This window comes from Lissotriton helveticus, chromosome 9, assembly GCF_964261635.1.
Source record: "Lissotriton helveticus chromosome 9, aLisHel1.1, whole genome shotgun sequence".
Lineage (NCBI taxonomy): Eukaryota > Metazoa > Chordata > Amphibia > Caudata > Salamandridae > Lissotriton > Lissotriton helveticus.
Window position 1 is genome coordinate 856,683,400 of NC_136070.1, and position 72,089 is coordinate 856,755,488.

Below are 72,089 nucleotides of genomic sequence, written 5' to 3' on the forward strand. Positions count from 1 at the left end.
CACCGGATCCTCTATCACCATCAGAGGACAGCTCGGTGGGTTTTCAAGAAAGATCTGTTCCAAGAAAGACTGTGTTGCCGCCAGTAAATTCCAGGGACCAATTAGTCCATGCATCAATGCCACAGCCATAATCCTTTCGCCAGGACAAACCAACTCGTGAGCAATGATAGGACTCATCAGCTGATTAAAGTCGACGTCAGGAGAAACCGGTCCGCAGAGACACAAATTAATGGCCCAATCGAAATCACAGGTCAGGCAGTGAAATACAGGCTGGACACAGGTGAAGTAGGAGAATCGAAAAGATAATCCATATGCCGTGCTTAATATCGCCAACGGCATTGTGCCATAATATTCAAGCATGCGATTGCGGAACAGCGTTAGCAGCTGCAGGGCGGGACCTTGCACAGGAGGGACATCCATATTTAAAAATGTAAAAAAGCACAAGAGCGTCCGGTGCTAATGCAAGTAAAACTGGGAATCCACCAAACAAAGTGGAAAAAATAGAATGAAAGAAAGCAGGGATGACTCCAAAGATTTTCTCAAATGAAGTCACGAGACCACTGCTAACAACTTTAAAAAAATGCGCCAGGGCCTTTGTGGAGGACGCGTTAAAGATAGTCCGAACCATCTCGCTGAAATGCAAAGGCGAATCAGTATTTAAAAGGGCCTGCACCTCTGTACGGGTGTTCGCTATGTGAAGCACGAAAGTTTCACGGGCCGAACTCAAGGCCACCTCTCTCTGAGACAAAAGAGCCCTTATTCTTGCCATGCCGTTGAAATGTGCTCCCAAGGTTGGTATTTGTGGCCAGATTGAAAACTCCCTATGTTCATGTGTGGGAGGAAATAGAACATTTCTGCAGCAAATAACCCGTTCACTTACTGTTACGATAAAAGGAATACTTTTAATTAACCCAGAACAATCTTCATTATTGAGCATCAAATAACTACCATTTTCCAACAACTTGAACGTGGGGATGATAGCAGGAACTGGCATGCCTTGCAACACGCAAGCCATATTTGGTCGGTCTTTGTTGCATGAACCGTGTAACTGTATGTGCGTACACATTAGTGAATGATCTGGCGTCTCAGTGCATTCCTCTCCATTCAGATAAACTTCTTGATCATCTTTGAAACATCTGTATGTGTATGGAAGCGACCAGACCTAATGAAGAAAACCACTACCTAAAGGTTCATAACGACCTATTGGTATATATTTCATAAAATTTGAAAACTTATATAAAGCAAAAGGCAGCGTTATTAAACCGTGGATAAGGCACGTTGCCAAAGCAGCCAACCTTTTGGATTTATACTGGAAATGTTAAAGGAAGAATTACAGAGTAGGGCCTGTAAATCACTAATGGACAACCGAGTAAAATGACTCCAACCATCATATTCCTCTAACTCCGGGATAGTAGGGGTGTTTAATTTTTTAGAAGTAGCCAATCCAAAGCATTTGGTCTGGGAAATTGTTTCATTCACAAACAACATATGATTTGGGATGAGACATGCACGGTGCAAAGCCTCAGTGCCTTGTACCTGCCAGGTTCGTGAACCCCAAACTGATGTAGATCCTGGATATCTTTACACTGTGTTAAGTTAGCATGGGCTCATTACCGGTTTAAACGCCATTTTTCCTTTTTTGCAACTTCTGCACACAACACTTAGTTGTTGCTTTAGCTTTCAGTCTACCTGCGTCAAGATCTATGCCTGCTTCAAGCAGGCGCAGGGTTTTGACGCAGCTTTGTCCTATCTGATTGTAAATGCGGCACACCATGGGTGGCAGAACAGCGGTGCACGTTAACTGGTGCATCCCTGGGGATGATTTACAACAAAGGGGGTGGTGATGGACAGAGTCTCTGAATTAAGCAGAAAACTCTCACCCAGTCAAGAGATCAGGGCTAGATCCAACACCGTTTTTTAGCTCACTGCATCATCCCAGTTTCATAACCTGGCTGTATGCAAATTAGTCTGTTCCTGTCCCAGTGCATGATGGGAACAGGGAAAACCAAACTACAAAGCCAATTCTTACACTGGAAAGGAAACAAGCTACCGGTGACCGGTTTCTGGCATTTCAGCCTCTTCGGCCCGGCTTGCTTGAATCCTGATGGTGCAGTGAGCAAGGGACTCATGTCTGAGCATACCCTTCCACGCTTAGGGTGGACAAAATAATTTACAACAAAGGGGGTGGTGATGGACAGAGTCTCTGAATTAAGCAGAAAACTCTCACCCAGTCAAGAGATCAGGGCTAGATCCAACACCGTTTTTTAGCTCACTGCATCATCCCAGTTTCAGAACCTGGCTGTATGCAAATTAGTCTGTTCCTGTCCCAGTGCATGATGGGAACAGGGCAAACCAAACTACAAAGCCAATTCTTACACTGGAAAGGAAACAAGCTACCGGGGACCGGTTTCTGGCATTTCAGCCTCTTCGGCCCGGCTTGGGGATGTGCTAGTTAACATAAATCTGCCCCTTTTATTATTAATTATGTGCAGGGGACACGGAGTCAGTGAGGTTTATCCAAGGTTAAGAAGAGATGAGTCCTGTTCACTGAAAAATTGGACATAGGCTTCACCTCCTCACAGCCGCGGGCCGTGGAGGGAGTTACGGTGGGGCAGGGAGGCGGGGAGGGGGAGGGGCAGGGTGGAGGGACCTAAAAACTGGCATATGGATAATTGCAGGTAAGTACACAATTTAATTATTCAAACGAAATTCGTAGCGCGCACAGCATCGCATTTTGCGATGCAGTGCGCGCTACGAAATTCGTTTGAATAATTAAATTGTGTACTTATCTGCAATTATCCATATGCCCGTTTTTAGGTCCCTCCACCCTGCCCCTCCCCCTTCCCGCCTCCCTGCCCCACCGTAACTTCCTCCACAGCCCGCGGCTGCCTCCTCAGCATCGCTGGACATGGTTAAATAATAGCTGCAAAATGTTACTCTTGTTAAACAATTTTACTATTATAATCTCTGAGATTTGTCTCTTACTCTGCAACATCTCATTGTTGTTATCTTTCTTTAAAGATAAAGACAACATCAACATGAGCGACAATCAGCAATTAATTGATTTCGACCTCATCATTGAACTCGTAATTGAAACATCAGTGGATGTTGATCCTTTGGATGATTTAAATCCTGAGGATGAAGAAGAACGTGATGAGGATGCAGATTTGTCAGAATTGTATGACATAGGATGGGAAGCTGACGTGCTTGAGCCTATGGAACTATAAACATTTATTTTATAAATTTATAATAAATAAAAAGTAAAAATGTAAACCGTTTAATTTAAAAATAAAGACACCTTCAAAAACAGGTTATGTGTAGTGTCTTCAATAAAATATTAAAATATGCTCATAAAATTAGATCAGATTCACATATAAAACAGCACAGGTAAAATGAATATAAATTCCATTTCTTTTCTGCTATTTCTGTATTCTAAATTTGCCATGCACAAAAAAATCTTCTATGTAAAAATGTTAAGTAATGTGTTAAGTTTTTGATGACTGTTATTGATTTACTGTTGGGTAATAGTGGTTAATAACATTTTTTATTATATTTTACCACAGATTCAACTGCAGATCATTTCAAGATTTCAGCATGCCAACCAAAGAAAGAGTGAGAAAGGCTGCAAAACGTCAAAGACAGCAGGTGAATGAAAAAAAGCAGCAGTCCTCTAACAAAAAGATTTGTCAAGTCACCAAGAAAGCACCGGGTAAGAGTACAAAAACATTCATAAGAAATATCTGTGGTAAAAAAAAATTTACTACAGAAAATGTTTCAGTCCAGAAAAGGAGAAGCAATTCAAACGGAAAGGAAAGGCCAATGAAAAATGTTACTGCTAGAGTAAGAGATAACTCTATGCATGAAAGTAGAAGGAAACAACAGTTTAGGGACATTCGTAAACGAATGTTCCGCAACAGGATAATTGGCAATTTGTTAAAAAATATTAAGAAAGGTCAACAGAAAGTGGTTTTTTATAAGAGAAAAAAAATAGTTGAGAAAGTTATTGATCAGGCATTTGAAATTAAACGTAAGTTATTTATTTTGACAATCAATAGAATTAGGAAGCTAAACAAGGCAATTTATGATTTCAAAAGAAATAGTAGATGGAAGAGAATAGTTAATCGTAGTAATTTTTGTGAAGTTTTTTCTGGAGAATGGATGCATAGTTCAAGCTCTGAGGCATTTTTTAATGAGGAGAGTTATTTCCAGGATAATGATTTGGTGCATGCAGTTGACACCAGTGGTCGAGCTTATGAAGTGAAAGATGGTTGTCCAGTTGAAAAAGAAAAACTTGTGACAACAGAGATAGAAGAGGTGTTAGGTAATGAGGTTTTAGGGAGACGTCCTAAGGGTCCTGTGTACACCTGGAAGTGTAGTAGTATTTGCAGTGTACGACAGGATTCCATCAATTTGCTTTGTGATTTTATACGGTCATTTAATAAGAAAAGTTTGAAGCAGAAAATGAAGTTGTTGCAAGAATTAGATCCTTGCAGAGTGAGAGAAGTGATAGGTTTGCATGGTCATTCACTGGCTTGTCTTTCCAGGAGAGTATGCCAGAGTGTTTTTCATCATTTCAGGATGCTAGCAGTGCATCATAATAAAGTGAGGAAATTAGTTAGAATGTTGTATTATGCTAAGAGTCCAGCAATTATGCTTAAACAATTATGCGCTGCTCTTTTGCATGGTTCTGAAATAGATGTGAAGAATATATGTGAAGAAATTGAGTTTTGTTACTTTGGAAGTAAAGAGGAGAATGTTGAAATTGACCAAGAAGAAGAGAGTAATGTGGAAGATAGTGTACAGGTTTCCAGTACAGATAATTTCCAGAGGGAAATTGCGACGTTTGAGGTGAAATCAAGTGAGAGGCCAAATTTCAGTTGTGTGTGTTGTCGACACACTTATTATAAGAATCAGACTAAGTTAGTGGATTTATATGCAAAAAGTGAAAGGGAAAATAATAGTGAATGGAAGGATTTTACAACATACTTGATGGTAGAAAATTGTTTTGATTTGGGATTGGATCAACGTGTGTGTACTTATTGTTGTAACAAATTAAATCAAAACCAGATGCCTGCTAGAGCAGTTCATAATAATCTGGAATTGGTTGAGATTCCTTCTGAATTGAAGGATTTAAATACTTATGAATCTATTTTGATTCAAAGTATCCATCCCTTTCAGGCTATTGTAAGAATGGAGCCAAAGACAGGGAAATTGCCTCCATCAGATTTACAGAGAGGATTAAAGGGAAGAGTTGTTTATTTGCCTCTAGATTTCAAGAAAAACATTAACACAATTGGAGTAGAAAAAGTGGAAGAGGAACCTCTGGTTATCTTAGTTAATGGGGTTCCGACAAAGAATAAGAAAATATGGCAAGATTTAGTAGATGTTAGGAAAGTCAAAAGGGCAACATTGTATTTGAAAAAAAATAATAAATACTATAAAAATGTATATGTTGCAGAAGAGGAAGTAAGTGAGGAAGAGGATAGCGATTTGTGTGCTGGTCAAATTGAGAAAGTAGAACCCTGTACTAGTGAAGAAATATATGAACATTATAGTGTTCATCCTTTGCATTCCAAGGAAGTAATGGGGAATGCTATTGAGTTGTTTCAAATGAAACAAGCCAAAGGGAGTCCCATTAGTGTTTGGGAGGAAAGTTTGGAAGCTCGGTGTTTCCCACAGCTTTTTCCAACAGGTCAGGGAGGAAGATATGATGAGCGACCTCATCAAATTCCTGCTTTTGAATACCGGACTTTGCGATTGTATGCAGGAGATGCTAGGTTTCGACAATGCATTCCTTATTTGTTTCATCTCCTGTTTGAAAGCGATCTGTCTGGACTGTCATATGCAGTGAACCACATCTTGAAAAGTGGTATACACATGCAAAACATCTCGGCAAGTGACTTTATGGATAAAGTCAATGTCCAAGATAGTATTTTGGATTCTCACCTGATTAATCTCATGGCGTGTCAGCGTGGTACTAATGAGTACTGGTACCGTCGTCATGGTGATTTAAAATGTATGCTGAGGAACTTAGGAACTCCCACATGGTTCCTCACTCTGAGCTGTGCTGAGTATTGCTGGGAAGACTTACTTGAATTTCTACGCGAGGCAAATGCTAACGTAGAAAACATCGAATTCAAGACACCCGGAGAACTGTGCTCTTTGGATCCAGTCAATGTATGTAGGTACTTTAATCATAGATTTGAAGGTATGATGTCTTTCATCATGAATAAGAAGAATCCACCTCTTGGAGAGGTGTTGGATTTCTTCTGGAGAAAGGAGTACCAAGCAAGAGGTGCTCCTCATATACATATGTTGCTGTGGATCAAGGATGCACCTAAATTTGGAACGGATCCAGAAGACTCAGTGATGAGTTTCATAGAACAGTATTCTACGTGTGCTGTTCCAAACGCAAAGGAGAAAAAAAGCCTAAGAGAAAAAGTTCTACGTTTCCAAAGCCATCGATGTGGAAAGTACTGTCGTCGTAAATTCCGAAACAAAGACAAGTTCTACACCAAATGTCGTTTCGGCTTTCCACGACCGATGATTTCTAAAGGAAGAGTGAACAGTTTGATGTCTTCGCTGCGACATAATGTGATGAAGAAATCACCTAAAAACACATACAATTTGAAGAGGAACGAAGAGTCTAAGTACATCAACGACTACAACCCGGGGATTTTGTCCATGTGGAATGCTAACATGGATATACAGTTTGTGGCTGATAACTGTATGGCTGTGGCTCGGTATGTGACATCTTACATCACCAAAAAAGAGAAGACAGAATTGAAGGATATGTGGGAGGACATTTCCCATGAAAAGAGCCTCAGCAAGAAGTTGTACAGTTTCAGTCTGAAGATGTTGTCGCATCGAGAAATCGGAGCTTACGAATGTTCTGACCGGTTGTCTTCAGCAAGTCTCTATGCCAAGTCCAGGAGTATCGTTTGGGCGAGTCTTGGTCTTGCTGCAACGCGTAATCGAGTTCTCAAACCTGTGCGGGAAATTGAGTATTTGGCGGAAAAGGAGCCAAACAGTACCGACATTTTGAAGAGCAACATGTTGGATACATATTATCCAAATCGAAGCAGTCACCTCGAGAATGTTTGTCTGTATGAGGTTCTGCAAAATTACATATTCAAGAGGAACATCAAAGAAGATACTGAGAAAGGAGTGTATGCTGTAATAGGAAGTGAGGGATGTCTGGTGAAGCAAAGAAAATGCCACTTGATAAACCATCGAAAATTGAGTGGCGAATCTCCTGAAAAAAAGGAGTTTTTGTATTTAGCACTTTTGCAACTTTTTAAGCCTTGGCGTGCAGAAGAGGAACTGCTTGGAGATTTCCTCTGTTATGAAGACTCTTTCAATGCTGCCAAGGAGACCATAGAATGTCCTGTTTTTCCCAAATATGTAGAAATGTTGAATGTGGAAATTGAGCAGGAAGCAACGATTGCAGCGGAGATTGCCAGAGACAGTTCTCAGGACAGTCAGAGTTCTGCTTCATTGAGTCAGGATCCACTAGGAGGACCTGTTATCGAAAATGAAGCTGCCACTGCTATGAATGAAGTGGAAAGAGCAATGGTACATGCTCAGGAGGATGCGGTTAACTTAGAAGAGTTGGAAAGACAACTCAACGTTGAGCAGAGGAAAATATATGACGCAGTTACCATGCAAATTGATCATGGATTAAGTCATGACAAGAAAGAGTGCTCATGTACGTCGTTGAAGCCTGTTCGACTGTACGTGAGTGGAGAAGCGGGAACTGGAAAAAGTTTCCTTATTAAAGCAATTTCATGTTATTTGCAGGAAAGGACAGAGTCATCGCTGTCTTGTGTTGTCACCGCTCCAACTGGACTGGCAGCACATAACATTAAAGGGATTACTTTACATCGTTTACTGATGCTGCCAGTGGAGCATGACAACAAATTACAATATCACAAGCTATCGGGAGATGCTTGTTTTGAAGTTTCAAGAGTCTTGAGGAAAATGAAACTTCTTATCATTGACGAAGTAAGCATGGTTTCCAATGTCATGCTTGCCTTTGTGCATTTGAGAATGCAAGAAGTTCTCAAAACAGAGTATGATGTGTTATTTGGTGGCAAACACATCATTGTTTTCGGAGATCTTCTGCAGCTGACACCAGTGAAAGGGCAACCTGTGTTCAAAATGCTCACGCATGAAGATACCAGGAAGTGCCTAGGGAGCATTGGCAACGTCAATATATGGTTAAACTTCAAATATGCTGAACTGCATGAAAATATGCGTCAGGCGAAGGATGAAGTTTACAAGACTATTCTACAAGATGTTAGAATTGGAAAAGTGACCGAGCATGGGAAAGAAGCTTTACATGCACGATTACTGACAAATTTATATCCAGACCAAGATGTTGTGCCTGAGAATATTTTTCTGAAAATTATTGAGAAGAAATCTGGAATATGTTTGATGCCAACTCTTGCAGAATGTGCCAAATTCAACAACAAAATGTTGCATTTAGAAAAGCAAGAGATTGTGAAACTGGAAGCTATTGACAGAGTAGAGCATATGGGATCAACAATTATTTTGTCTGAGAATCTGAAAACAAAATTGGATTCATTAGAGAAGAGTATATCTAAAACTGCAGGTTTTGAAAAGACTCTGAATGTGTGCTTGAACTGCCGTATAATTTTAAGAAGGAATTTACATGTTGAAAGAGGACTGGTAAATGGATCAATGGGTAATGTTGTTGATTTTGTGAAATACAGAAATAGAGATGGAATTGAATTTTTAAAAATTAAATTTGATGGCATTGAGGAAGTACAGCTAATTGGTCGTTGTTCTGCTAGATTTTTGCTTGTAAAAGACTTATATGTTCGTCGTAAGCTTTCCTGTTTGCTTGGCATATGCGGTGACAATCCATAAATCGCAAGGTTTAAGTGTAGACAGTGCATTGGTGAATATTGGCAGTTCTGTGTTCAAGGAGGGTATGGCATATGTGGCATTGTCACGAGTTAGAACTTTATCGGGATTGTACTTGATTGAGTGTGATGTCACAAACATTTGTGCCGATCTAGATTGTGTTAAGGAATACAATAGGTTAAGAAGAGAGTATGCGCCACATTTGCCTCAGTATCCTTTGTTTGAGAAACGTGTGGTAGGCCGGAAACGAAGAAATGTAACCAATATTGGGGAGGTTGTAGCAAAAAGACGAAAAGTCGATGAACCTGGAATTATAAGCAGAAACAAAAAGGATTCTGTTGAAGATGTTGTTGGTTTTCAATTTGAAAACAGTTCTGGTGTCAACTGCTATGCTAATGTAGTGGTTAATGTTTTGTTTTCTCTAGAAAATGTAAAAGAAGAGATTGTGGTCAATTCTGATCAAAGATTTTGCAGTTTGTTAAATTCTGTGTTAGAGAAATGTAGCACTGATAGAACAAACATAGAAAGTGTGTCTGAAATTCGAAATCTGTTAGACATATGTTCAGGCCAAACACAATTCTCTCAAAATAGTCAGCAAGATTGTCAGGAGTTTTTAATGTATATGCTTGATATATTGCATGATGAAGGTGTAGATGTAGATCACCTGTTTGGGCTTTCTTATCAATGGCAGCATGACTGCGAGAACTGTAGGGTATCAAGTACTACTAGTGTAGACTCAGAAAGATTTATATATTTAACTTTGCCAGACAGTAAATCAGTCTCTTTTAATAAGCTAGTAAAAGGAGCTGATCACAACATGGAGTGTAGCCAATGTAAATCTGAAATGATGTCCACATTATTTATACGAACATATGGCCAGTATGTCATTTTAATGTTCCAACGATGTAGGCCTGATGGAACAAAATTGACAACTTTAATTAAAAATGTTGTGGCTTCACAGTTGTCAATATCAGGAAGGACTTTTGTAACTGTAGCAATTATATATCATGACGGTCCTTCAATAACATCAGGACATTACACAGCGTATTTAAAGTCTAGAAATGGCTGGTCATTCTGCAATGATTCTGTTTTAATTTTCAAAAAAAAATTGCCGTATGACCTTAAAAACTCTTACCTGGTGTTTTTAAAACCAAAATTTTAGGGAAAGAATCTCGGGATGTGGTCTGAGGAATTTCAAGAAGTTCTAATGGCTCCTACACGATTTGGCCTTGAGGATAAGTGTAGTACAGAGACATAACTTCTTACCATAACACTGGACGTCATGGAGAAATACGTGCACTTTGAATGAGTTCAGAAAAACTGTTTCTTTTTATAAGCTAATTGAAGCAGCCAATCAAAACATGGAGTAGAGGGAATGTAAGTCTGCAATGCTGTCTACTGTTTTACATTGCTTTGTGATTAAAAGTGATGTAGAGAATTAAATAATTGTAGTAGTCATAAAGGTAGTGTAAGTCTGCTTCATAGTAAGCAGTATCAGTGTCATAGGAAATGTAGAACATGAGTGAGCAAGAAGGGGAAGATATTACTAGTCCAGGATTGTGAAAATGATCTTGAACATTTTAATTGTGAAAGTTGCGGAAATACAGCATGACGGGATTGGCTTACAAGAATTCTAAGAGTTATAAATGGCTCAGACACGATTTGGCCTTGTGGAAACGTGTGGTAGAGAGCGAGAAGTCATTTATTGTATGTAACATGTTTTTGAAAACAATGGAGGTTTTCTTTCAGAAAGTGGCGGGTTGAAAGTAATAACAGCACAACAGAGTGTAAGCTGTTCATAGGACATCCTTCGCCGTCATGGAAAGTAAGTTAACTTTAAGGAGTTCTGAATTCTGATTTGTTATGTTGTATGGGTTTTTTAAACACAATCATTTTGATTGTGTTTTTTTTCCCCGCTGTTATATGATGAATACCTTCAAGTCACTGTTTTTAGTGAAATGTGATACATTCTGAGAACAGCAAAAATAAACCATTTAATATGTATAATTAATTCTGTTCTGTTTGCATTTATGATGTACATGTAGAACTGTGTAGGAGGCATGGAGAAGGTGAGGCTTCTGTAAGTGTCAAAGTTGTTGCATACAGTGCTCATATTCTACGTAGTCTTTCATATGATAGACTACATTTCCACAATGAGATACCTAAGCAAAGGAAACACAGGTGATATGATTGTGGAATGAGGAAAAAAAATTGCACGTTTTTCAATTATATTACCTGTGTTTCTTAACATTACACATCACATTGTGTAGATGAGGTTTAGGCCTGTTCCTGGAGACAGAGGAGGTCTAACATTTGTCCAAGAGTGCAGTCGACATGACACACTTGGTTGGTAGGCCTGCACATGTATTTTCTTCTCTGTATTCTTCAATAAGTGTAAATTTGATCTGCAACCCTGAGTAGGCCTCACCTTAAACAAACCTCTGGATAGGCCACACCTTATTGTCATCCTGAATCAATTATTTAACATGTTAGGGACAGATTTATGATAGGTGTATGCCTCTTTTGCGCCACTGTGCGTCACTTTTGTGACGCAGTCGCGGTTGAAAAGATTTGGTATGAGGCGACAAAATTATAAAATGATGAATCTAGGCAGATGTGTCATGCTGTAAAAAAACAATGCCACATGAAACCGATGCAGCAGTCATGCAAAAGATGCACAATGTTGCAAGATAGGACTCACTTCATCTGCATCAAGATACTATTAGTTTAAAATGTATATTTTTAGGACTGTGTAGGGGCATGGAGAAGCAGAGGCTTCTGTAAGTGTCAAAGTTCTTGAAAAACTATTTGTCCTTCAATCTTTTCCCTTGTTTTTTCTAATTTATTAAAAACATGTTTTAATATTTTTCAAATGTTTGTTCTCTCTTTCACAGATTTTTTAGTATAAAAAGAACAAATGAGTAACTTAACGACAATTATAAGGTAAATGTTTTGTACTCTTTTTGTTATATTTCTATCACATTTAACTTCTATTAGTTCCACTTCTTTATTTCTTTAAGAATCACTTTCCTGCCTTTGCTACTTCGCTCATTCCTTTGTCTATTACTTAATTACTCTACTCCTTCACTATTTTTCTTAGTCCCTCTCTTCTCATACTTCTTCACTCTTGGTCACTCACTCTGTCTCTATTACTTTCACTGTTTCTGACTGATCTAAACATTTTTTTTTAAAAAGAACAGTAAGTATAAGGGAAGGAAACAGACAGTTATGTTAAAAGAAAGACAGCTATAGGGAGTAAACTAGGGATACTGTTACCCGCAATCCTCTGCTGATGATGTCACTGACCATGTCATGAATGATGTAATATGTGACATCATCAGCAGTGGATTACGGGTAATAGTATCTCTAGTTTACTCCCCTATAGCTGTCTTTCTTTTAACATAACTGTCTGTTTCCTTCCCTTATACTTACTGTTCTTTTTTTTAAAAATTATTTTTTTTGGTTCGCTCCCGGTTCGCGTACCGGCGAGCGAACTGGGAAGCGAACTAAGAGAAATAGAGGTTGGCAGAGTTCCAAATATTCTACCAATTTTTTAATAACGGGGAGGTAGTTCTGAAAAGAACTTTTTTTTATTGTTTTTGTTGTTTTATATTTTTTTTATTTTTTTCTGAATTTTTTTTACTTTTTTTGAATTTTTCTGAACGGTTTTATATTTTTTTTGGTTTTTTGGGGGGGGGGAAACGAAAACGATTCATTGTAAAGGGCTCAACAGGAGCAACAAAAAAAAAAATAATTATTGTTTGCGGCGTTTCGGACAAATTGGAAGATGATTGTCAATAGCTCTGTTGATCAGAGTGATGCTACTTTCTCTGTAGCAAATGAATCCATTGCAAAGTACGCAGACTTGTTTTACTTCCCCAAATCTCAGTTGTATATTTGGCACCATCTCCCTGCCCTCTGGTCCCGTCACTTCGGGTACAACAGATCTTCTGGCCATAATAGGGGGATTATCTAGTTCGTTACGAAACTGTGCAGCACTGTAGTTGTTAGGATGCCACCTAGTCATATGGCGATGCATTGTGTAGTTTCCGTAACTGTATTTCTTCTCGGTCCCTCTGGACAGTCTATCTTGACATATAAGGCAAGTTACGTATCTTGCATTTACTTTTTTCTCGCCTTTGGGAAATTTAAAAAATTGCCAAATTAAGTTTTCTTTCCGGTGAGACCTCCTGGGCTCCTCAGGCAAAAACTGCCTCTCTTCCTGCTCTTCCTCCTCTTCCTCTTCTTCCTCTTCTTCCTCCTCTTGCTGAATGATAACTTCAGCAGGTGGTCCTCTCTTCCTTGGAGGTGGTGGAGGTGGTGGGGAAGCACCAGCTGAAGCTACTAAAGAAGCCATTGCTCACTGGTAACAAAGGGTCTTTCTCTCACAAAGATGAAAGTCAGAGTGAGGAAAGAAGGAGGGGTTTTCATCATTTGGGAAAAACAATAGTTCTCAACCAATGAAAAGTGTTAATTTTACATTACATGACCTAGTGTTACATCATTAGGAAACCAAAAGTGAAATGAACCAATGAAAAGTGTTATTACCAAGTCACATGACCTGCTGTGTTTACGTTACGCGCTTTGCGCCGCCTCCCGGTTTGCTTCTGGGAACCTGCGCTTCGCGCCTCGCTTCGCGTACCAGTTCGCTAACGTAGCACGTCATATGACGTATCACGCGACAACGTGAAACGTCATGCGGACGCGAGGCGTCACGATGTTTTCTAACGCGGCAGTTGCGTTAAAGGAACGTTTACCGGTTTGCGGACTATTTCGCGGCATCAAGGTCAGCTAACGGGAAGCTTCCCGATTCGCGAAGCGGGAGGGAAGAAAAAAAAATATTTTAAAAAAAAATTAATAATAAACATATAAAATATATTTTTGGATTTAAAGAAGAATACATTTTACAGCTACAGATATTAGCTTTTAAAAAACCAATGAAATTCACTGAAAAAACCATAGGTTATAAACCATATATAGTTAGGAATTAGCATTTACAAAACCTTGAAAATTCACTGAAAAAACCATAGGTTATAGACCATATATAGTTAGGAATTAGCATTTAAAAAACCTTATTTTACTCACACAAAAGCATTGAAATTCCATATATAGTTAGTTGCACTAACTATATATCGCGCACCCGCAATCCACTGCTGATGATGTCACATATTACATCATTCATGACATGGTCAGTGACATCACTGATGACATCACTGATGACATCTCAAATGACATCACTGATGACATCACTGATGACATCTCATTTGACATCATTCTTGTGCTAATACGATAAACCTCTTCAGACTCTAATAAAACCTTAGATACACTCAGTGTATACAGACACTCACACACTGTTACTCATCCATGGAGTTACTCACACACCTAGTCAGTCATGCAAAGAATCAATCACACCTCTATTTCCTCAACTATACAGTTATACACACCTTACTTATTCAAACATATACTAACACATATTTACTCTCTTATACAATCCCTGATACAAGTTCACAATGATCCATACAGCCACTCACACATTCAGTGGCTCTCATGCACAGTTATTTATATATGCCAACTCTCACATGTACTGTGTTTTACATATGTACTTACTATGACATGTAGCATTGACATATCCATTCACTCATCAATACACTCATGCACACAGTCAACCGCCCATGTAGCTGTTTCCACATGCACTCTTGAACTCATACACCTAGTGAATCAACTGCTCACACATCTATGCACAGAGTCACACACCTCCCAGCCACCCCCACACAAACTCAATCTCCCATACAAATACTTGGGCAACCAATCAATAACATATGTAGCCTCTCGTATAGCTAATGATCCACACATGCAGCAGTTTACATCACAACAGACATACTGAAGCAAACATTCAGACAGTTTAGTCACTAACCCATGCATTTAGTACGACACATTTATTCACTCACTCATACAGTCAGTCACGCACCTACTAAATCCTTCATCGAGACACTTATACATCCACTCATTCTTCAATATATCTAACATATTTAAACTTTACAGAAACACACAGTCACTGGATGATGTCATCAGTGATGTCATCAGTGATGTCATCAGTGATGTCACTGACCATGTCATGAATGATGTAATATGTGACATCATCAGCAGTGGATTGCGGGTGCGCAATATATAGTTAGTGCAACTAACTATATATGGAATTTCAATGGTTTTGTGTGAGTAAAATAAGGTTTTTTAAATGCTAATTCCTAACTATATATGGTCTATAACCTATGGTTTTTTCAGTGAATTTTCAGGGTTTTGTAAATGCTAATTCCTAACTATATATGGTCTATAACCTATGGTTTTTTCAGTGAATATATATATATATATATATATTTTTTTTTTTTATATATCTGTAACCATGGAACTGCTTGGACACTCTAACTCGCCTTGCGATGCCGGTGCCTGCGATGGTGGCAGCAACCATCAATTATACACAACAGAAGACCATCCCAGTAATCCAGAATGCTGAATGCGGCACACCGAGTGAATGCCACGGATTTTTAATGTGTAAAACAACGCATTTCAGCTATAAAGCCTTTGTCAAGTTTACACAATATGCAAAACTCACCATAGATATATGCTTTGACATGATAAACATAAATAAAATACTGTGAACGATCAGGAAGTCAGTACAATCATGAATACACAATCCATTGTTGCATGATCCAAAATAAACTTCACATTTCATAATGAATTCAAAATAATGAGAACAAAATTAGATACAATAAATACAATAATTTTGCATTTCAATTGATCATATTAAAATTTATATGAAAATCGAAGTCATTGATATCAGTGCAAATAGCGTATATCACACCATGCGTGGTATTGGTGCACATATAGAATGGTACACATATTCTATACAATAGACTGCTATAATGTAGTCTTGGCTTATTATCGAATGGGGAGCCCGTAATCCCATATTTCTGTTCTTTATTTCAACATGTATATTTAAAATGGGTGTCGCCGTCTATGTATAGAATATATGTGCAATTCTATATTTGCACCAATACCACATACGGGGTTATATACGCTATTTGATATATATATCAAAAATGAATCCTGCTCCAACAAAGAAGAGGCACGTACATCAGGTATGTAGGAATAGGGCTCATTTATTCAAAGTCAGGTCTTCCACGACCACGCATTGGAAGATAGACGCGTTTCGCCTGCGCAACAGGCTTCATCAATCTGATTGGCGCCACTGAATTTCACAAATATATAGCCCTCCTCCCTCCTTAGGCATCAATAGACATGGAAAATAGACTGTGCAATCGAGAATGTCACTGATAACACATGCCTATCACGACATCTATATAAAGTGCAAAGTTCAAAATTAATAAATACTAATCACCGTCTAATGAATAATCTGCATGAAAACCCAAATATTAAACGAGATCAGTTTCCTGATATGAACACAGAAAAAAAACATGTAAGTCATCTGCCTTAGGTATATACATGTCTCAATGATGAGCCGAGGTGCTTTGATGTTTATCAGAAATATGGCGCCAATTACCTAATAACTTGCTGCCCTCCTGATGGAAAATCAAATAATCAAATTACACAAGTTAAAACTGCTGCTTAGTACAGAACGTGCTGCACGTGTTATTAATGTTTCATTGCATACACCACATTGCCTCGTGGCTAAATAGAACACAGCCTACCCGATGTGATCATTAGTAATGGCACACAAAGCGGAAATTAACTGTGCTTTTAAATGCGCGCACACACGAACTCCAAAGGTCTTTGCCTTGTAGCAAAACTATGGGGCTCTAATTACACAGAATGTGTAACATTACGACGATAATGCCGGCCTCCGGGTGATTGCTACTTCTCTTAACGGGGACTGCAAGACCCATAATCCCCTTTAATGCGCTAAAGTGTTCCGCATTATTTAACAGCTGATTTCCATGCGAGTTCAGATTGCAGGTGCTCCTTGAATTATATGTGCCAGAGATCGGGTAACTGTTCCGAAGAGGACAAGCAGTCCAAAATAAGGCTGTAATTACAGGAAGTGTCACAAATGTCATTGTTCAGCAAGCAGCACGAAATGTCACTTTGTCATGGGCACATATACGAGGGCGGAAGATACCGATGAAAATAAATTAAATATGTCCAACACACCTCACCGCTTATGCGTCAACACCCAAGGTGCCCAGTCACCAAAGGGCGCCAGCATCCTGGGCAAGGCATTTCTGGCTGTGGTAAACAGACATACGTGCTAGCAGTCTGCAAGACCGCCCGCTTCACAATCTGAAAACCTCACAGCTGTCATCCTTGGTCCTCTTCCTGGCGCATTCTTATATATATCGACACCACACCTCCTCACAAGAAGTACGTCGACTCCAGTATTCAAAGTGTTGAAATGCTTTATTTCACTATAGAAAAAGCAGCAGGTCACATTCATCTTCCTTACGTGTTTCAGCCCTCTCATGGGTCTTGGTCACAGGTGAGTATTGTCTCCATTTCAAAATGATCACGTCTTATTTAGATGAATACCAAACCACTTCTTTTCACTTCATTTTCAGAAGCAGTTTGCAGCCGTATTTATTCTGGAGAATGCGAATTAGAAACCAGTACCATCAATTGATTTCCCACAGTAGCACATTTTGTTCCAATAACAGTTCGTCATAATTGCTGCTGTTTTAATGTATCTTCATTATATTTCAATGTGCACACAAAGTTTTTCACTCATAAATTGAGGTTCTGCTTAATGCTTTACATATTGTTTTGCGCACAGTACAGTTTGAAGTCCGCGCTCAGGAAGCAAATATTCCATCACGCTCCCTTGCCCTTCTTACGTACGATTTATTTTAGGAAAATCCTGTCTTTTTCATCAGTAAAGACAGGCGGGTCAGGCTCCTTAAGCAATCACAATCAACAGTCCATATCCATGTTACAGGGGTCTGCAACTAACCCTGGACGTAGTTCGCTTAGTATCGCTACGCGTAGCTGCGCGAAGTGCACTTCGCACTATACGAGCTACGTGAACTGCGTAGTGCACTGTGCAAAATGCTGTTCACACTGATTGCACAGTGCCGGATGCTTGTCCGCACTGTGCATTCAGTGCAAACGGCATCTTGCACAGTGCAAGCAGTCGTTTTCTGCCGCTCAAGTAGATTTTTACTCAAGCTTAAGCTTTCTCAATGCGGACTGGTAGTTTCTCATGGCGAGCATATGCGACCACTCGCAATGAGAAACCTGACCTCCCTGCGTTGAGAATCTCACCAGGAGGTTTATTTTCCACGCTCGCAATCGGCAACACGATGTCGCTGATTGCGAACAAGGATAAAATCTTGCCGGGATTTCATTTTGCTCGCTCGCGGTCGCCAACTTGACGTTGAGGACTGCGAGCAAGCAAAAAATTACCGCTACGCTACGCGTGTTTGCACTGTGCTATGTGCAATTCGCGTAGTGTGATGTAGCGCAAACTTCACAAACTACGCAAGCGTAGTGTAGAACTTCGCCCAGGGTTCTCTGTAACATGGATATGGATTATTGAAATATATATAAAACAGGGGTTTGACTTACCCAATAAATGCTTAAATTTTTTAGTTTAAAGGCATGCGTGGTAATGCCTTGAATGCTAAAGGCAATGCATGGTAAAGGCATTGCATGATAGAGGATGCATTTTAAAGGCATGGATTGTAACATCATACATTCAATTATGGTGTATACAGTTCAAACTCGCAAAAGCTTTAGTCAGTTCTGCGGATCTACATACCCTGAGAGCTTTGATACTGTATGGAGTTTCTCTGAAAGAATTTGCATCGGATTTAGTGGCTCCAGAACCTGTGTGCCCATTTATGTTAGTTTTATTTCATAAAATGTCTGGGCTAGGCATGGACACAGAGATCTACATAAGATAATTAAAGACCAAACATGCATTACCACACACAATAGGTCTCGCCTATGCAAGATCTATTGGCTTTGTCAATGTTTAACCATGTTGTGCAGCAGTACAGCTGCTTGAAAGCATAGCTGAAAGTATATAAAAAAAGAAAACTCCAGGACCCAGTCAGCGCTGGCCGTGACACATCGCTTTTTTTATTTTCAACTATGAGAATAGGAGCATGGTAAAACACATTGACAAAGCCAATAGATCTTCCATAGTTTATTTATTCATTGAGTTTTATATGGCGCTGGCTAGACCCGCAAGTATCATAGCACTTTACATGAGGAAGAAACATTGTTTGAGAACATGGTAATAAGTTACATCAGTAACTGGAGCGTAGTTACAGGTATTAAAAGAAAACAAAAGCATAGCATAAACATGATGAAAAAATAGGCAAGGGGCAAGAAGATTAGGGGAGAGAGGGAAGGAATAGGGGAGGTAAAGGGAGAATAATGGAGGGAAGAAGTCGCGGAGGGTGTAGGAGGCACAATGGGGAGACGAGGAAAAACAGTATCCGACGTTCAGGTGGGTAGGTGACGGCCGAGGGGTGAAGCAGAGCCAAACAACTCTATAGCTGCATGGGACAGCTGCACCGATCATCGGCTAAAGGTTCCTCGGGGACCACAGTACATACAGAAAGGTTATAGTTTCCACCTAGGGGGGGCATAATCAAAAGTTCCATTGAATGCCGGTCACAGTGTACGGTGCTGTGCTCCCAGCAGTAATAGGACCAAAAAAACAGGCCTCTGCTGTGTGAGACTCACTTGTCGCTGTGGACTATCTCAGAGGGGTCTCTGAGAATCCAGGTCATAAATGCTGGATCCCTCTCCAACAAGGGGGTAAGGGGTGCTTTGGAAAGGGGCCCACTCATGCTGGCCCTTATTAGAAAATTGGTGTGTCAGATGTCCCCAAAGGCAGCCATCTTAGTGTTAGGCACCCACATGCAACTCAGGGCTCTGTGTTCTACTGGCGTGATCCCTGGGGCCGTGTACCCAGGAGGTCTCTCCTCTGTTTTGTATATTGGTAACTGATATCGACAAACTCTGGTCCCCGCTCTTCGACCCCATCAGTGCTGTTGGGCCCACTTCTATACTCCATGTCTCCTCTTTGGCGCGGCTAATTGCATGTCCTTCTCCTCAGGTCTCAATGCATGACCTACTGCTTGCTGCCGACCTGGGGCAAGGCCCCCCTCCTCTCCAGCCTCTCACCACCGGTCCTCACCACTGGGGCCCTGGGCGCGCTTCTAGGATCCCCGTCGGGGCACTCTCCCATAAAGCCCCCGGGGTCTCCTAGCCTCCAGTATATTCAGGACTCTCTGCAGTGTGGTCTCCATCCTCGCCGCTGCCGCTCTACCCTAGTTCCTCCGGGCCTCCGTCTCCCCCAGACATCTGCCAGTATATCCAGGGCTGCACTCGCTCCGTCATGCTTAAGGGGTGGGGTGCCCTCTCTGCCTCCACCTCAGTCACCGGCCGCTGTCCCTTCCAGCCACCTCAATGCCGCTGCAGTCCGCCTACCCTCTGGGGACCAGCGCAGCATTCCCCAGGAATTGCCGGTCCGTCCTCAGTTCCCAGCTCTCTCTCACCGGTGGTGGCCAGGGGCCTACCCCAGACCAGCCAGAAGGTGTTCCTGGCAGATATGCACCTGCCTCTTCACTGCTCCTCTGGTTCAGCCCTGGGGAGTCCCTGGGCTCCATCTCTGGGCCTGTGATAGAGCGGGAGAGAAGGAGGACACTCTGGGTCTTAGTCCACTGCTGCCCGATCAGCGCTGTTGACTTAGTTTTCCTCCCAGATCCGCAACAGCTTCATGGGTGCCTCCATCATGGCTTGCCTCCTGGCCACGGTCGGACCCTGCTAAACCGCTGATTTCAGACCCCTCAGAACTCTTGCCGGCAGCAGGCAATCCGATGTGAGAGCCGTGGTATGGTGGTGTTGATCGCTGGCAGTAGCGGGTGTCAGTGGCAATGCGGCGCGCCACCATTCAGCATCAGGCACCTGCTCGTAGCTCAGGGAGCTCTCGTAGCTCGGGAGCTATCCCAGTCCATTCGAAGGGAGGGACGTCACGGCAGAAATCTTTGGGAGGATCGGTCGGAGCTGAACGAAACACGTCTCAACGTGAACCGCCTGCATTCCGATTGTATAATCCCAATAGAGGATGGTTGAGATTCATTGGCTTTTCCAATGCTTAGTGAAAAAGCGCTATGATGAGGCCAGTTCTGGCTGCGTCATAGCACTTTTTTTCTGAAGTGGTAAGGAGCAAGCAACAATGGGCAGGGATTGGTATGTTGGGGATAGCAACAACGGGAAAGAAGAGGGCTGGGATACGGAGCAAGCAACAATGGGGGAGAGGGGCAGGGAGCCTGGCAGTTTTGCAGTGCAACCTATATATTGTGTTGTTTTGCACTAATTTAACTATTCAATCAGTATCCCCATATTCCCAAGTTGTAAGCTGCTTAGCGTTTTTCTTGCAAACTACAAGCATTTCGGATATGCCAAGAAAATAAGTTAACACAAATATACCACAATAACAGTAGTTTCCAAATCACATTGCCTAAACCCTGTTAGGGGCATAGATTCAGTGGGAGGGGTTTGGGAGGTTACACCTCCCTAATAAATATATTTTTTCATAAATAGTTGGGTACAGGTGGGAAGAGTCGGGTATGGTGAGGTGTCTGTCGGATTTAATCAGAGATTTGTAGCCAAAATACACACATCTCTGTCTTATTAACCCAACCAATCTGCATTCCTCTCGCTCTCCACTGTCCCTTAAGGCCCTCACATGTGTCCTCTGTGTTGTATAATGTATTTTAACATTAAGTTCCAGCCTGGTTGTTGGGAAGCTCACCTTCCCTCAAGAATAACACTGAGAAACCTTTGCCCCTGAATTCTGTTCTTCAAGACTCAACTGAACTAGAAGTGAGAAGCTGGGACAAGTAGCTTCCATATATGTTGCCATGAGGCAGTCATGTTTTGTAAGCATCCGAGTAGGCACTCTTAAAGAACTTAACTTAATGGCGCAGGCTTGTGATTTTTCCTTCTCTCTAGCACTCTACAACCAGACTTAGATGAGTAAACAAACATTGTATGTTTTGGTTTAAGGACCTACTGACTGTATTATTGCTAACAACGCATGCTTGCCTACAAAACTTTCTGTGGGACACCACTTGTTTCTCTCTTGATTCCCATGGTCCCAGACCAATCCAGATAGGGGGCCCCCTAAATTTTTTCCTACTTGCCTACAAAACTGCTACCTATTTGTTTTAACTTACAGATCCAAGATGGTTTGATTGATTAAACAAGCATAATATGTGTCAGATCTAAAGATGAAACCAAAATCCTCCAAAAGCTGTTTGCTGCGACCAGTAAAATGAAACCAGCTGAGCTCCCACTGAGCAATGAAAACAGAAGAAATGAGAGTGACAATGAAGTCAAACACTGGTAAGTAATGGGTGGGTTCTAAGCCCTTCTTAGATTAAAAAAACCCAATATACTCACAAGCAACAGTAAATGCGCTGTCTCAGGCAAGACCTAAAAAGGCAAGGGTCCCCTTGAGGAATGTGGTATGCTGGATGTCTCTCATGTTCATATGATCGTGTTTTGGCTTGGTTTGGACTTGATTTGGGAGAGGTAATTAGAGCAAGTGCCCAAATGACACATTTTGTCAACTAGGAAAAACAGGTGAACTATTAGCTAATTGAAGGAGGGTGGCCTATTACCGGCTACTGGAAGTCAATATTTAAATTAGTAAAGATTCTATCAGTGAAGCAGACCCGTCATTTAAAGAAAGGTTGATTCTGGCTGGTAGTACAAAAACAATGAAATGGGCAACTACAGCTTGTAAAGAAGACAGAACATTAAATGTTAAAAATTTGAAGTCATTTCTTCGTCTTCTACTGCCTTAACTTGCATTACTCTATGTTGCTTTTTCCCATTTTTTCTCTGCTAGAGGCTCACAATGCAGATTGATGGCAGCTACAAAATAAAGCCAGAAATTAAGATCAAACAATTTAAGTTATAGGGGCCTATGAGGCAAACCTGATGGTCCACACACATTTACTTAGCATGAAACATGTGATTGACCAAGATCAGATGGAAAAGGGAGGTTGTTGGCCTAGTGACTGTAATCAGATGGCCATAATAATAATAATAATAATAATAGATCATTTATAGAGCGCCTGGCTACACATAGAACAGTGTGTCCCCGCGCTAATCACTGATAAATTCTACAGAGGACCGATGTTATCGGGTTTATGAAATGGGGAAAAAGAGTGTTTTTAATTTCCTCCGGAATCCTATTTCCGATGGCTCCATCCTAAGGTTCAGTGGTAGAGCATTCCAGTATTTGGGGGCTAAATGCCTAAATGAGCGTCCGCCCATTTTGGCCCTAAGAATACGAGGTGTTTTAAACAACATCGCGCCAGAAGATCTTAAATTACGAATAGGGCGATGTATGGCCAAGAGGTTCTTAAGGTAATCCGGACCTTTGTCCTGGGCTATGCGATGTGCGTAGCAGAGGGCTTTAAATTTAATACGCTCCATGACAGGAAGCCAGTGGAGCTTAGCTAGGGCAGACTTCCCTGATGCTCTGCACAGGAGGCCAAGCACTAGACGTGCGGCAGCATTCTGCACGCACTGCAGTTGGTGAAACGCTTTTTGGCTTAGCCCTAGCAGCATGGCGTTGCCGTAGTCAAGGTGAGGAGTCACTAGGGCGTGGACAATAGTTTTTCTAGCTACTGCAGGTAGAAGGTCTAAGACCTTACGAAGGACCCTAAGTAGGCCAAAGCATCTCCCTGTGACTTTATTAACATGGGTTTTGTACGAGAGGTCGGTGTCCAACATAACGCCAAGGTTACGTACCGACTCCCTCGGAATGGGGGGGTCCCCAAGTTCACTAGGCCACCATAGCCTTGACCATGTAGATGTTGCTCTCCCGACCACCAGCAGCTCCGTCTTTTCGCCATTGAGGCGTAGGCAGTTGTCATTCATCCATACTGCCACTGCTGACATACAGTTCGAGAAGTTGATGGCGTCTTGACTACGGTCGGGTGTGAGCCTAAACACCAACTGGGTGTCGTCAGCGTAGCTAACAATGTACACCCCAAAAGCCTCCACCACGGGAGCCAGGGGTTCCATACAGATGTTAAACAAAGTGGGGCTCAAACTTGAGCCCTGAGGAACCCCATGGCTTACCTTGCGTGGGGAGGATCTAAAGGGAGGACAGTGTAGCTGAAAGCTTCTATCGGCCAGAAAAGACTTCAGCCAGGCTAGCGCTGACCCCGTCACCCCCATCTCCGTCAGGCGAGACAGCAGCGTAGAGTGCAGCACGGTGTCAAACGCTGCACTCAGATCTAATAGAATTAATGCTGCTGTCTCGCCTTCATCCGCTATCTGCCTCAAGCGCTCAGTGGAATATAGAACGGCTGACTCCGTCGACTAGCCCGTTCTGAATCCAGATTGAGATGGGTGGAGATACAGCAAAGGTAGTGTTAATGGCTAGGATTAGATGGACAAGAAGGGTGTAGGCGAACAACAGTAGTGATGTGGTTCTGGGAGTACAACAGGAAGCAGCTAGGATCAGATGGCCATAGGGAAGGACCAATGTTGGGATCTATACAGAACGAAGCCTGTGACAGGCTAAAATGAGATGGACACAGAGCAGAACATATGCAGATGTCTGAAATCAAATGACAACCAGATGTGTGGCTGTACAGTAGCAAAGAGTCGATGACCGCAGATCTTTAGGTAGCCCAGTAGCTCAGAAAACAAACATTGCTAAAGTCTATAGGTCCCGCCTATGCAGGAGCTATAGGCTTCGCAAATGTGTTTTAGCCACGTTGTACACCAGCACAGCTTCTGTTCAGCATGGATAAAAGTTAGTGGTGTACAGGAGAGTGTTGTGGAGTGGAGTGTCATAGAGTGGAGGGACATCGAGTGGAGTGTTGTGGAGTGGCATGGAGTGGCATAGAGTGTTGTGGACTGGTGTAGAGGGTTGTGCAATTGAGTGGAGTGGTGTGTGTTGCAGAGTGGAGTGCTGTGTTGTAGAGTGGAGTGACATGGTGTAAGGTGGGATGGGGAAGAGGGGAGTGGTGGAGGCTGGAGTGATGTGGAGTGGAGTGTAACAGAGTAGAGTGTCACAGAGTTGAGTATCATATAGTGGAGTAGCGTGTCATTGAGTATCATAGAGTGGAGGGGCATAAAGTGGAGTAGAGTGCTGTACAGTGGAGTGTTGCAGAGTGGAGCGGCGTAGTGTGGAATATGCATGATGCGGTAGCGCATTGTCATTAAAAACAACACATTTTGAATTGAAATGACCATTACATTTGCGGAAACATACAGTTTTACTGATAAAAATATATAACGCACAAACATAATGTGTGGATATGCCTTCAACTAGTGTATTTATTTATTTTTATCATATTAAAATATCTATTTCTACCACACTTCAGAATTACAAGAAGGGTGCTTCATTTATTCTTTACTAATGGTGATATATATTCCAAAATATCTACACAGCTCATTGACACACATTTAAATGTTGTTGCAAGCTAGAAGAAAAGCTTTCTTTCACCAAAAGATTGTCACATAAATCCTCTTACTTTGAAGTCAGAGAAAGAAAAATAAACACCAAGCTCCATCAGAAGACAGAACATGGCATTTGACCTCTGTCTTTGAATGCACAGCAAAAAGTGAAACGCTAATAACAAGATTTAAAGGGCTGTTTACAGAAAGCAAGCTTTCGTGGAAGAATACAGTAAATGGGATATGTTCCGCGGGCAGGATAAACTCAAGTTGGGCAGCCTAAAACAAATAAAACCAGCAAATAGAAATCAAGCAAATGTGAGTTACAAAACACAAAGCCAATGATAAGCAACGTGCAGAATGCATTTCCAGGAAAGCGATCAGAATATCTCCAAGATGCTGTTAGCAAATCAGTCCATTACGCTGGCTGATAGGCTTTGGCCTAAAAAGGGGACACATTCCTGTTTCTAAGGCTGCCACAATTCTGCAGAGATGGGCTCTGAAAGAGCAGAGGCTTTCAGAGATAATGTGATTTTAAGAGGATCAGACAAGGATAAATTGACGTCTTAGCCACTAAGGCACATCTTCTTCTTAATGAAGGCCATCCAAAAGGATAGCACCTGTTTGTTAAATAAATCATTATAAATCTAAAAAATCAATTAAAAGTCATAAATGAAGCTACTTTGCTGGTTCCAATGGCACAAGCTTATATTTGCATGTTTATTTTTCAACATATGCTACAGATCTTTAGAGATTAGTCAGATGTTGTGTGCTGTGTTATTCCAAGATATAAGTCCTACCTTTTAAGCTGTTTTTTTCGGTCAACGCTTCTATGATCCCTAGGGAAGGAATCAGTCGTAGATGACTAGATGGTTAAATTAAATGAGTATTTAGCCAAAATACTCCTCCTAAACCCACTTCTACTTATATTTGGATTGTTATGTCCTCGATTCAATACATCCCCTATACCTTAGTTAAATATCATTCAAATTGAAATTGTAAAACACATATTTTCTCAAGTAATCCTTCTATAGCACGATTCAGTGGAGATCCGTGAATTGCCCTAAATTTCCAAAGACGAAAAAATCGATGTCATGTTGAGGTCCCGTTACCTTTCAGAAATTATTCTGTTTCATGTGAATGCCTTAACTAATGGTGCACTGCGCCTGCCTAACTCTCGGGAAGGTAAGGCTGGGAGGAAGTGGCGTTGATTGTCCTTCTCTCTGAAGTTTCTGTATCATGAGAGATCAAGAGAGCGTGAGTAATGCTCGACACATCGGGTCCCTCACGACCCCATTTGCTGAAGAGTAAAGTTAGCTGCTAAAAGAACGACAACTGGGGCGACGAGGACAGTTTCCCAGTAAGGGTTTAATACTTTAATTACATTTTTTCATAAAATGAAACATTTAATGGTCTCTGCACTATGTTATAAGATGCACGCAGTGCTCGAGGTTCTAAAACAGAGCGGCCCCAAGGGTGTGTGTGGCAGCAGGTTTTTATAATGATAACACTTTACAGACGTATTATTGATATACATGAAAATAATTTCTTTCCACTTGCGTTGTTCGAGCGTAATAATGTATTCTCAATATGTGCTGAGAGGATTTTATTCAACTGGATGCTTAAGAGCTGCTTTTCGTGCATATGTTTTGCCACCATTCGTATTCGTTTTATGAGATTTAAATATTATGGCTAGCCTTAAGAAAATAAGTATGGATCCGGACAACCTTCTCCTCTCACCATCCACCACCATCTAAAATGCAGCTTTAAACTCTTGACTTGAGGGTAACTAAGTATCAGGTGACAAGAGTGCATGTGGCGTGCCCTAATGTAGGTACTTGTCCAACCAGTGTGCTTCCACAATCGGGATTCCTCTTACTCTAGTCAGGCTTGGGGTGTTTTAAAAGGTAGAAGTCAAAAAGTAAGTAAAGGGCTTTGATCCACAAGTCTGGTGGTCACTTGCAATAGGTGGCTTCTCTTGAGCTTGGGCCAGATGAACTCATATGGTCATGTACCGCCTAACCCCCCTCCCGCAAAACTGCCCGAGACCCAACAATGTGGTCGGGACCCTCCCTTTCACACAATTCAGACACCACTACTTCTTTGGATTAGGGGTCATAGACCCCAGCCGTCAGTGCTTAATTTGTAACATATTAAGTGCAGGTGCTCACATTTTTTTTAGGAGGCCACACAGACTACCCCTGGTCCACCCACTTACTCTATTATCCCCACCCACATCGCCATAACGCACCCTCTCACATGCATTTCTACATGCAACTCTTGGTGACAGGCAATAGCTCAATATTCTATATAAGTATTTTAACTTATAGACTGCAAGTAATAAAAGGATCTCCCTCACACAAACAAAATCCACTGAACAATTTATGTTACACATACATTGTGATCTCCATGGTGCATGTGCTTTGCAGCATAAACACTCTGCACTACCTTATGATGAGTCAAAAGTAAACTTCCACTAGACAAAGCTCAATTCTCTGTCCGTCAGCTCCATTAATCACCAGTTATATTGACATTTTAATTTTTGCCAGAAAATTGCTTGGGGCAAGGAACCGTGTAGTGGGGGCTCTGAACTGCATCATATATTTGTGAAAATGGCAACACCCCCCCAAAGTCAACGCCCAGTGCTGTAGCGCCGGTCACTCTGCCCTAGAGCTGGCCCTGTGCAGGCATTTTTTAAGGCGCCTGTTGCAAATATTCTGCTGAGCCAGGTGCAAACAGTGTGGAGAAAAAGAAAGATCTAAATTATTTCTGGAAAAATGGAGGAATCCCAAACCAGCCACTGTTCTCGAGCTCGTCATAGACTTTGAAAATTGCAGATTCTAGATGTTTTCATAAGATACAGTGATACAGTAACATAAGGAAGGGGAACATAATAGCCAAACTCCCTCTTAGGTCACTCCCACCTTCTGTGCCGCCATTTGACTATCTTGCGGGTCCTTCACAGCATGGCATATTACATCAGTGAATGAAACAGCTTCTTAAGAATTGTTCTAGGGTGCCTCACTGCCTCTAATTAAATTTCAGCTAGTAGTGAGGTACTGGTACACAGACTTGTGGGACAGGCAGTTTGTGTGTGTGTCACATGATAACTCAGGAAGCTGTGGTGAGGCATTGAATTTCAAAAAGTTTTCGGAGTGTACACTGTCACTGCTTTTTCTCACACAAATGAGAATATCACCCATTTGTGCAGAAAATTGCCCAAACTATGAAGTTCTAGGATGAGAGGTGATCCACATGCGATATTTTCTTGGAGGTTGAAGTGCAGAGCAATATCTGGGAAATTCGGTTTGCTTTTTTTCAAAACCTGATTAAAGTTTCCCAATATGGCAGCGTATAACATTCCCGGTGGGGCCAAACTGCGTTATTCCTATCAGCATGTCAGAGTTCTGATCATGGGAGAGGGAGTAATAAATGGCATTTTACTGGCTCTTTGGGAATCACACTCAAAACCAAACATTTTATCGAGTTTTATACAGTGAGCATGATACACGTTGCCACTATGTGATCTCACAGAAACTAGTCATGGTACATTTTACCCTGGATTACTTTACACTACTAGCAGTATGTTACAAAAGCAATACTTACTGCATTGCCTTTAATTAATCTGAGGTGTGAGGCCTGATGCAGCTACACGAGTCAAGAGTCCCGAGTCCGTCACACACCTTGCTTCTTCGATCAACTGAGCTGCGGCTTCAGAGTATGCTGAGGTGGGGAAATGTCTAGACATGATCTGCATTGGTCCGAGTCTGGACACCTGACTTGATGATTCAACGGCACCTAGGGATGGGCTAATGTTATTTTGCAAGCTGTGAGTGGTCATTTGTAATGCACTAGCGCTGCACTACTATGTTTGCTTGACCTGTCACCAGGCTTTTACGCTGAGGCAGGGACCCACACAGTTTCTGGTGGTGTGTGTGCCTCATGATAAAGAGGGCGGCCGCTGCGCAGTATCACATTTTAAAAAGTTTACGCACAGGTGAGAAACGTCAGGGGGTTTGTTTTCACAATTATGCCGTTCTTAAAATGAGAGAAAACCATCGTATGAATTGGCAGATATTTCATAGACCCGGCCCTGAGTAATATGTGCAGGTGCTAAGCACCGGAAAGCACTGGCACAAATTAAGCACTGCCAGCCGTATTTATTACAAATGAATAACATAAAAAATGATGATTATTTACATTATATACAATATGCAGAAAGTTCTAGTACATTGCTAGGTACATGGCGGCAGGCGCGATGCCGAGCCCGCCTGTTCAAGAGTCTGACCTCCACACCCTCAGGGCAACCGAACCATTCAGGAGTTCCCATTCCGCCCAGGGCCAATGAACAACTGTGAGATATGGGGAGACTCAGGCCCCTCTTTACCTTCTTCAGGGAAGCCAATCGCTTTGCGTTGTGCCACAGCTGGTATTGTCACCCTTATCCCATATAAAGCAAGAGGCCTCACAATTCCAGATAAAGTGACATAACATGAAAGTGACATACATGATATCGCAAACCTGCAGAAGAAATTAAAGTTGAGAAATATTCATAGCGTATGGTTTGAGAGTGGCCACCATCTGCCCTCTGCAGGTTTTAACTATTCCATGCTTAGCAACAACAAAACTGTCATAAAGCCTTTAAACATACAAATGCAAGTCTCAAAGGGGGAGAACGTGCCTCCTGGTTGCCCCTTTACCCTTGTGGCTCATAAGGCATCCCTATGCATGCACTTTTGTGCATTGTGAAGTGAGACTTTGCATGCACAAAGTGAGTCGCAATGCTTTTGTGAATATAAAGTTATGTGTGGATCAATTCTTTGCGGCGCAAGGATGCTTGCTTTAAAAGCTATAACCCCAGTTTACAATTCAGAAATAATGTTTGCAATGCGATAAGCATCACATTGTAAGCATGCACCCCTGTTGGCACGCTTTGTGGCCTAAAAACAAATGGGAGCAATACACCCAATGCTTTAGGGGAGCAATGGTGTGCTGAGGCTCCACCAGCTGCAAGTGTGGCAATAAGAGCAGGTGGTACACGTTCAACAAATGATAGAAGGCCACCATGACAGCAGCTTCCTCGTTGTCTCCAGCAGCAGAATGCTTTGCTGCAGGAGGAAGCAGTGCCCAGGACTGCTGCCTAACCCACCGAAAATGAACTCACTGCCAGGACATAAAATGTCATTGTGATCTCGGACCACTTAAGGAACAGGACTCTCAGCCACACATTTCGAAATTCGCAGGTGGTGATGCTGGTTGCTGCTTGATGTCCTCCATCTTGCGCTCAAAGAGACACGCCCACAACAGTGCCACATTAATTGCTTTCACATCAATATTAAAGAAGCAGCCTATTTATCCCATAGTGTGAAGCAGCCCCTTGAATGCTTTCATTAATGCTACAGCAAAGTGGCAAGAATTGCTCTGGCCGCAGGGCAGTGTGAAGAGCAAACACCCAACTACGCACTGACCAGTGTAGTTGAACCTATGCTGTACATTTTAAATAAAAATAAGCTTCTATTGTCAAGAACATTCACTTGTGAAGATTTTTAGTTTGTATCAACAAGATTTAAATTGGATGTTCCCCTCACAAGGCACTTTAACAGTGTCAGAGACGAATCTGTGAATACCTACAGACTTGTAAGCATTCACAAATTCACAAACTGTCAAGGACAGTCATACTTTGATCTTCGCGCTTCCCACCCCTTGCATTGTGTTTACTACGGCACAGAGTACAATTAAACACTTGTGAATCAATGTATGCCTATGTTGAGGCTGCCTTATCTGATAATCTTGGAAAAAACATCTACATAGGACTGCAGATGGTGTTAACCTGAAATCGTGTGAGGCAGTGTCTGCCCACAGATAACAAATTAACAGCAGAGTCAATTAAATAAGTCTTGAAACAAGAATAGACTTGAAACATTCTTTAATTTCAAAATAATGAAGGTTTATTAAATAATAAAAGTGCAATACAGAAAGCAAAAAATCATAGTCAAATGTATGGTAAATCAGCACAGGGAACTAGCATACGATACAATCAGATGCAGCAAAGAGAATGACCATAAGTCAAGCCTTAGACCAAACTATTTCTAAGTCCTAAGCAAGAGACACACCGATGTAGGTCCACTCTCTCTCTAAAGTGTGGTAAATCAGGCTTACCACCGGAAAGGACCTTTTCTTGATAGAAAATACATAGTGTCAGTATAAGGTGATCATGCATCATTTCACAAATTGACAATTCAGAATGCAAAGATTTATATAGCTTCATCAAGCACTATTCAAGAAACATCTAAATGAATATTAAAAAACCTCTTTCGACTTGATGTAATCAAAAGTATCAGTACAAACCTAGGTACACTCAAAACAATGACAATGTCATTTTCTGAAAAGGCCTACAGTAACACAAGCATGACATTCTTAAAAATAACAGGAGGCGTCCTCTGAAGTTCTTCAGGAGCAGCAGGTCAACACAGAGCATTATAATATTGAACATGTCTCTACGTGTGATGAGCGGAGAAATTAAAACACACATCATGGCTGAGTTAGAAATCAATATGGAGTTTAGGCCTAGTTCGGACCTAGTTTTGCAAAGCCCAGGAAAATATGTTTTTTCAAGAAGCAGCATTTTAGTTTTAGTGCTTAAATTTTCCTAGCGATTCATAAATATTTTAATGGATCAGAATCCATCCTCTTTATCAGTCAGCAAACTCCCAACAGTTTCATTTACAATACAGTATACATTATCTTCAGCTTCTTGCCTCTTGATTATTCAAAAACCTTTATCTATCAAAAACACAAGCCTTAAGGCCCTCCATCTCCTCTAACTAAACACCATACTCTATACTTTTCTTAGTGGACGTTGCTGCTACCTTCCTCATATACCCACAATTTGAACCACCTTTCAAACAAATGACTTCAAGAGATTTTAGCAAAAGAATAAGGCTAATTAAACATAAGCAAGAACTAATAACAGGTTTAATATTTTCTGAGAACTCCCCTACCAACACGGTCAGACCACTCACTAACCTTTACAAACCTCTTCCCAGTCTTACTAAAGCACAAATCACCAGATGCTCACAACCCATGAGCTTCAAGAGCCTTTTCCTCACACAAAATGTTAGTTACATTAGTAATCTAACTATTAATAAACTTACTATTAACAGGTACGAAGGCACAAAACTGTTGGACCCTCTGCATACGACAGACTCCACCCTCTTTTGCTAAAAGGATGCCTAATACTAAATTATTCTGCATGGTCATCGAATGCATAGGCACCAGCTCCTCATTAATTTTAGTTAAATCACAAGCAGTATTAGTAGCCAAGCCGTCTACCAAGGTAGATAACCTTCTAATTTTCGCATCATGTGTTGACACACCAAGAGGAAGAATGAAACTACCAAATACATCAATTAATATTGGTACATGACCAAGCTTTGATCTTCTAAGATCCATTTCAGAGCCATATGACATTGCACTCACTCTTGCCCACAAATTCAACTGAATCAACATTCTGAGACCCCTCACTCACCATGCACACTACTCCTTTATTTCTAGTTCCTATTTCAGTCTAGGATAGTTCTTTGAATAACTGAATTTCTACTCAACCTCTTCTTCTATTGTAATTTGTATTGTCTCTTCTTCATCACTAAACAAACACTAATTTTTATTTTGGTAATTCTCAGATTAGTATGTATAACAGGTCACACAGGGTTGCAAATAAACAATAGAGCCTCAGTTTCAGGAAGAGTTTGTTTAGACGTTGTAGTCCATCATATAAGGAGCTATAAATTCTTGATACATTAAAAACATTTGCAAATTATTTCAAGCCAGAGAGTACTTCAGAAGAAGTTGCAAATAGATTAAACTCTCTGACACAGAAGTTGGAAGAAAGGTTCAAATATACGTTTTTAATTCTCGTTATATCTGTATACTCTGAAAATTCAAATTCAAGTACACATTCACCTTAAAATTACAGAGAAACCTATCACTAGTTGTTAACTTTGCATCTGCAATACCATGTATTGTGGTGGTTTATTCTTTACTATTATTCGTGGGAGAACATTATCCAACTGGTGAAACTAAACACAGCAGTAAGCCAACTAAAATATTATTATCAAGACTTATGCAACCATACAAAATTGAGACCAGCATCTTCACTTGCTAGTTGCCATACCTCTTCTAAAACAAAAAACTAAACAAAAGCAAAAAATCTGAAAATGTAACCACAAAGTTTTAAGGTACAGGATCATAACTTAAAAACAAAAACTTTAGTTTTTTTAAGTCCATTTCACTAGACTCTGTTCATTCAAAGTTAGTTCAAAAAAGAGAAACCCCTAATATCTTCACTTAATAGCTAATCTGCAAAACAAAACAGGCTCTACCTATGAAGTAATACGCCAAAACAAGTAATCATTAATTCAAAAATAACTATTTTCTTCTTTGTTATTATGCAGCAGGTCATGGTGGCTTTTTTTGAAGAATAAACTAGCAACCTGTTAAATCATAGACTTCCACATCATTATTATATTCTGATTCTGTGTTTAGAAAATAAAACCATTCAGATGTTGCATACTTTTTATTAGGCTCCCTCACTCTTGACTACTGGCTGTTCAGTTTTACTATAATCAGAGTAATCGTAGGCTTCCACCGTCATGGAGAGATGACACACAATCACAAGAACGTACCTAAAGCCATTATAAACTGGCATCTCAACAAAATCCTGCTGCATCAGGTTAGAAGGACCTTTAGACTTGCCTATGATGCTTATTGTCACCAATGCTATCTTTCCCAGATCCTTTTACAGACAGGTAGCACAACGTTGACACAAATTTTCAGGAACAGAACTGTAATGGGAGTTGTACCAATATTCATTGAAAAGCCTAATCATGGTAGAGCCATGAATATGTCTGCATATACAAAACAAAATTGAATTAAGCATAGTGTTTCCCTTTTTAGTTTTACCCACACCTTGTTTCTGTCTATTGTACGAGTTGCCATTTCCCGTTTTCCTTTCTCTTTTTCTTGTGCCTCATCTTGGATTTCTTTTAACTCAGTTAATGTCAGAACTGAAGTCAACCAGAAACAATTCAAATGTTCATTTTGAGTTTTACATTGTTCCTACTCATTTGAATTTATCATAGCAGATTCAAATGCACAATATTTGACTACTTCATCTGTGTAGTGATTACCATGTGTATCCTTATGGCTTCTGATCTATTGCAGCACATTTCACTGCAGAAATCTCTTTAGGTAGTTGCAATGCACTCAACAAATCCGAAACACATGTCTTTTTTACATATAGGGGTACTAGAAGCAGTCATAAAACCCCTTTGTGACAACAATTGGTCAAAATCATGGACCACGCCTAAACCATGCTACCTGTCGGTATTGATCGTAACATGCAATCCATCAGATGAAGAGCAAGCTCTTGTAAGTGCAATTGTTTCTTCTACTTGTGCTGAGCTTTAATCGCACAAGTATAATGCTTCCACAACAATTAATATTGTGCAGACTGCAAATGCTGCTCTCAATGTCCCATAATGATGTCTCAGACAAAAATCATCATAAACAAATAGAATCTGGTTAACCTCTTCATGTGATCTTGGTTTGGTACACAGTTCTGTTATTTATTTTTATTTATTATTTATTTATTTATTACATTTATATGGCGCAACAGATACCCCTAGGGGTTTCCCGGCGCCTTGGATCTGAATTTTACCAGGTGGAATGGAATTTATTGGTTGAATAGTCATGCCTTAATGCCTTTCCGGTATTTGATGTAACTTGGTTCAAGACGCAGTTTCAGCGGGAGCGAATTCCACAGAACTGGCGCCAGGTAGGCGAAAGAGCGTCCGCCCAATCGTACCCGTTTAAACCTAGGGACAACAAATTTTGCCTGATGCAGTGATCGAAGGTTTCGAGAGGGTGTGTATTTATGTACCAGCTTACATAAGTAAGCAGGCGCTTCCCCTGTGTTTATCCTGAACATGTAACACAGTGCTTTAAATTTAGCTCTATTGGCTATCTTGAGCCAGTGGAGGTTTCTTAGATGTTCAGAAACACTCCTTCGCCCAGGGAGATGGAGAAGTATCCTTGCCGCCGCATTTTGGACGACCTGTAGTCGACGTGTGATCTCTTTAGTCGCTCCTAGATATAGGATATTCCCATAGTCTAATATCGAGCCAATCAAGGCCTGTATCATGGTTTTTTGCGCCCCTTCAGGGAGTTGCCACAGGATTTTTCTCAGCCACTTAAGAATGGCAAAGCAAGTTGATGCTGTTTTGGCTGTTTGCACACGCAAATGCAATCATGATCACAGTCATTAACATCACTTTCCCTGTGTGCAATTGGTAAAAACATTGAGGGATTCAGTGTATTGCACCTTCAGATTGAAATATGATCAGCCACCAAAAATCTCTTCCCGGTATTAGTGAGACAACTCTTTGTGAAATGCTGAGTTTTTGTCAGCAAGAACTCACTGAATGAGTGACTAACACAATAAGTGAGTAACCTATCACAGTTCCTTTGCCTTTCTGATTTGTGAGACAAACTGCTGATACTGATTTTAGGCAGCCTGGAAGAGCTGAAGAAATTAGATCTAATGTGACAGAAATGAAATGTAAGCCACAGCCTTGTTGATTTCACCAAGTTTTGGGCAAGTACAGAAAAAGCCCAACCTTCCCTCTTGTGACAGAACAAATTGAATTATTTGTTATAGTTTGTCGTTCCTACAAAAGGTGCGCTAAAGAGTTTACCTCTGAGCTCAAGGAAGGCACTCATTCATTCATCTTCAAATTGGACCAGATCCTAAATATTTCTGTTATTCTGTGTAAAGACTTTGCAATTAGAGAATAGTTTGAAATTCACTCTCTACAGTAGCCAACCATTCCCAAATATATCCTTAATTCTCTTTGAGTGAATAGTGGATTTAGTTTCTGGACTGCATAAACATGCTCTTCAGATACTTTTATTGCCCCCTTTTTAATAATATGGTGACCAAGATAGGACCCCTGTTTTATATAGTATTGCATTTTTGTAGGAGACTCTTTAGGACCATTGTCAGTAAGATGGTTCAAGATTGCATTGTATCCAACTTGCAATCTTCTTTTGTTTTAGATGTGGCCATAAGGTTGTCAATGTATTGCTCCATCCCTGAATTACAGGGCAACTGCAGAATTTCTAAATGTTTCTTTAATAATTGGTTAAAGTTCGAGGGGCATTGTACGTACCATTGTGAGAAACTATACTGCATGCAAAACCTATTGAGGAACTTGAATCAAAAAATATGTTGGCTATCCCCATGACGAGGATTAGAGTTAATGACCATGTACCATACCACATTCACAGACATCTGAACCAAATCCCAGCAGGATTCGGTTCCACAGGAAAACACAAGACTACACTTTTATTAATTGTTCCAATGCCTCGGACAAACCTCAATTTTTTGGGTAATTATTTAATTTTCATCACAGGAGAGTTACAAGAACTACCTGCACATTTTTTAAAACAAATGCTCTGATCTATCATTTTATTCTGTTACAGGTTTCATTCCCTACTCCGCTTCTTGCAGGACGTTGTTTTGCGGAGTTTAAGGGTAAACTACATTCATTGTAATTTTCACTGGCAATGCACGTTTATTTAACCCCGTCTCTCTAGCTGTGATAACCCAAACCGCCTCTTTTAATGTGTGTCTAAATTCTAAAAGGAGGAAGCAAATCATCTTCTGTATGAACAGGATACAATGGACTTTTGCTTTTGTTTTATTTTAAATTCAGAGTCTTTATTGGCATCTGAATTGCTACACCATCCAGTGTATAATAAATCTCTCAATTCATTTTGCAGAGATGGTCTCTACCTAGTACATTTACAGAACTCATGTCTCAAATTATAAATTTGTGGTAATTCTACAAAGGACTGACTATAATAGGATATTTGCTGCAGCCTAACTTAATACTTGTTTGTTAATGAAATCAACTACCGGGACTTGTTACCCAAAATGGGTATGTTTAGAATCCCCATGAGATGCACTGCAGAGCAGGTAGAGTATCTACAGAACAGAAATGATACTGAGTGGCCGTTCATCTCACCATTCACATATTTGGAGATTAAATCATTTTTAATTTGATCAGGATTCTGTCAACATTCTCACTCCCAGAATACAATGTGAACACAATATTGGCAAAGGGTACTGTTTTTCAACATGTTAATGTTAGCATTCATTGCATTTGAAGTATTCACAAAACCTTTATCTGTGGAACAACATTCAACACACGGATTTCCTGTACACGTACTCCCTACATGTTCAAATCAAAGTCCCATTTTGCAATTTCTAAATAGTGATTTTTACGAAATCACTATTTGGTAATGCCAAAGTCTATGCATCAAAAAATTCGTGAACTTTTTGAGAATCGGTAAAATTTGCTATAGCTGTTAGTGATTGCGTATTACCAAATCGCCAAAAGCGAATCTGCAATTACCAAATCACAAATAGCGATTCAGAGATATCGATGCAGCATGATGACATCACAACCCAGGAAGTGATGCAGGAATTGCTCAAACCTGTGTACTGAGAAAGACAGAGGAGGAGGCAGACTGCTGGAGTAGAGCAGAAGGAAGCATTTTGGAGACCAGAACCTGTGCAAGGACACCAGCATGGCTTCTGGAGCAAGTGAGAAGAAAGCAGAAGTGCGCAAGAGGAAGCTGAAATTCAGCGACAAAGAACTTGAAGTTCTCATTAAGGAAGTTATCCAGAGCCATGACAAACTGTTTGGTAAGCAGTCACTCCAGGTCCCAGAGTCGGTGGAGAGGAAGACATGGCTTGGAATCCAATCCAGGATCAATGCTGTGGGGCGCACACAGTGCTCCATATCGGACCTGTGCAAGTGCTGGTATGACCTGCGGAGCTGTGCAAAGGAAAGTGTTGCCGCAAGACTTGCAGATGCCAAAACAACTGGAGGGGGACCATCAACAGAAACTGCCAACCCACCCCTGGATCACTTGGTGGAGTCAACACTTCAGCCGAAAGCAGTAGTTGGCGTAATACAGATAGACACCTCTGAACAGGCCTATACTTCACAAGGTAAGATCCATGCAAATTTTCATTCATTGCTAAATCTAAAAAATCTCCCTTCTATGCAGATTATTATTATTATTATTATTATGAGTTCTTATATAGCGCTCGATTACCCGTAGGCATCTCGGCGCTTGCCTTGGGAACCCGTCCTGGCTTTTCCCTGTGAGATACCCGTACTGGGCATCCCCAAGGTGAAAGCCAGGCATCCCGCCGCAGGGGGGCCATAGTGGAGATTAAGCAGGCTAATGCCCAGAGCTGCAGAGTGTGAACCCGTGATTCAAGTAGGCACCGAAGCGAGAATTGTCGAGTCCGTGGATAATTGGGTTCAAGACCCTGCCGCGTCGGGAATTGAACCCTGGTCCCGGGTCTGACCTCTGCTTCAGGGTCTGCCTCCTCTAACCAGTGAGCCACACTTCTCCACAGATCAGGCTTAGTGTAGCAAATCTGACTCAGTCCACATTTTACTTGCCACACCCAAACACATTATGGTATTAGCAGAAAGAAACTACAATAAGAAGGGCAAGGAGAGATCATTACAAATTTAGTACATCAAAGTACAACAAGCAAGTGAGTAAACAAGACATTGTATGTACCTAAAAGACTTTATTAAACAAGTCCATGTACAATGTGACATACATGTCCACCAAAAATACTGAACTTGCGTTGTTTAACATCATAGATGCAGCTGCGCAGGAGTCTGACAGTGGTGAAGGCCATGACATCCAGGAAACTGAGGCCCAGTCAGAAGAGAAGACACAAGTGGCACCAGCAACACCAATACCTGCATCCACAAGACGCAAGACCACAGTGCCACCACTGCCAGATTTTGAAACTGAAGAGGAGAGCCAAACGGACCCTCACACATCACAGGCTGGGCATACCCCCAAAACAAGAGCAGAGGTACCGATGCAGAGCAGAAACGTCCATTTTTGTACGTGCAGGGTAAGGGCACACATGGCCGCTGCAGAAGATGATGGGTCTGCTGTCTTGGCTGGTCTTGAGGGACAGATGTTGAAGGTGCAGCATCTACAATGTAAGTACATGTGCTTAATACAAGCCCAACTCAGTACATTGGCCACAACCATGGCAGAAATAAGGGACTGCATGAAGGAGCTCACTCTGCAGTGGTGGAAGGACAGAGGGCCACAAATGAATTTTTTTCTAATGTCAGTAAAGCCATGCATGAGTTGTGCAGGGTGATGCAGGATGACCATGAGTCACAACGGAAAAGGCACCACCACTTGAATGTGCGCCTAGATGGGTACACCAGGGCCATATGACTTTGCCACCAGCACAAAGCAAAAGTGGCATACTTTATTCTTGAGGCAACAGATGCTAAACTAAGTGAAAGACCCTCATACTTGGCTAAAACTCAACACTTCCGAAGAGAGTGCCCCTTGTGGAAGTCAGAAACACTCTCAGTCTCCCTTGGACTAATACCACTAGTCCCCTGAAAATTTCAGGTAAAATGCTCACCAGATCTAAAGAATCGCAGGCCTTCAGGCCCTTCGAGGTATCGCCCAAATCCAGGTGGTCCAGTGCATTGTGGGTGTTGTAGTTTTGCCTGGCCGATGTCTCAGGCTCCCCCGACCAAGATAAAGTCCCCCAAAGCTTTATGTTGTGCTTACTGCTGCCAAGACTTGTTGGTGACTAGTCCGGTAACCAACCCCCACACCAAACCCTGCAGCTACAGAGAAGATTGTGCAACCATCATCCAGTGTCAGCAGCTGTGTACCTATTGTGTTTTTGCATTTAGTTTCTTGCAGCACCGTGCAAGCAGTAAAAACAGCACCACCATTGGCTCCTTTTCATCACCAAGGATAGACAGAATAACACTGCACCCGGGCTCCACTGTCTAAGTAAAATTGATCTGACTGTTGTGACCTCGTCCAGTGGCCCGCATGGCCTTACCCCTATATGGGTTCCAAGTAACTAGATTTGTACGTGAGTGATTGTCACTAGTTGATTTTGTCATTGACCGAATGTTATTTTGTCTATGGTTGTGTGATGGAACCAAGTATGAGTTTTCCAAACATGCCGGTTCCACGGCGTCTCAACAACACAAGTCTTAACCACCAATATGCCATTACTAGGCAAGAATTTATAATGTATTATGAGTTGTTAAGGCAAGTATGGTACAGACATATCTGTAGTTAAGACTTGATAGGTAAGTATTAACCCCCAAACCCAGCCCCCGCCCTGACTCCTGAAACAACACCCTCCCTCCTGAATACCAACCCTATTCCCAAGCCCTAAATACGCCCCTACCCTCAGTCCTAATAATTACCCAAACCTCTCCTATGCTCTAAAAACTACCTTGACCCCCTGAGTCCTAAAAACTACTCTCCCCTCCCCTGAGCTCTAAAAACTACCCTATCCCTCTAAGCCCTAAACAGTATTACGATCCCTGCCCCCTGCCATGAGCCCTAAAATGGCCCCCCAAGCCCCTGCCCTGACATCTAAAACTACCCCACCCTTGTAAAAAACAACCTACTCCCCAGCCTTGGAAACTTCCGACAAGCCCTGAAAACTACCTGACCTCCCAGCCCTGAAAACGACCCCAAAATCCCAGCCCTGAAAACTACCCCATCAGCCCTGAAATCTAACTTGACCGCCCCAGCCCTGAAAAGTATCCCACCCCCGCAGCCGTATAAACTAAACCCTTTCAAACCCGGACCCAGCCCCACTTACCTCACCACGTCCTCTACCGATGCTTCCTGCTTCTGCTAGCCAGCAACTAGACTGTGCACTGCCCAAACCACGCATATGCATGGTTAAGGCAAACGTGGGAGCGCTTGCAAAGTTGGAACACACATGGCTCTGCCCACATTGTTCCAACTGTTGCCCTTTGTGTATATATTTTACTGCACTGATTTAATATTGCTTCAAAAAATGATAACTCCGGTTGTATGTATGATATCCTGCTGGTTTTGGTGTCAAAATTAAGATATAAATACACTCTATTTTTATGAATTGGTGTCTGACTTCTCTCAAATTGTGTCAATGACTTATCGTCCATGTTGGTACTCTGAAATGCTTAACATGTTCTTCTAGTAAAGCCTGACTGCTTTTTGCCACTCTACTAGGACTGAGCTAAGGATTTGTTAGTGTGAATCCAAGGACCATCTTTGGGGTATTGTGATAATTTTACATAGACAGGCCACCCAGGCATACCACATAATATTCCACTTTTCTACAGTTCTTGTCAAATAAAAAGTATCAGGGATCCATATATCAATGGAGCTAGGGCTCTCAGGGCAGGGAGTGGTGCATGCACTTCACTATGCAGGAGTCTTTTTCATCCCAGTGTTGTCATCAAAAATGTGTCACATTACGCTGCATAATTTGCCTTTTTATTCCACATAATGTAGTCAACCCGGCTGTCCTATTTGGTTCTCCCCCTCGCCTTGATTCCACTGGCCCTACAAAATGTGAGTCAGCGGCCTAGTTATTGAGTAGTACAAATGTTCACTCCTTCCACGCAAAAGACTGACGCAAAGACTGACGGTGCCACGGAGCGATGTAGCAGGAGCCGCAGGGAGTAAGAGGAGAAAAGCCAGCATTTTCTTTGGCATCCTACAAGTCTCCCCCGTTTCTTCCCCATTTCTCTCGTCCCCCCCGTCCCCCCCGTCCCCCCTGCTGATTCTGCAGACTTGGGGGACTGCTCCTCCATTAAGAAGGAAAAAGAAAAAGAAGAAGCGGTCCCATCGCGTTGGTGTCAGAAGGGGCCCAGCCACGCCGGGAGGTAAGAGGCAGAGGCGGTGGAAGAAGGGAAGGGCGCGAGCGCGGCCGCCGATAGAGGCAGCTGCAAAGTAAGAGCCTGGGGTGCGGATCGAGGGGGGCTGTCTGACTAGGTCTCTCAGCCTGCGGTCTCCCTGAGTGCTCCGCTCGCTCCCTCTCCAAGAAGAGAAAGAGAAAGGAAAAAACTTTGTTCAAACTTGCCCAAATCTGCCCAAGGCTGACCACAAGTGCTGCTCCAGTCACTTCCAGCTCCCGTCACTTCCAGCACCGCTCTCAAAAAGACAAAAAGAAAAAAAGTGGTCCAATGTCACGGTCGAAAAAATCATCTTACCAGGCCGACCCCAGCACCCCCTCGCCAAGTGCTCAAAGGGCGGCTAATCTAAGTCACAGCCCACGTAACTTCATCATGAAATTGGCTTCAAATTTGGGTAAAAATGTGCTGACGCAAAGCATTCTGGGCGTTGTAGTCTTGTCTGCGGAGCTAGTCTTATAAATTAAGCACAGGTGACACATATTAACAAGGTGACACATATTAACAAGGGGGCCCATTAGCACTGAATTGCACCATATAGATTCTTCCAGTGCCTCAGACACCTCAGTTACCAGTGCCTAAGGATGACGCTTAAAAAGACAAAGCCAGGCGCAGAAGTGGAGGTGGACCCTGAAGGCACAGCACAAAGAAGGATAACAAGGAGCATAACTTCTCAACAATCCCAGGAACCATTCAATGGCAACATCCTCCCTCAGGAGTCATCACTCACTTCTTTCAGGCCTCCAGTGGTCTAATAGCCGCGGATGAGAGGCTAGTGGAGACAGAGATCGTCTCCAAACTGGGAACCCCAGAGTCCAACAAGGGCCAGAAAGGACATCATTCCTGTGAGTCAGCCACCACACAGAAAACCGGCGGTCCCGAGACCTGTCTTAAGACCACCGCCAGGGTAAAGAGCCCAATACGGATCACAGCCGACATTCATCAGAGACCTACAGTGGTGGAGAATGATGAGCTTAATGAGGTAGTTGCAGCCAATCCTCCAATGAGTAAATGCAAGAGATCAAACTCAACGGAGGCACCCCGAATACACCAGAAGATAACCTCCCCCGGAATGGATGTCTTAACAACCTCATTCCTGCAAAAACTAGAACAGTCCATTGAACGAACATTGGATGCAACACCAATAAACTCAGGAAGAACTGCCGCCCTTAGAACGCTCCAAACTGAGGGTTGGAGCCCGATGGGCCAAGCACATCAGCAGGATACAACGGAAGAAGCCACTCTTACAGAGTTAAACCTGTCAGCAATAAGAGAAGTACAGGACACAATGGCCAGGGCGTTGCTATGGCAGTCCACAAAGATGGAAGTACAAATCGACTTGCTGCACTCAATTGCTCAACACCTGGTGCGCCAAGACGACAAGCTGGCAAAACTAGAGGTCTCACTTGAAGTCCATAATACCAACGCGGCTCATACTAACTCCTGCGCCGCCATCATAGAAAAATGGTCAGGACTACCAGAAGTACTAAAGGACTTGTTGGTTTTAGCCAAGGGACAAAGAGAGACGCCCCCCCTAGAACAAACAACCCAAAAGCAATTAGATGCGAAGACGGTGCTACCAGAAAAGACCAAGTACTGCACTGCGGTTAGCTGCCTACTCAAGGAGCCACCAGCAGGGCCAAGCAAAAACATCACTCAGGAAACACAAGGGAATGGGGACCTCGAGGACCTGGCTTTTGACACCACCACTGATGATTCACACAATGCCGCTTTTTCTGCGGTGAAGGCTGAAGGTGCACCGGCAGGGGCGCAAGCACCGCTGTCAAGGAGGGTGAAAAAAGACTAAAGAAACAACTGAAGAAATCCAAAGCCAAAAGTAGACATATATCACCAGCAACATTAACTTCTGGTGCTATAGAAAACAAAAGCAGCCCAAAGCCGCTTTTCCCCATTTTCAACTTTAAACAGAAAACTAAGACCATGAAGACAAGAGATGAACACTCCGCCACCGGTGAGGCCCAAAGCCGACAGATTATCCATCGAGAGGGCCCACACATGGTTGGGCTAACTCTGGCGAGAATCCATGAAGAGGAAGTTCATCAAAGGACATCACAGGAGGACGCTGGCATACAACCTAGGGCCTATAATCCCCCAGGCTGGGTGCACCAAAATAGGACTGTAAATAACCCTAAAACAAACCAGGGTGAGCCGCAAGAAGATCAAAGAGAGGTTGAATCGCCAAATGAGGCGCCATGCAGACAGCAGCCAGGAGTTATCCATAAAAATCCTCTACACTCAAACTTTCAGAGGCACATCATCCTGGGAGAAGGGCAGATATTGTGCCCCCCTCACAATAATAATCAACCTGTAACACATGAGATGCTGCTTACTCCCAGATATACAGCCAAAGGCTCTTATGACATTCTAAACAGGTCTAACATTGTCCGCCTCTTTGGCCATATTGAATCCTTGGCACAAATTACCTCAGATAAGATCGAGTGGGTACAGTTCAAAATCCTGGAGAAGGATACCCATGGTGACTCTACTCTAGTTGGTTTCGCACAACAGCAGGCCCAACATGCCGTCCTCAAGGAAGCGTCACAACTTGCAGAATGGGGTATCGAAGTCACTGTCATCAGTGCACCAAAATATCCACACGTCCTAACGCTTAATCATGGTCAGCAAGAACCTACATCAGTCCTTAAAGGTACAAGGACCAAAAGCCTAGGTGGGGGGGCGAATACAGGGAGGTCAAGATCCCCGTTAAAAATTAATATCTCCCTTAGAGATACACAGCGAAGAGTGCAGCAGCTCCAGCAAAGACTGGACCATACGGAGGTCACATGGCGACAGGGTCCCTAACCAAATGCATAACCATGAAAACAGAGCAAGCTCAAACCAATTTAGCGGCCAAGATCGTAGGTTAACCATTATTTCATGGAACATTGCTGGGCTAAGTAACATTTTTAGAGACATGGCCTCACTTGACTATCTCGCAAAGGGGGACATATTGTGTTTTCAGGAGACCTGGGCGAGGAAGACCACCCCAATTGGCGGCTTTTATGAATACTTCATATCAGTGACCAAAAGGACCATCTATGGACGCCCGTCATGGGGCCTATCCATTTTTTGTAAGTCATGCTTGCAAACCTAAAATCAGAGAACTAAAAGTGGCGTCATCTGACCTTCAAGCAATTACAATAGAGGGGTTCAAAACGGGACAAGAGTCCCACTCACTATTATTAATCAATTGTTACATTAACCCAACCAAACATCAAAAGTATCAGGCCATGGAATCTCTCACCAGTTCTTTGGAAAATCTACTCATAAGCTTTGAGCATCACAATGTGTTAATGGCGGGAGACTTCAATATAAGAGGCCTGGGTCAGACCCCTGTAGCACCCCAAAGTAAGAAGTTGGGGCCTCTGATTTCACTTCTTACAAATTTTAATCTACAATCCACACATGGGACAAAAAAAACAGCCATCCCACATGGATCGCTAAACCGACCTTCAGGAATGTTTCCACCATTGATTATATTTTCACCAATGAACGGCTGGCCCATAAATTATGTGATTTCACTGTGGACGATAGAGATGAAAGTGACCACAGACCTCTATGCGCTTCTTTCAATTTGGTGCGGGAACAGGTGGAAGCCCAGGAAATAATCGGAGCAACCACAGGCGACGAACGCCATCTTATTCTCAAAAGAATAAAATGGACGACCAACCTCAGTCATAGCCTGTTGGAGTATGTAGCTAAAAGGGAGGCAGAACTAAACACACAAGATATAAAGAACATCACACATATTTGAGAAGGATTGACCATGGATTTACTGAAGAACTTTGGTAATACCAACCAAGCAAGAAGCTGTCTAAAACACTCCTGGTTAAGACGTCAAAAATCGCGGAGCTTGACTCAAAGCAAACAAGCCCTTAACAAGGCAATCAAGGCAAAAAAGAAAGGCATCTACGGGGCACAGATGTCCTCCATCCCTGCTGTGCGAGCCACTTACAAGAAGAAAGTCTGGGAGTTGAAAAGACAGACGACAGAAAAGAACTGGCTCAAAGTGTTCTCCCTAAATAAAGAAAAAGACAACAGTAAGCTATGGCGATACATTAATTGCCTGAGCCCCAGAAGCGATCACAAGGAAAACAGTGTGGCAGGCATTGTGTGGGAACAGTATGTGAAGGGGCTGTACACCTGCGGGGTAAACAAGAAGGACCCCCGCAGCTCAGAGTGGTCGCAGGTTTCAGCTGTAACTATTAAATCTCAGAGCGCGCTGAAAGTCATCACAGGGCCCAGTCAGCCCGTCAGATACACAGCGGAGGACACTGTAAGGTACATTAGAGCCATAAGATCAGATGGGTCCCCTGGCCCAAATGGCATTCCAGCCCAGGTCTTCAAAACTGCCCCTGCCTTTTTTGCATCTATACTCACCCCGCTATTTAATCATTCATTCTCTACAACAGTTTTACCAACATCTTGGAAAGGCTCGGTCCTATTTCCAATTCATAGGAAGGGTGACCACTCGAACCCGGCTAACTACAGGCTCATAGCCCTTCTCGACATAGAAGCCAAGGTATATGCCCGCCTATTACTCAGGAACTTAGAGGCCTGGGTGGACAAGAGCGGCATTCTCCCGCCTTCTCAGACTGGCTTTAGGGCCAATAGTTCCACCTTGGACAATATCATAACGCTGTCCTACCTCTCGAAGCAAGCCGTTTTGCGGAATAAATTGCCCCTGTTTTGTTGTTTTATTGACTATTCCACGGCCTTTTACCGAGTAAACACAAGTCGGCTATGGGCAAAACTTGAATCCTGGGGGATCCCTCAAGCCTTGCTCAAAGCCATAAAAGCCCTCTATGAGGGGACATGGGTTTGGGTGAAATTAAGCCCAACAATCACAACATCAAGAATTGAAACTAATTCTGGACTAAAGCAGGGATGTGTCTTGGCCCCCCTACTCTTCAACTTGTATACAGCGGACATGGGGCAAGCCCTGAAAGATGCCAATTTGGTACCTCCGAGACTGGGGAAGCTGGTCTTGGGAACACTCCAGTATGCAGACGACACGGTGGTCATGGACCACACCAGGCAAAGAGCATTAAACAGTCTTGCAATATACAACGAGGAAAACAGCCTACGAATCAACGAGAGCAAGACAAAGATAGTAATCTTTGGTAAATACCATCACAAAAAACAAGCAACATGGTCTTTGGGTGAGCACCGAATCAGTACAGCCACATGCTATAACTATCTGGGCGTATGGGTGTCAGAGAGGGCTACTGCAGCCAAACATTTAAAGGAGTTAAAACCGAGAATTGACAAAATAATCCTGTCCCTTAGACGCCTTAGTCATCGCCTAGTTAGTCCATCAATAGAACTGATGTTGACCGTACTTAGGGCAAAACTGATTCCCGCTATTACATATGGCCATCTAGCCTATCCAGGAGCATTGGAGAAAGTTATCAATGCGGCTCAGATGAAAGCCTACAAGTCTGTGTTAGAGGCTCCCAGACAGGCAAGGAACACTAGGCTAAGGCTGGAAATAGGCTTGAAACGCCCGGAGTTGGTTGTTAAAATACTATATCAGTGTTCTGAAAGCCCCAGAAAATAATCTTAAACATTTCTTAAAAATTATATTTGGAGAAGCGTGCTCCCCATGGCACTGTAAGTTGGAACAAGGAATTGACCTACTGAAAATTGAGGGAAAGAGCTTGCCCCTTAATGAAATTCCTTATTCTGCCTGGGCCCTAGCTGTAAAGCGCCAAGTCCAGACCATTTCGTTTCAACTGGATCGGTCATCACTCCGGGACAACCCTCTCACACTGGCCCTGGATAAGTCATACAATCCCGGTAAACCCCAACCATATTTACAAGACTCACTTTCCACTCAAACAAGAAAGAAAATTCTGTATCTGCGCCTCCTGGCCCTTAGGATCGTGGATTTTAACCCAAAATGGGCACAAACTGACGGTACTATTGCCTGCCGATTATGCAACTACCATAGAGAATCTTGGTTTCACTTTTTATGCTGCTGTACAAAACTGGCCAGCGACCGTCACCGTTTGCTGCGCCCGGCCCTACAGAATTTGGGCCATAGAACTTGCAGAGAGGCTTCAGATTGGTGCTTTTCAGAAATTACGACTTGTCTACTTGCTAGGGTTGGTAAGTTTACCCATCAAGTTAGAACTACACTTGATTTCCATCAAAGGGCCACAGAACTCAAGGACCCTGTTATTTAGCAACGAGAACCATCTGGTGTTCTAATCATGCTAGCTGTCACCTATTTCTGGAATTTCTTGCTAAGCTACTGGAATCACCGGAATCAGAAATTTAACCAGGGCCTTACAGGGGGCTTTTTAAGAACTTTTCTATTGACAATAGGCATTATGGAGAGAACAACTCTGTTGAACTTTCACACAACTTGAGACTCTCTGAGGTTTTTCCGCTATCTTAAAGCTTTTAAAGCTGAATATAGGGTTTTAAAAGGGGTAGGGTGTTTTGGGAGGAGGGTGATGTCTATGTGTTCTATACTGTATAGATTTTAAGTGATCGCACAGTCAATAAAGTTTTTTACTCACTGGCCCTACCTATAATGTTTTAACCCAGGATAGCGGAGGGTCAGGGATCTGCTGATATCAACAGGACTTACCCTCTTCACACATCGCATAAGGGAAGCCTACATACAGTGGCTTAGCAAGGGAGGGGCAGCATGAGTTTTGCTGGTGGTGGAGGCCTTTCTCCCCCATGCTGTGCGGCCGTTGTTGGGCGGCCACCAAGGAAATCGCCAGCACCCCCTCCCACTCTTACACACGAGCAAGGGGTGGCAAATGCAAGGGCCACCACAGGAGTCCATAGGTCTAGTTACGCCACTGCCTACATAGTATAACAATGATAGGAAAACACTGCTTTTGTTATTCATAATACGACAGCTGATTCCTTTTGCCTCCATTTCGCCTTCTCGCCTTCATGCAGGGCCTGCTGTGCTCCTTGAAATTGAGGTTATACTTCTCTGTGAGTCGGGCCCAGAGTGTCCATGGTATGCTAAAATTTCAGGGCAGTTCTGAATTGCACAAAGGATGCGTCAACAGATGAGTCAGCAACAGCTTTAAGCTCCAAAGAAGGGAAGGTTCTTCAACAGAAATCAGAAGAAGCGCTCAGGCTCTCTCATAAAATCCTTAACACTAGATAAGTAGGCAAAGGAAGCTTACCCGTGATACTTGCAATAAGCAGAGATGGGGCTTTAAATGCACCTTTACAAGCAAAGTCCTGTGGAATTCAATTTAAGTGATGCTATTAGAAAAATCTTCTTTTCATGAACCATTTCTTAGAACCTCAGAAAGCTAAATTATAGAACGGAAAGCCTTGGCAGCTTCTCACTGTCGGAAGAAAAGCACACAATCACAGTGATCTAGCAGGAATTACACAGAGATACACAGAACATTATTTCAAAGGAGTAAAGTGTTCTCAAAGAGATTCCGTATGACAGGAACAGGAACAACTCCGTTTGCTAAACGACTTTTAACCCTTGTAAAGAAGTCTGTGATTTAAGTTTGCTAAACTATAAAATGTGCCGTAGTTAAATATCTACATCTATAAAATCTACAAGCTCTAGTATAGCTAGTGGCTCTGGCCTTGGCAGCTGATAGGATGGTTATTCTTTTGAATCGTAAGCATATGCAACAAAAATGAAAAGATGGGAAAAGAGAAAAAATGATGAAAACATGGTGGCATGTGTTTGCAATAAGAATTTTAAATAAAAAAAGTATATTTTATTAAACGATATAATGTTCAAGAGTACCATACGTCAACTGACATCATCAGAGAAGTCACATTAAAAAAAATCCACATTTGAGCAAGAGCAAAAGTCGAGAGTAGGTTAACACCTCAGATCACATTTCCATAGTTTGACGGTTATTTACAAAAGCGTTCGCAGGGGCATCAGCATGCATTTGCGAGGTGTGTTTGTTGCTTTTCATTGCATAGGATGAGGAAGTCAAACTATTGTCTGCAGTACGTCGGGGGTCTCACACCTCCCCAGCAGCAAGTCATCTGCCTCTTGGCTAGCAGGAGAGCTAGAACTGAAAGGGGCATATTTACAAGGGGATAATGCCGCCACAACGTCACTTTCTGTGATGTTCTGGTGGCACTATGCACTGCACCATATTTACAAAGTAGCGTTTAAGCCCCTTTTTGTGGCTTAACGCAACTTTGTCAATCTGGTACCCTTTCACGCATGTATCTGCGTGAAAGGGGAGTGCAATGGTGTTGCTGTAGGTGTTCCACAACAACACCCATTGCCTTTTGACGCAGCCCCAGATAAACAAGTAGGTGTCAATCTGAGGCAGTATTAAAAACAAATGCCATGCAAAAGCAGGCATTAGAAAGGCGCAACAAGGAGAAATAATTTTATTTCTCCTCATTGTTTTGCATTTCTATGTGTGCTGCATTCTGCTGGACACATAGATAGAGAAACATGCCTTTAAGTATTGTTGATGTGCAGGACGGTGTCCCTTCCTGCACATAAATAATCATTCCCTATAACACAGGCATCTTTTCACTATTGTGTAAGGGTGCCTTCGCTGGTGCTCGGCAGCTAGTTTTAGCACCAGCGCTAGAGAAAACACAGGAGTGCACGGTATTATTGTAAATACTGTGCATCCCTGTGTTTTGGAAATGTCAGAGTGCGGAGCTGCCAATTTTGGTGCAGATCCGTGCTCCAACATTTCTTGTACATATGGCCAATAATTTCTAATGTGGTGTGTCACTTTCTCCAACCCAACTCAGTAACACAATGTTTGGATCTATGGAGAGCTCGAAGACAATCATTATAGACAGATCGATTATCCAGCGCACACCCAGGCCAAGTGCAAAAACACAGTCCCTTTGTGCCACACCTGATGCAGTTGGAGTCCTCTCTGTAAGTCCAAGTTTATGCAGTGCCTGGGGAATATATTAGGCCCCTTAAAGAAGTTGGTAGTGGGTGGTACGCAGTCTGTTGTTTGAAGCAGAAAAACCACTCCACCACCTAAAGTTCCATTCTCAGCTCCTCTAGCCATCCGGTTCAGGCGACCTGGGACGTCGCTGGCAACTTAGCCTGGACTGAGCAACATTAAGTAGAAACAAAGGGGCATATTTACCAGACCCTATCGCCATGTGAATGTCACTTTTTTCGACTTTGTTGTGGCGATAGGAGCTTTGCCTTATTTAGAAGGCAGCGTTAAGCCACTTTAAGTGGCTTAAAGCTCCTTTGTAAATAAGGCTGGTTCCACGCTGTTTCATCAACACAAGTCTTAACCACTAATATGCCATTACTAGGCAAGCCTTTATAATGAATTATGAGTTGTTAAGGCACATATTGTAAAGACATATCTGTGGTTAAGACTTGATAGGTAAGTGTTAACCCCCAACCAGGGGCGTTACACAGGCCCACGCAGCCCCCGCAGTGATGGGGGGGCCTCTAGCTCCAAGGGGCCCCCTCTGCACTGCACTGATGCCGGGGAGCTCCTGATTGAGCCCGGAGGGGGCCCCTTTAAGTACCGTGCAGGGAGGCCCCCTCACTTTTCGTTACGCCAGTGCCCCCAACCCCTGCCCCCGCCCTGACTCCTGAAACGACACCCTCCCTCCTGAAAACCAACACTATCCCTAAGCTACTCAATAATTTTATGTTTTACCTTATTATCTCATGACTATCTTTGCGGCTATGATTAGGCATGTTAGGAAAGGGGGGCCGCTCGGCCCCCGTGCACGCATGGCTGGGCCCGGCCCCCCCATTGCCCCTCCTGATTGGTTGGTCAGTCCTGCCCTGCCCCGGAAGCGGTGTTAGTGCTTCCGGGCCGGGGGACGGGACCACAAAGAGGGGTTTAAGAGCCTTGGGGGGGCGGGAAGCACCCTCTTTGTGCCCGCGCTTCTCAGGCTCGCTCCTCGCCCCGCTGTAGGGGCCGATAATTTTTCTTGTGTTTGTTTTCTATTAGGTGCAGTATCGGCGGAGTGGATCGTTTCCCGGAGACTCGAGCGAAGACGGCGGGAGCTCAACGGCGACAGCTAAACCTTTCCTTCACCGGGCTGAGGGTCGTCGAGGACGTGTGCGGTGTTTGAGAACCTCGGCGAGACGGCACGGTATACGGAGACCCGGCGAGGCGGGACGCGTGTGTGGGCAACAATTTGGAATCGGTCCGCGAGCCTAGCAAGTAAGGTGCAAGGTCGCGGTGCAGTGCTCGGCAGAAGAGCAGGTTGTCGAAGCATCGGCGAGTCGGTGGGGGTTCTGATTAGGGCAACGGTCTGAGCCTTTGCATAATAGGCTGGAACGAACGTTAGGAGTTAGTTGGAGGGGAGTGGTGCAGTTCGATCCCCGCAAGAAGCGTGCTGAACTCGAGCAAATAAACAAAACGTTTGTGGTCCCAGCTAGGCGGGAAGTCAGCGTTTGGGTACATCAGGCGAAGCAGGGTAGGCCGTGGTTAGTACCTGGATGGGAGACCAATTGTAAAAGATGCCCGGATAGCTCAGTCGGTGTAGAATCAGACTTAACAATGTTTTAGAATCTGCCCAATTACACTAATATACGTTTTGAAGGTTTGACGCCACTATTAGGAGCAAGGTGGGCTGCAAGGGGACTCTTAAAGATAGGGGTGAATTAAGGGGCTGCCACCCCCTCCCCCCCCCCTGAGTGCATTTATTGTGATTTCTGGACAGGTGGCTGGGGTAGAGGGTAATTTACCAACAACAAGGGGTATAGGCTGTGTTATCAAGGTGTTTTGAAAAGAATCTTGATATTTTACATTAGTGTTTCGCCAACTGGTGTGGGAATTAGAGCTTGATTTCACGATCAATAATTGTTTCCCAATTGCTAATGAACGCTGTGTCGTGGAGGTATTTCTTTTGGTTGTAACATCTTTTTCATCGTAGGCTAACGGACAAGGGTTGCTGCGGACCGAGTAGCTGCGGAGCTCACGGTGGACGGCGGAATCCGAGGACACGGGCAGGCCTGCATTTCACTGCTTCTGGCGGGCCGCAGGGCTAGAGTTCGCTCGCCCAAACACTTTCCAGGCTAGCTGGTGTGCGCGGTCACAGTTGCGTGGTGCTTACGGCCAGCCTGTGAGCCTCCAACTTGCGACAGGTACAAGGCACATTGTACCCATAAGTAACGTATTGTGTAGTGCAGGTGCTACTAAGAAAAATGTCTGGTAAACGCGGTGCAGGGAATTCGCGCATGGAGCTAATGTTTCAGACCATGATGCGCAGGATGTTGGCAATGGACAATAGGTTGGGAAAGGTGGATAAATTGGGCAAGACAGTGGCAGAATTGGGTCAGAGGGTTGATGCACAAGCAGCGCCATCAGGGAGACCCAGACGGATAATAGTGCCACCTAGACCGAGGGGGGAGTTTGTGGCCCCACCTAAGCGTGGCCGAGCCAAGAAGGGTGTTAATCACCGACCCAAGTCCGGTGTAGGCTGGGGGGTCCCCCGGGCCAGCCCCTAACGGAGCGCCTGCACCACCTGAGACTCCCACAACACCTCCCCCGATCCCGATAAGTGTACCGGTAGCACCGGCTCCTGCCACGCTACCTATAAGTTTAGTCCCGGCAGTGGTCCCACCCGTAATTCAGGCCAGCCCATCCCCTGGGGTGGGTCAAGTACCCCCTGAACTGGCAGCGCAGATAGCGGCAGTGCTTCCATGGTTGGGGATTGTGGGAATGCTACCTTCTGCGGCTGAGCATACGGCCGAGGCACAAAAAATGGTCGCAAAAATCATGGTGGCGAGGAGCGACGGTAGCATGCCAGCCACTCCAATTTCTCCCCAAACAGGTCCAGCAAGCAATGTGGGCACAGTCAAGACCGTAGGACCAACGCAACTCGCAGAAAGTGGTAAGGAGGTCGCCTTTCCGGTATTAGGCGAAGGCACGATACCCTCTAGGGGGGAGAACTTGGCACAGCATGTCTCACAGAGTGTGAAAGAACTCATTTGGGCAGACAAATATGTAAACATTTTCTCATTACTGATTGACAACAGGGAATGGGAATATGCCAAGTCCCAGAAAGATATGATGTTGCCCAGTGAATGGCGGTCCAAGTTGTACAAATTCAGGGTGGAGGAGACGCTCATAAACTGGATCAGGGCCTTTTCAGTGTTTGTGGCGGTAACCGCTGAACGTTCTCCTGCAATGCAGGCGGAGATGGCTTGTTATCAGAGTAGGATCACAATGTACTGTGAGAATCATGGGGGGACGCATGGAAAGAATATGACATAGCGTTCAGGAAAGCTAAGGAATTTAACAAATCTTTATCGTGGGACAAGGTTGACTCTATTTCTTGGCATTCTCAGTTTGAAAGGGGTCAATCGGTAGGCGCCAGCACCAGCTGGAACAAAGGATATTCGCCCAAGTTCCAGCAGCACTTTCATCAGCCCTTTTGGGCAGCACAAAGGGGGGAGGTGGCCCATAAGGCCAGGGGTAATACAGGCGGGAAGGGCGTTTGCTGGGATTTCAACAGGCGAACATGCACCAGGGCGCCAGGCACGTGCAAATTCAGGCACGCGTACAACATATGTGGCCACCCTTCCCACCCAGAATCTACATGCCGGTCAAAGGGTAGTACTTCAGGGAACAGGGGGAGAAGGAAACCAGAATAGCGGGGAACACCCCCAGGTTGCCCATTCCCCCATTGACGTCTTGGCTATGATTCCTTGGCTAAATAGATACCCAGACCATAACTCCGCAAGGTTGCTGCAGGAGGGATTCACACATGGTTTTCGGATTCCAGCGGGAGGGTATAACGGGTCACCGCAGTGTAGGAACCAATTGTCAGTCAAACACAATCCTGGGGTGGTAGCAAAGAAAATCGAGAAGGAATTCCGCCTTGAAAGAGTAGCGGGTCCTTTACTTGACATCCCAGTAACCAATTTTGTCTGCTCACCCCTGGGAGTGGTCCCGAAGAAGGAGAAGGGCGAATTTAGACTCATACACAACCTTTCAGCGCCTCGGGGCTCATCATTGAATGATGCGATTGACGAAAGCATTTGCAGTGTGAAATATGCGTCTTTTGACCAGGCAGTAGAGATGTTGAGAGTTTTGGGCCCCGGGGCATTGATGGCTAAATCAGATATTGAGTCAGCATTTAGACTTCTGCCAGTACCTCCATCTGATCAACACCTGCTGGGGTTTTCCTTCGAAGGGAAGTATTATATGGATATGTGTATGCCCATGGGTTGCTCTATTTCATGTGCTTACTTTGAAACATTCAGTACATTTCTGGAATGGGTTCTGAGACAGTCAACGGGTCACCAGCATGTGATGCATTACCTTGACGACTTTCTTTTCTTGGGGGTGGCGGGCTCACAGGAGTGCGCGTGGGCATTGCGTGAGTTTTGCGTGTTCATGTGTGCTTTTGAGGTCCCGTTGGCACCAGGAAAAACAGTGGGGCCATCTACGTGCTTGGAATTCTTAGGCATTGAGCTGGACTCCGTGGAGGGTTGTTTCAGGTTACCCAAGAAAAAAATTGCAAAATTCAGGGCAGCCCTTGAACAATGTTTGGTAAAGGAGAAAGTCACATTGCAGCAGTTGCAGCAGACTGTTGGCCAGCTGAATTTTGCGCTAAGAGTCATCCCTATGGCACGTCCATTTTCCCGCTCAATTGCGCAGGCAATGACGGGCCTGCGAGACAAACACCATCACACGAGACTGTCAGTCGAGGTTCGCCAGGACATGCGGATATGAATTGCATTTCTGGAGTACTTCAACGGCAGGGTACTGTGGGGTGCCCCCACTGTGACCTCAGCAGAGTTAGGATTATGGACTGACGCTGCTGGCAGTGTAGGGTTTGGCGCCATACTTGGCAACAAGTGGGTGGCGCAAAGGTGGCCCAATTGGTGGGAGGAAAGTGGTTTGACAGCGAACATTGGCTTCCTGGAACTGTTCCCAATATGGGTTGCTTTAATGGTCTGGCCGGAGCAATTGTCTAATCGATCTGTCATTTTCTGGTCGGATAACATGACGGTAGTGGAATGCATCAATCAGCAGGCAGCACGGTGTAGGTTGATACTCCGCCTTATGAAGGAGATTGTGCTAAGATGCATGAAGTTGAACGTGCAATTCAGGGCCAAACATGTTCCAGGGCTCTTGAATAATGCAGCTGACGCCCTTTCTCGCTTTAAGATGCAGGTATTCAGGGAACACCTACCAGCTGCAGAGGCTTCACCAGCACGCTTCCCAACAACACTTTGGCAGATTGGTGCCCCCAACTACAGTACCTTGTGGCAGCCAGCTTAGCTCCCAGGACCAGGACAGCTTACGAAGGGGCGTTCAGGTCTTACTGTAATTTCCTGGGACAGGATTGGGAGACCAAATGGGATCAGGAGGCACACTTTACTTGGTACATGGACACATTGCACAGGGAGGGGCGCTCAGCTGCGATAGTTAGCAGACACAAGGCAGCGGTGTCTTTCTTTGCACAGACAAAGGGGTCCAGGGATCCTACGAAAAGCTTCTTAGTATGAAAGGCAATGAAGGGGTGGTGGTGCCTACAGGCAAACACCGCCGATGGCAGAAGGCCGACAGGCCTAGACCGGTTGGCAGTGGTATTGGTCGCCCTGCCTGACACATGCAGCTCTTCAGGAGAAGTACTCCTATTCAAAGCCGCCTTTTCCCTGGCATTTTATGGGGCATTGCGGGTGAGTGAACTGATGGCTCGCAACAAACTTGGCATGTTGGGGGGTCTACAGTTGGCAGATACTACTATACAGGGTGACTCGATGTGGGTCACCATTCAGAAATCCAAGACTGATCTTGAGGCCCAGGGGGAGAGTTTGGTGCTACACCGGGCACCGAACAACCTGTGCTGCCCAGTGTCGCATGTAGAGGCGTTCATCAGACAACAGGTGGGTATGGCAAGGGGAGCATTGTTAATACATGCGGATGGTACCCCGTTGACCAGGTTTCAGTTCCAGAGAGTGTTAGCAATGGCAATCGCCAAAGCGGGTTTGAACCCCAAGGAATTTGGAACACATTCTTTCCGGATAGGGGCGGCCACCAAGGCCACTGCGAGGGGACTGCATGTCAACAGTGTGAAGAGAATTGGGAGATGGTCTTCCAGTGCGTATAAGCGTTATGTGCGGCTGCACATGTTGTGAACGACAGTTCACCCCCCCACCCTGACACCTGCCTTGTTTATGTTTACCTTTCAGTTTCTCGGGCCTGTGACGCAGGGCGGAAACTACTACAGGATAATCGAAGGCAGCCATCAGCATCTCAGCAATGGCAGGAAGACAGGAGGAGGACGCATGTAATATGGGTTGTTGGTCATTCTTATGTGAAGCGTGCTAAACCTATTTTCCTTTCAGGAGGGGCTAGACGGAGGGTGGAGTGCAGGGGTTTCAATGTTTCCTTTCACGGCAGAGGGGGGCTCCGCCTTAGCCAGCTTAGGGGCTACATCTCTGACTTACTTGAAAGACACGCCACACCGCCCTCAGTGATCATCCTGCATCTGGGTGGGAACGATCTGGTGACTCTAGGCAGAAGAGTTTTGTTGGAAGAGATTATCTCAGCGGCAGGTTGGCTGGCGAAGTTGTTACCAGATTGCACCATAGTGTGGTCCCAATTGATACCTAGACTTCAGTGGAGGGGAGCTGAATCAGTCAGGACGTTGAATCACTCGGTAAAGAGGGTCAACAATAAGATCGAGAAGCTGTTTCGAACACCTCACCTGCAGAATATCCCGCATGGGTGCATTTGGGGAGATCAGTTCTACTAACGGGATGGGGTCCACTTGACAGAAGCAGGGAACGACCTATTGGTAAGGAACATACTAGCATGGTTAGAAGGTTGGGCGAGGTAGGTATGACCTTTCAGTGTAGGCATTTGGGGGGGGCCAGATAGTCGGTCAACTATGCTGGCCTGTGGCGGTAAGGTCATAATCGGTGAGCAGCAATTTAAGGTCCTTAGGGGGCGGCACCATTATCGAATGGGGTTGCCCAGGGGGAGGGGCCACTGGTGTCTCCTAGAACTTCAGGGGCAGGATTTCTGCTTGCTTGGAAGGGTGCGGGGGAGGGAGTCACACTTTTCTCAGGCTGGTAGCCACCCCGCACATACACTATGACGTTAGCAAATGGCGCGAGTGTAAGGGCCCTCCTTTTGGTTAAATGGAGTTCACGGAGCATACGAGGGTAACCAGGAGAGGGAAGAACTCTCCCGGTAACCGGGCCCTTGTTGCGCATGCGCACTCAGACGTGAGGGCGTAGCTAGGGAAAGGATCTGACACCGGTTAACGACCTTGCCGTAGGCCCACTAATCATTAGAATGCAAAATTGATGTAGGATGTTAGATTCGGTCAGGAAACACGCTGTATTAGAAATTTGTTAAGGTTAGCCCTTCATACCTGTCTACATTGCTGTAAATCTAATGTCTGAATTTTGCATTTAATAATTGTGTAAATAATGTTTATTTTCAAGTTTTAATTTTATTTCATATTTTAATAAATACGGCCAGGGGGTCGTGAGACCCCCTGCCTTCCAAAGAATTCTCTCGCCTAGTAATTACTACATAGATGGTAAATATTGTTGCATAATGGGGGGGTGGCCGGAAGTCCCAGCCCATGTACTAGGATATTCAGCATTTAGCTGCGCTCCGATCTTTTTATCAAATCTAGAGTGCACCTATTTATTAAATGATTTCTTTGGCGTGATGATGAACGTATTTGCTTTAAGATAGGTGGTCTGTAATTGCATGCTGCCTTAATTGACATAATTTCTGAGCGCGCTCTGCATTGGTTTGGTTTACCCTTGAATGGATCGGTATATTCTATGATATCTCGGTCTTAATTTTTTGTTTTCATTTTTTGATAGGGGACTCCAGAGTTCGCCTCGCTTGCATTCCGCTTACCTTTATATGAATTGGTATATCTTACGATGATTCAGACTCATAATTTTCTCGTTTTCCTATATGATGTAGGAGTTTCACGAAGTGCTTTTGATTTTCATAAGCCTTTGGCTGTATTTGAATAAGGATACTTAAAGGTCATTAAATATATATTCGATTTCTATGGTTGTGCAATCGGACCTGACTTATACAGTGGTGTAGCAAGGGTGGGGCAGCATGAGTTTTGCTGGTGGTGGAGGCCTTTCTTCCCCATGCTGTGCGGCCGTTGTTGGGCCGCTACCAAGGAACTCGCCAGCACCCCCTTCAACTCTTACACACGAGCAAGGGGTGGCATATGCAAAGGCCACCACAGGAGGCCATAGGTCTAGTTACGCCACTGCCTACATAGTATAACAATGATAGGCACACCCTGCTTTTGTTGTTCATAATATGACAGCTGATTCCTTTTGCCTCCATTTCGCCTTCTCGCCTTCATGCAGGGCCTGCTGTGCAAATACATTTGCGAGGAGCAAAATGCTCCTTGAAATGGTGGTTTTGCTTCTTTGTGAGTCGGGCCCAGAGTGTCCATGGTATGCTAAAATTTCAGGGCAGTTCTGAATTGCACAAAGGATGCGTCAACAGATGAGTCAGCAACAGCTTTAAACTTCAAAGAAGGGAAGGTTCTTCAACAGAAATCAGAAGAAGCGCTCAGGCTCTCTCATAAAATCCTTAACACTAGATAAGTAGGCAAAGGAAGCTTACCCGTGATACTTGCAATAAGCAGAGATGGGGCTTTAAATGCACCTTTACAAGCAAAGTCCTGTGGAATTCAATTTAGGTGATGCTATTAGAAAAATCTTCTTTTCATTAACCATTTCTTAGAACCTCAGAAAGCTAAATTATAGAACGGAAAGCCTTGGCAGCTTCTCACTGTCGGAAGAAAAGCACACAATCACAGTGATCTAGCAGGAATTACACAGAGATACACAGGACATTATTTCAAAGGAGTAAAAGTGTTCTCAAGGAGAGACTGTACAACAGGAACAGGAACAACTCCGTTTGCTAAACGACTTTTAACCCTTGTAAAGAAGGCTGTGATTTAAGTTTGCTAAACTATAAAATGTGCCACAGTGAAATATCTACATCTATAAAATCTACACGCTGCAGTACAGCTAGTAGCTCTGGCCTTGGCAGCTGATAGGATGGTTATTCTTTTGAATCGTAAGCATATGCAACAAAAATGAAAAGAAGAGAAAAGAGAAACATGATGAAAACATGGTGGCATGTGTTTGCAATAAGAATTTTAAATTAAAAAAACATATCTTTTATTAAACGATATAATGTTCAAGAGTACCATACGTCAACTGACATCATCAGAGAAGTCACTTTAAAAAAAATCCACATTTGAACAAGAGCAAAAGTCGAGAGTAGGTTAACACCTCAGATCACATTTCCATAGTTTGACGGTTATTTACAACAGCGTTCGCAGGGGCATCAGCATGCATTTGCGAGCTGTGTGGGACACTTCACACCCTCGTATGGAAGGAGCCAATTGGTGGTGCAATCACAAGTTCCATTGCAGAATAATCAACCCCCGGCCACTGGTCAAATAGCCATTACCATTAGTTCAGGACGGCAATAGTGGCTTTGTGCAGCCGAGGTTAGCAAGTATGCTTTCAATAGGCCATAAATGTTACCGGGTCTGAAAGGGGCAAGCATCAAGTCAGCATACATTTGTTGCTTTTCATTGCATAGGATGAGGAAGTCAAAACTATTGCCGGCAGTACGTCAGGGGTCTCACACCTCCCCAGCAGCAAGCCATCTGCCTCTTGGCTAGCAGGAGAGCTAGAACTGAAAGGGGCGTATTTACAAGGGGATAACGCCACCACAACGTCACTTTCTGTGATGTTCTGGTGGCACTATGCACTGCACCATATTGACAAAGTAGCGTTTAAGCCACTTTTTGTGGCTTAACGCAACTTTGTCAATCTGGTACCCTTTCACGCATGTATCTGCGTGAAAGGGGAGTGCAATGTTGTTGCTGTAGGTGTTCCACAACAACACCCATTGCCTTTTGACGCAGCCCCAGATAAACAAGTAGGTGTCAATCTGAGGCAGTACTAAAAACAAATGCCATGCAATAGCAGACATTAGAAAGGCGCAACAAGGAGAAATAATTTTATTTCTCCTCATTGTTTTGCATTTTCTATGTGTGCTGCATTCTGCTGGACACATAGATAGAGAAACATGCCTTTAATTATTGTTGATGTGCAGGAAGGTGTCCCTTCCTGCACATAAATAATCATTCCCTATAACACAGACATCCTTTCCCTATTGTGTAAGGGTGCCTTCGCTGGTGCTCGGCAGCTAGTTTTAGCACCAGCGCTAGAGAAAACACAGGGGTGCACGGTATTTTTGTAAATACTGTGCATCCCTGTGTTTTGGAAATGCCAGAGTGCGGAGCTGCCAATTTTGGTGCAGATGATAGAGCGCGCGAGGCCACCCGACCAATAATTTTCGCCGTTTCCGGCTTCAGGGCCCATATACTTTCAAATCACCATATACATCGATCAGGTGACTTCACGAGCTCTACCAATTTGTGAGTGAGTTCCCTACTATTATTTCTCAGTGCACCCGACTTACCATCCACCGATGCGGGTATCTAATGACCACAATGAATCAGGGAGCTAGCTGTAAAAGGAAAGGCAGCAAAATACAAACCCAACCAATAACATTCAAAATACTGTTTGAAATGACCACGGACAACGGGAAGTTTTAAAATGTTTATCTAAAGTTCATTTGCTTCATTCATAAGGTACATCAATATAAGGCAATCAATAACCAAGATAACGTAAATGAGGTAACTGTAAAGAAATAACGACAGAGTAATCATTGAAATACTGATATAAAATGTAACGAGAAGATACTATGCTATTCAATAATATTTAAGCATGGGCGGACTATGTAGGTATAACTACAGGAGGGCCTATAAAGAGTAACACGCTTCACTTAAGGTGAACGGGCCTTTAAACAATCTAGGCAATGAGGTTCTAGACCATATCAGAAAATGACAAACTGCAATGCAAAATATAATTTCTAACAAGTGAGAAGACATAGGAACAAACTTATGGAAAAATGCAAATGACTTTCAATAGTTGCGGAAAGACATGGAAAAATAACATATGCAATGGTAAACTTTATTGAAGCAAAAGTTAGAAATTCAGAAGGTGCAAGATTTAAGAGGTTCAGAGCAATATTTACCTAGAAAGGTGTGGAAACCAAACCCTGGCCACGGGTCAGTTAAGGACAGGAAACCCTCAAGGAAGGATACCCCTCAAAGGACAGCAGGTGCAGAATGGACACCCCGGATAGGACAGGATACCCTCGGATTAGGAATCAGGACAGGACCTCAGGACAGGACAGCAAACCCTCAGGACAGGACCGCTCAGGACAGGACCGGAACCCACAGTTCGGAAGCAACGCCTGCGCTCCACCCGCTCTGCAGTTATCGATCAAGACCCCGATTGGGTCAGCGAACTCCCAGCAAAGTGCTTCGCCAGCACTTTAAGGTTCAGTAGAACCTTAGTCTATGGTCAAATTCGGACAGAGTGCTCCGCAGCGCTCTGTATCTTCAGTCACCTATTGAGTACGATGGGTCAGTGACAGGTCAGCTAAACCAGACAAGTCGGACGGTTCCCTAGGTGAACCCAGGGTAAATATACAGTTTGGGGACAGTGTACCACCCCCCAATGTTGCAAAGTGTCAGAATCCCTCAATTTCGATTGGTCCTAACGTAGGATTTGGGTAACACACCAATCACAATTCAACATTTCAAGCCTGTATTTGCATGTTTGGGCACCGCCTAGTAAGATTGGGGTTCCCATGAGAAGCTACACGGCAAGCAGCAATACAATATTACATTGTAACATATAAGGAGCCACATTCGCTGTTCTCGCAGGGCAGAGGTGACTTTCTCAGGAGCATCTCGCCCATCGCTGCCAACTGGCCATGTTCCATCAGTCAAGGTCTACTGTGCTGCCAAAGTTGCGCAGGCGCAGAAGGGACCTCCAATATGGCTCTCTTCTCACTCAGACCCCCATTCCCCGCGGTACATGAAAAGTAAGCGAAAACAAATTAATACATAATAATGTCATCATGAAAACACATCACAGGGTTTGTACTTTCTACTTATCATTATAAAATATACTTATGCAGTTTAAATGTTAGCTACATTGATACAGACACAAGAGCAGTGGCACGAGCAGTACCACATGATGGGCACAGCTATGGATTACGCATGCGCATAAATTTCCCTCCACTTCTGCAGACGCGTCAGGACACGTGAGTGTGGCTGACGCATGCGCAGTAACTAAAATACAAGCGGCGGCCATTTTAAAGTACACGGGTTAAATGTATTAGAAATACACGTAGGCAAGCTTCGCAAACTTTGCCTAAACAAAAATAAACGTTAGTAAAACATACGTTTGTTACCTTATTACACATAAACGAGGTTCTTGACTTCGGCAAGCCGCAAAATATGCGAAGCTTTGCTTCATCAATCCCCTCTTTGATGATATTTACTATCATCACAAAAAATGGAACCAGATGCCAACTTTCTTTCACACTTTATATAGCTCTATCTCTTCCAGCAATCGTTCTAACTTTTCTCTCTCAGTTCTAGTAGGGCGAGAGGTCTTCACCTTTTTGTATATCTGATCATTCACTTCCTCCAATTCAATCTCATCCACACTCCGTTTCAACCCTCTTGCATTTACCTCGTGCTTCTTGGTGCGCTTACGGCATTTACAACAGATAAAAATGAGAAATATAATAAGACCTATAATACCAATTGGCATCAGTATCTTGAACAATAAGCTTTTACCTACGCTAGCAAGCCAATGACCTACATTTGAGAGACCATCTACCAGTCTCTTCCAGGCACTATCAACCTCGAGTGGTTTGAGTTCCTTTGTCAAATTAGTAATGTTTTTCACATATCTTTTGATCTGTACACTTTTATCCGGAATATAAGTGCAACAATGTTGCGCCTTCAACATCCGGCAGACTCCGCCCTCTTTCGCTAATAAGGTGTCAAGAGCAAGTCGATTCTGCAAAACCATTGATCTGATCGCAACCATTTCGGTATTGACCAGTAGAAATCCATGAGCTGTCTCAGTAGACAAGACATCCACTATAGTAGACAATTTACAAATTCTGTGAGTGTTCAGAACCACTCCCACTCCAGGTATCAGTGCACTGAAAATACTACCCATAATTTCACCTATACTTTCTCTTTTACTACGCACTAAGCCATTAGTATCTTCATTGCTTCCAGCTTTTCCATTCACATGGTATATTTTCGGGAAGACAATGCCAAAATAGCAGCTTCCATACCAGTGATCCGGCAATTTGAAATAAGCCTTGTCCCCACAAATATAATAAATTCCAGGAAACACAGGCTCTGACCCATTTTTAAAACCCCAACCTCCAATTACCTTGTAATTATGTTCGCATTCACTGGAACCAATGAAAACATTATTATAATAGCTAGTCTTCTCGCGGTGAAGACATAGCTTGCCTTTCTTTTCAAAATCCAGCAACAGAGCAGGTCCCGCCCCACCATTTGAGGTGCCTTCCATGTTCTCTGCCCACTTTGGCTTTTTCTGACTTTCGTCATTAGCCTTCTTTTGTATTTTAATTCTTCTTTTCTCTGCCATGTTCAGGAACATCTTTTCCTGTTCACGCAAAGAACAAGTCAAGTTATCTCTGTGTGCATCAGCTATGTCAATGTTACCTATAGTCAAGAAGTAGTCTCCCATATATCTTATGGTGTCGCTTTTGGTATGTACAGGATTCAAGTTCCCACGTATAGGAAGTTCAGAAAAGATTACGTCATTATTAGAGTAATAGTACTGTAACGGTCCTCTTTTGTAAAATAAACTAGCTAAAATGCTACAGGAGATTCCATATGTCAATGGCAAGTGATGGTATGTCACGCCTTCAGCCACAGAAGTAGGTAGCTTCATGCAGACATAGCAATCTTCAATTTCCATAGTCTCTACATAGTGTATTAACAAGTTTGCAAAAACATTTAAGTGTGTCCTGTTCTTAATTCCATGATAATGTAGTCCTCCCTCATCTGATGCTTCTAAGTCTCGTTTTGTTTGTCTCAGTGCTCTCTCATGTCTTGCTACACTCTGTGTTGTCAACTCCTCACTGTCTGTATTTACAATTTCAGTAGGGACAATGTTAGTATCTTTACTTACAGTGAAGGGTATAAAGATTGTTAGTCCTATCCAAATTACTATCAGTACTACTATACTACATATACACACCTTGCAGCACGTTTTGCAACGACTGCAACTAGGTCTACCATTCACAGTTGAATCAGACATTTCGGCTCAGAAGAAGTTTCTCGACCCCTCTTTGTGTCTTTACACAGCTAGCTTACTTTGTGCAAATTCACTGTGGTTCGTCTTCTTCTTCAGCAGAGTACTCAGGGACGGGCTCTCCGTCGCTTACGTCAGCTATATCAAGGTCTTCAAGTTCTTCCAAAACGAGTGTCCATTCAGGAGACTTGTACTTCTTGTTTTGTCTTTTTATTCGTTCACTCCTTCTTTTGGAAGAGTTTTCTTCTTGCTCTGCTATCCGCGCACTTCTCCTTGCTTCTGCACGTTTTTCTTCCACCGTCTTTATCCTTAGCCTTAGTCTCTTTACGAACCTAGGCTCAAGGTTGTTTCTTTTCTTTAGTCTCTTAGTGGGTACTTGGACTTCACCTTCTTCTCTTATCCTCTTATTCTCTTTAGCTTGTGGCAATTCTGCTTCACTTTCCTCTTCTTCTTCCCTTATCTCGCTAGTTCCAGGGCTAGCATCAAATTCTTCTGCCTGGTTACTAATCTGGCCTTGTTCAGGAATATGTTGTTTTTGGCTTTCGATTGTCTCTGTTTCTGATTCTGTTTCTGTTTCCTGAACCCGTTCTTCTAACCCTATCTGATCCTGTTCAAGCACTTCGATCTCTTGATTTTCTTCTGCTCGAACTATTACTCTATTTCTAAGCTGTCCCTTATCCACATCAGGTGTTAGCGGTGGTGTATCGAACACCTGTTCTGTCCCTGTCTGACCTTCTCCTTCCTCAGTTTTGATGTGAATCTCAGGCGGCTGAGGTTCTTCGCCTGTGCCTTGCTTTTCCTGACTAATCCACTCTCTACCTTCACAAAGTCGCTCTCTTGTTCGGATGGGATCTTCGGTCAGATCAATCATCGGTATCCATTCTTCTGGCCATATGCTTGGCAGCTCGTCATCAGCTACTCCTGGCTCAGCTTCCTGGACCTCTTCAGCAGGCTGGATTCTTGGCAGTTCGTAGTCAACTACTCCTGGGCCAACGTCTGCTGTTCCTGCAGCCTGACTGGTGCTGGGCTGCTCGTTGTCAGCTGCTTCTGGTCTGGCTCCTGCAGAGTCCTCTGCTGGATGCCCTTCTTCTTCAAATTCTTTGTCTGGTAATACCTTCTGGGTGTGGCCAGCGTGGATCCACTGGGGAATACCTGCGACCTTCACTGCAGTGGTTGTTACCAGGATTACTTGGCGTTTCTTTCCCCACCTTGGTGCCAGACAGCTTGATCGAGTGTGCTTCTTTATTTTGACCCAGTCTCCTGGAACCAAGCTGTGGAGAGGAGTCGTTGGATTGAGGAGGCCGTCGTCTCCAATCTGGCGAGAGATAGAACGCACTTGGTCACCCAATCTTCTGCAGTATTCAAGCACCAAATCATCAGTAATACTCAACAGTTTGCTTCCTGGCACCCATGCTTGTCTCATCACTCTTCCCATAATGATTTCATGGGGACTTAGGCCTGTCTTGCGGTCAGGAACACTTCTCAGTCCCATCAGGACCAGGGGCAGGGCCTTCACCCAGGTCATGCCAGTTGCATCAGTCAGCTTTGCTAGTCTGTTTTTGATAGTTCCATTTACTTGTTCCACTATTCCAGAAGCCTCTGGATGATATGCACAGTGAAGTTTCTGCCTTATTCCAAAGGCCTTACAGAGTTCAGCCAGTATTTCATTCTGAAAATGTCCACCCTTATCTGATTCAATAATGAATGGCACCCCGAATCTAGGTATCAGTTCTTTTAGTAAACACTTCGCTACTGTCAGTGCGTCACTTTGGGGAGTAGGGTAAGCTTCTACCCATTTTGAAAATACGCAAACAATGACAAGGACATATCGCTTCCCTTCACAACGGGGCATGGTGATGAAATCAATCTGTATCCTTACAAAGGGACCCCCTGATCTCCCAATTTTGCTCAGCTCAACCATTGTCCTCTTGCCTGGGTTCATCTGTTGACATGACAGGCACCTCTGGCAGAGGGACTCTGCTACTTTCCTGAACTTCTTACTGTACCAAGTCTGTTGAAATACCAGAATCATGGCATCCCTACCAATGTGTGATCCTTCGTGTATTAATCTTGCCATTGTGCCAAGCAAGTGTCGGGGTAACACAGGCATACCAGTTGGGCCCAAAATTACACCATCCACACGTCTCGGTCTACACCCATCCTCCTTCCATTTCTCTCTTTCTTGCCAAGGAGCCGACTCCTGCCACTCTCTCACTTCATCCCAAGTAGGCACTTCTTCAAACACTTGAAGTTGGCAGCTGGCTCCGATCCCCCCTCGTTTAGGATTAACGATATAGTGATCTCTGGCGCACCATTGGGCCACTCGATCAGCATAATCGTTTCCCAGTGATACTTTGTCCATGCTCTTCTTATGAGCACCGCATTTTACCACTGTCAGTTCCTTGGGTAACTGGATGGCCTCTAAAAGGTCATGAACAACTTTTGCATTCCGAATGGGAGTACCTGAGGAAGTCAGGAATTCCCTCTGTAGCCACAATTGGCCAAAGTCATGCACAACTCCATAACAGTACTGACTGTCAGTATACACTGTTATGCGTATGTTCTTCCCAATTTTGCAAGCTTTTATCATAGCAATCCATTCGGCTACTTGTGCAGACTTGATGTTATATAGGTAACCTGCTTCTTCAATTTTTGTTAAAGAGACTACTGCATAAGCAGCACTCAGGCCTCCTAGTTCATGTCTTAGACAGGAACCATCTACAAACAGCTCTTTATCATGCTCAGGCAATGGCGTTTCTTTTATGTCTGGGCGTGGTTTGGTGCTGAACTCTGTCAGATCAATGCAATCATGTTCATCATCATCCCCACATTCCATTTCCAGGGAGTCGGGGAGTAAAGTGGCAGGGTTCAGAATACCGCACCTAACAATGCTTACATTTGTTGCACCCACAAGAATCCTCTCGTATTTAGTCAGCCGACTAGGGGTGAGATACTGCGTTTTAGTTCTGGTCAATAGAATTACCACTCCATGTGAAACATACACAGTCACAGGATGTCCCATGACTATGGACTCACTCTGTTCCAAACTTGCACAGGTAGCAGCTACTGCTTTCAGACAGCCTGGTAACCCAGCAGCTACTGGGTCCAGGGTGGCAGAGAAATAGGCCACAGGCCTTCTGGTTGTGCCATGTTCTTGAGTCAGGACTGACAATGCGCAATTATCGCGAGTGTCACAAAATAGGGCAAACTCTTTGGAATAATCTGGCATTCCCAGCGCAGGGGCTGTACACAGACAGTTTTTCAGTCTTGTGAAAGCCATTAGGCTTTCATCGTCCCATTCTACAATGTCTGGCATTCCTCTCGTGGTCATTTTTATCAAAGGCCTGGCTAGGACTGCAAATCCCAGAATCCACTGCCTGCAGTATCCTAGTACACCCAGGAACATTCTGACGTCTTTTTGAGTACGGGGCAACTGCATCTTTTGAATTATTCTCACTCTTTCTGATGTGACTTTTCTGACACCCTTTTCTATCTGGTGTCCTAGATATTTCACTGATTTTGCACAGAACTGTAGTTTGTCAGGGGCCACTTTATGCCCTCTCTCACACAGATGATTTAGGAGGGCAATGGTGTCAACTACACAGTCCCTATGACTTTTAGACGCCAGTAGAAGGTCGTCTATGTACTGCACTAAGACAGAGTTCCCAGGTAAGATCAAAGTCTCTAGACATTTTTTCAAGATCTGATTAAAGATAGAAGGGCTCTCTGTATACCCCTGAGGGACCCGGTTCCAGCAATACACGTGACCTTCGAAGGCAAACGAGAAAAGAAATTTGCTGTCGGGGTGCAGGGGTATCGAAAAGAATGCATGACACAAATCAATCACAGTGAACCACTCAGCATCCCAAGGAATCTGTTACAATATCACTGCGGGGTTCGGGACAATAGGGCAACAAGGAACTACAATTTTGTTTACCTTTCTCAGGTCTTGCACTACCCTATACTTGCCACTAGGCTTCTTGATGCCCATAATCGGTGAGTTGCATGGGCTGCTCATCACTTCCTGTATGATGTTTCCTTCTAATAATTTTTGTATTTCCAGAGTGACACCTGCTTTCACTTCAGCATTCATTCGGTAGGGCTTAGTGTTAGGATATACTGCATTGTCTTTGATGGCTATCTGTATGGGGTCCACATCTTTCATTAATCCCACATCTTTTCCCGTGAAATCCCACACCTCGGGCTTTACCGCTTCCTGGAGTTCTTGGGGCAAATCCTGCAGGGTCAATCTTTTAATTTCTGAGTCAGGTCTAAGTAACAATAGTTTATAAATGCCATCTTCATCCGGGGTCTGTATTTCAACACCTTTTGGTGTGCAAAAGATGGTACAGTTCATTTTGCACAGCAAATCACGACCCAGTAGATTCACTGGACTGGTGTCACAGACGACAAACCTATGCATTTGTTTAAAATTTCCAATTGAAATCTCCATCGGTTCGGTAACAGGAGTACTAATCAATTGATTAGATACACCCACTACTTGGATATTTTCTCCCGAGAGGGGTAGGTTTGGAACGTCCACTGTTCTTACAGTAGAACGGGTAGCGCCAGTGTCCAACAGAAAGGTGACATCATTTCCGTCAACCTTTCCTTCAATGTATGGTCCAGACTGGTCTACCGGCAAGGAAGCGCCAAGTACGCACTCCTCGTCCTCCCCTCTCAGGCCCCGTCAGTACTGTTCATTACAAAGGAAGGTAGCATTTAGCAGATACTGCGAAGTTGCTGTATTTCTGTTCTCACCGCTTTCCCAAACTTCTATCTCCTCACCCTCTCCCTGTTTTCCCCTGTATACCTGTTTGGGTGCTCGAGGCACCTGAACTGTTTTTACCTGGGGTTGCGTTTTTCTTGGTCTTTCTTTCTGCGTCTGTGGAGTTAAATCAGGTGTTTTGGGGTTATCATCGGTCAATTGGGGACACTCGTTTCGCCAGTGTCCAATTTCGCCGCACTGGTGGCAGGGAAATTTCTTCATAGCCTCTTCCCTGCTAAATTTGGGCCGGGGCTTTCCTCCACCCCCTCCCCCAGGACTTTTGTTCTCAGCATTTTTAACCATGTTACTCAATTGTTTTTCCTGCTGTTCTGCGAGCTTTACTTGAGCCCACATCACTTTTTCCTTAAGGGCCTTTTTCTTTTCTGCCATCTCGTCCTCGCAGTACTTAGCGTACCGTAGGACCTCATCCATTTTCTTTGTATGCCAACAGATTTTATTATCTTTTATCCACTGACAAATTTCAGGTCTTAAACCATTTACAAACCTGTAAATAAAGTGCGTCATGTCCTTCAAATCGATGTTATCAATACCACTGTATGTTTTAAATACCTGCAATAACCTCTCATAGAAGGAGTGCACTGTCTCGTCCCTTTCCTGTGTTGTTCTATCTATTTTTGTCCAATCAGTTTCTTTTGCGGGCACCTTTTCTTTCAAATGCTGAATTACCTGCTCATATTTTCGCATGACATCCTTTGATGGCTCCCCTGTTTCCTTATTTCTTGGGTACTCTTCAGTAGGCCAGTCTATGGCTATTTTACACTGGGTCCATAAATCTACCGGAACCACAATGTCGAAAAACCCATCCAGGTCTTTCCACAGACATTTCTGTACCTTCACGAACCTTTCCACCTGCCTGTACCAGTCTACTGGTTTCTCTCGTAATTTTGGAAAATCGTTCGTAAAGGACACAATATCCTGTCTAGACCAGGGGACATGCACATATTTCCCTCCAGGTACTTCGCGCATGGGGCATAACTGCTCAGGTTTCTCTACCTCCCTTAAAGCAAATTCAGGAGTCACTTGTCGGGAGCGAGCCTCTTCCCTCTTTTTCGCCCACCTGCTTCTCCATCTTTCCACATCTCCCCATTTCTGCAGTACCCCCAATAATTCTTTAATCTGCAACTTTTTTCCCGCCACATTCAGGTGCTCTATATCTTTGTCTGAGAAGTCTGCTCTGTACGGTTTCTGTAAGGGCTTGGATTTCGAGATATCTACCCCCATACTAGCTGCGGTTTCGGTCAGTTTTTCGTGGAGCACTCTGGTGTTCCTTGTAAAGCTTTTACATATAAACGACAATTCTTCTTCAGAATAGGTATTCAATCGATCCAACCCCACATTTCCTGCCATTAATTCTTCTATTTCTACCCTCAGCTTGTAGAGGTCTAAAGGTTTCGTTTGCGGAGTATGTTTCTCTAATTCACGACTCCAACTCTCAATTTCATCCGGAGTTACCAGAGAGACATTCCTAGTGCCTGTTGCTGACTCTAATTTAATTTCTTTCGCATTAAAAGGGTTATGCCTCTGCTGCATTCCCTTTCCGGTCGGTTTGTTGGGCAAGTCCAAGAACGCAACTTCAGACTCGCACTCACTGGACTGATCATCTATGATTATCGGTTCCTGTCTCGGGGGTGCCATGACTGGGGTCATAACTGGAGTAATCGGATTTCCCTGACCATTTCCGTATAACGGGACCACTGGTCCAATAGTTACTGGAATAGTCAATGCCTCAGGACTGGTATTTAACTGGGAGATTTTCTGAATTATTTCTGTCCTTTGTCTAGCTAGGGCCTCTTGCTCCTTTTCCACTAGTATCCTTCTTAAAGTCGTGTCATGTAATATCTGTGGGGTCAATGGAGGAGTAAAACTCGGGGCAGTAGGATGCGTTTCACTTGGTCCCCCACCATAATTTGGT